We start from the raw sequence: 72089 nt of genomic DNA, 5'->3' as shown, positions 1-72089 counted from the left end.
GGATATGGTCCTTGTCATGGAAGGATTTGTGGATAATCTGACCTCATTTACTGAAGTAAATTTTGGTTCTCAATTGTTGATGGAAGTTTAGGTAACAGTGTGTATTTGCAATATGCAACTGGAAGTCATCTTGCTCTCAAATTTGTCTTCTATACCTCAGAAATAATATTTTGATTTCCCCCGGGACACAAGGCTGGTTCAACACTCGTGAAACAATCAATGTGATTCATCATATCAGCAAGAGAAAAACCAAGAACCATATGATCCTCTTATTAGATGCAGAGAAAGCATTTGACAAAATACAGCATCCATTCCTGATCAAAACTCTTCAGAGTGTAGGGATAGAGGGAACATTCCTCAACATCTTAAAAGCCATCTATGAAAAGCCCACAGCAAATATCATTCTCAATGGGGAAGCACTGGGATCCTTTCTCCTAAGATCAGGAACAAGACAGGGATGTCCACTCTCACCACTGCTGTTCAACATAGTACTGGAAGTCCTAGCCTCAGCAATCAGACAACAAAAAGACATTAAAGGCATTCAAATTGGCAAAAAAGAAGTCAAACTCTCCCTCTTCGCCGATGACATGATACTCTACTTAGAAAACCCAAAAGCCTCCACCCCAAGATTGCTAGAACTCACACAGCAATTTGGTAGCGTGGCAGGATACAAAATCAATGCCCAGAAATCAATGGCATTTCTATACACTAACAATGAGACTGAAGAAAGAGAAATTAAGGAGTCAATCCCATTTACAATTGCACCCAAAAGCATAAGATACCTAGGAATAAACATAACCAAAGAGGTAAAGGATCTATACCCTAAAAACTATAGAACACTTCTGAAAGAAATTGAGGAAGACACAAAGAGACGGAAAAATATTCCATACTCATGGATTGGCAGAATTAATATTGTGAAAATGTCAATGTTACCCAGGGCAATATACACGTTTAATGCAATCCCTATCAAAATACCATGGACTTTCTTCAGAGAGTTAGAACAAATTATTTTAAGATTTGTGTGGAATCAGAAAAGACCCCGAATAGCCAGGGGAATTTAAAAAAAAAAAAAACCATATCTGGGGGCATCACAATGCCAGATTTCAGGTTGTACTACAAAGCTGTGGTCATCAAGACAGTGTGGTACTGGCACAAAAACAGACACATAGATCAATGGAACAGAATAGAGAACCCAGAAGTGGACCCTGAACTTTATGGTCAACTAATATTCGATAAAGAAGGAAAGACTATCCACTGGAAGAAAGACAGTCTCTTCAATAAATGGTGCTGGGAAAATTGGACATCCACATGCAGAAGAACGAAACTAGACCACTCTCTTTCACCATACACAAAGATAAACTCAAAATGGATGAAAGATCTAAATGTGAGACAAGATTCCATCAAAATCCTAGAGGAGAACACAGGTAACACCCTTTTTGAACTCAGCCACAGTAACTTCTTGCAAGATACATCCACGAAGGCAAAAGAAACAAAAGCAAAAATGAACTATTGGGACTTCATCAAGATAAGAAGCTTTTGCACAGCACAGGATACAGTCAACAAAACTCGAAGACAACCTACAGAATGGGAGAAGATATTTGCAAATGACGTATCAGATAAAGGGCTAGTTTCCAAGATCTATAAAGAACTTATTAAACTCAACACCAAAGAAACAAACAATCCAATCATGAAATGGGCAAAAGACATGAAGAGAAATCTCACAGAGGAAGACATAGACATGGCCAACACGCACATGAGAAAATGCTCTGCATCACTTGCCATCAGGGAAATACAAATCAAAACCACAATGAGATACCACCTCACACCAGTGAGAATGGGGGAAATGATTTCCTATTTCTCATTGTTTTTCTTTTTCATCTAAAGATTTCTGAAATGGGTAATGCTCATATTAGGTGTGTGTGTGTGTGTGTGTTTTGAGAAATAGAACCAATAAGACGTAGATATAGATTCTTATTTTAAGAAATTTGCTCATATATTGGGCCAAGGGGAGGGGGATTAGTACATCTAAAATCCAGAGGGCAGACCCCACAGCCTGGAGTCCTAGGGAAGAATTACTGTTTCAATCTAGAGACTAAAGGCAGACCAGAAACAGAATTTTTCTTCCTTAAGAGACTTCAGTCTTTTCTTTTAAGGCCTTTGGCTGATTAGATAAGGCTTACTTATATTAAGAGAGATAACCTGATTCACTGAAAGCCTACTGATTTAAACATTAACTATAACTAAAAAAATACCCTCACAGCAGCATGTAGACATGTGTCTGACCAATAGCTGAGTACCATCACCTTGTGTGATGGCCAGTCATTATGTGATTACCATGTGTGGCAGCCATCACAATCAATGTACATGACCTCCATATCTTCTCCCCCTGTTCCCTGGCTCAGCCTTTAGCAACCCACATTCTAATCCATTACTAACCTGAAGCACAGCTTTCTCAAAGGGCATACAGGATTTTCTCATTAGTAAGTCTAGTGGCTTTTTGACTGCTTTTGACCTTTTGGTAACATTTGTTGTGCGTGGTCACCTCTACCCTCATGGAACCTCTCCTTTCTTTTGACTTCTACACAATATCAGATCTTTCTTCCTGTTTCACTGGTTGTGAGCATTCCCCAAGGCTTAGTTCTTTGTCTTGGATTTCCTTCTTCTAATTCTCGTTCTTGGAGATCACATTTATTATACTCATTTCATTGCACAGGTTTGTGTCTAGGGCTTCTGAATTTCCTTATGATGTGATAGTTCAGCTAGGAGGTGTCTTTGCTTTATTACACTTCTTCAATTACTAATGAAATTATCTCAGTTTGTCCCTATAGCTTCTGGCTGTCTCCTCTATCTCGTAACATGCTGTTAGACCATTCCATATTAAAAATTTTGATTATATAGCTCTTCTGATCCAAAATCACCATCACTCTTACTTTAAATATAAGCTACCCTACCTGCTTCCTAAGGACTTTCATAGTTTTGTCAACTGTTTGATCATTTATCCTTTACTTTCCAACATGTTCTGATTAGGCAAATATATTCATGGTCATCAAATTCATTTTATCCTGTCTCACTTAGGTAATCAGTTTGTGCTGGATTCTTGGAATACAAAAACAAACAAACAAAAAATACAAGGCATGTCCCTGCCCTTCATATATGGAGATCAGTACCACAAATTCAGGAAGTAGGTGGAGAACTTATCTGCACACAACTCATGCTAATATAATTCAGCCCATGACTAAGTATTAGTTGTATTAGTCAGTTTTAGTGGACAAATGACTTACTTGATGAGGGAGTAGGGTATAATATGAAGGTCAATAGAAGCCAAGAATCAATGTGTGACCATAAAAAATAAACATCGGTTTCTCTCTTTCTCATTCAAAATCTCAGTCTTCACTAGCCCCTGTTGTTTTAATGGGTTAAAGAGAGCAGCTTTGCAATAGCTCTAGAGAGATTAAGCTGAACTTCAGGGGTGACAGTTTATGGATGGCTATTCAAAATTGTGTAGCTCCATATCTGCAATGATACTCAAGTCAGAGAAAGTGCTGCTCTGCCTCATCTGTTTTCAGTAAGGATTCCCTCATTTGGAATCCTTTACTTCTGCCAAGCATGTAAATTTAAATTATCCTTTATGCTTCAGCTCAAGAATGTTTTCTTTAGTGAAGCATTTTCATCTGTTATTTATTTCTTGATTAGTCTAGCTGTCATTGATCTTCTCCTATAATCATACATTTAATATTATTCAATAACTTTGTTACTATTTGCAACTGTTTTATGTATGTTAGTCCTATTCAAACTAGGTGGTCAAATACTCTTTAGGGAAGGGATCATGTCTTGTATTTATTTTTATTTTCTGACATTGCTAGCATAATGGTTAGAAGGTAGCAGATGCCCAACAAACTCTTATTAGCTAATTTTCTTCTGTTTGGAAGAAGTTGGGAGAAGCATAGGGCAAATACTTACTACATATCTAATGTTGTAGGCACAGTGCTAGCACAAACACACTATATATATATATATATATATATATATATGTATATATACTATATATAGTATAATTATACTGTATGCATATAATGTATGTATATAGTATAGTTATACTATATATGTGTATGTAGTATAATATAATTATCATAAAATTGCTGTAAGGAAGATATTCTTATTTTCCAGTTTTTATAATAAGAAGCAGAGACTTCTAGAGGTAAAATAATTTGGCCAAGATTACAATAATTTGTCATTGTCTGATACAATCTTTGAATTTAGGTCTGTCTGAATTTAAAGCCCATGTAATCCCTAATCCACTGTACTATCTCCTTATTACACACAGTTCCTGTAGTGGATGCTGTGATACAGTGTGCTGATTCCTCATCCAGGACTGAGGCACTTGTTCTTCCAGGAGCTGGGAGTATTGGTGGCTGAGAGCAGAGTGTTAGCTGTACTCTTCTGTGAGACTTGTCCCCAGCTGAAGAAAGCAGCCCCACCTAAGAGGATGCCTCATTTCCAGGAGCAGTCTGTATCCAGTTACGGGTCCCTGTTGGGACTACTCTGAGCAGCATTACAATTCAAGAGCTCTCAAAAGGAATGGCTAAGGCAGGACTACATTATAGTTCAACTTCTTCCTCTCCCAATCCTACTTTCTTTACTATGCCATCCCTTATGTTATCTCAAGACCTCCCCTTTAATAAAATTATGCCATGCAAATCTCTGCTCCCCAAGTAACTGACATGGCAACCTGTTTCATATCACAAGCTACATGGTTATCAGAAGAGTGTGACCTGTTCTCATCTGTTACTCATGAAGCAAACCAAAAATTCTTTCACAGAAGACTTCCAATATAGACTATAAGTGACAAAGTTTGCAGTAAGGTATTACTACTACTGTGTCTTCCTCCCTCCTTGCTTCTAATTCCAAGCCAAAAAGTTTTTACCATGAACAAGGAAGCATAGATTTTGTTATCCTCCTATAAAGCAACTCTCTTAAACTCATGCAAATTGTACAACTGTTAAGGTTGACAATATCCATGAGCATTTTTTTTTCAGAAAATGGAAGTTTGATTCTACTTCAAATAATTTGAGACTGCCCAGAACACATGAGAGAAACTATTTTGACTTACTGCAGTTATAAAATATACTTACACTGGTCCTAAATGTACCTTTCATGTGGCAAATTATAAAAGCAATCTCTAAGTCATTCCTTGTGAATCTAACAACCCTTTGATTTCAGCTCTTTCATGCTTTTGTTATATCAGAGTAATAGAACACTCTCATTGTACCTGAATACTGCTGTGCATATGTGGCCACTGTTTGGACTATGATTGGAATATTACTAAAAGCAGGCAAGTCATTTTTGGTTTTTAGTCACTATGTAAAGCACAGCTTACTGATAGAAGTTAGCTGGTGACTATTAAGGCACCAAAATTTAAACACAAGGGAAAGCAGAAATGTGTACTGAGATATTACTTTCTCGATTCTTAGGGAGCAGTGTACTCTGTCCAGACACAGCCTCTCTCTCGGGAAAATGTGGGGCAAGAAAAAAGACTGATGTAACTGGGGAGTGAGAAACAACCTTCCACCTATAGCAACTCAACTCAACTGGACAAATAACAGGAATACAGTGAAGATGGATAGAGAAGGCAGCAAAAAGTTAACATAAGTGTATGTGTTTCTATAGTTATTGATTCTGTTTACTATATTCTCCATGTAGTTAAGTGTAGCTGAAGAAGCTGATGAAAAATTTCCCTCCCATTGCCCATTTCTATTTAATCTGGGAGCTTCTGATATCTAACTGGTAACTTGATGATCCCAGGACCTTAGGTTTCATTTTGCCAAGTCTTGGGGTTACATAGTCTTTTCTCTTGCAATTTCCCTTCTTCCAGCCATCCTACAGGAGCTCACAGCTGCACTGCCATCCCCTGATACTGCAACACCAGCCATCACAGCCAAACTGTAATACATAGCAACCCCATTCCATGTAGCATAATTGGTAATCAGATTCAGTATCAGTGAAGGGAAAATAATAGAGGGGCTCATTGTGCATTATTATATGCCAGACAACATAGAACAAAGGGTACCTCTCTGGCTTGGTTATTGTCGCTAGAGCTCATAGCTCTAAAACTTTCAGCACCTTGTTCGGAAGTGAGAAAAGAGCCCACAGAAGCTCTGGGAAGCAGATGGGGGTAACAAGCATTAATAGTGCCATTATCTCGAGATAATGCTAAACTGATAAAATATTTGGCCATAGCCTAGGCTTTTATTTCCCATGGAAATATGGGTTCCAAATACCACAATCTATCACAGAATCTCAAGGGGACTGCACATTTTGTAATGTATTAAATTCATGTAAACTGCCACCATGAAGACAGGAAATCTAATTTAGAAGAAAATATTCTGGCATAATAAGGAGGCTAAACTGAGGTGGCCACATTAGGGACACACTGGCTTTCTGGCTGACTATTTTCTTAATCAAAGAACATGTCAGTGGGAAGGCCACCAAAAATGATGTGGGATTCAGAGCTGTCAGTTATTAGATGCACACAACAGGTAAATTAATATTTGCTGATAAGCTTCTGGTGCTTGGGGCTTGACAGCTTATGCAATGCCACTTTGGCACTCCAAATAAGGGGAGATCAGATTCTTTGTCATAGTCAACCAAATATCACTATTCTCAGGCTGTCACTAGGCTGTTTAAGAATCTACGTTAACTCTTTCAAGCTGTTTTTTAACAGCTTCTTTAGAATTTTTTTTTTTAGAAATTAATCAATTACTGTGAGAATTAGTTGAAATAGCTATTGGCCTGTATTATATAATCAGGACCCTGGGCTGGAAGAAACCACATGGACTGTCTTGTCTGACTCCCCCTTCTCTCCACCTGCTTAGAGAGGTAAGAAATTGCCTCAGATCAAACTTCTCACCAGTGGCAGAGTAGAAAGCAGAATTCATTTCTCTTCCATCAATGTGATTTACTAAAAAACAAAAACAATTTGTGAAATACTTTGATATACACACTCTACTTTGGGTGTAATCAAACTGTGAGCAAAGTGAGGAAACAAGGACCCAGCAGCAAAGTGACTTACTTGCCTAACATCAGGAAGAGTTGTAATTGTTACCTGGTTCCAGGGATTCCAGGCTTTGTGCTCTCCTCACCATATCATATACTGCTTGTATTAAAACCAAGATAGTTTGCTGATAAAAGTTTCCCTTTGATTAATACAGTTCCCTTATTCATCTCTTTTCCAAATTTAAAAAATATTAATGTTTCCAATTTTTTTCCACAAAAATCCTGGTGTGATGCAACTTAAGTTTAAATACAGGTTTAGGTCAGCCCAGGTGGCTCAGCGGTTTAGTGCTGCCTTCAGCCCAGGGCGTGATCCTGGAGTCCCAGGATTGAATCCCACATCGGGCTCCCTGCATGGAGCCTGCTTCTCCCTCTGCCTGTGTCTCTGCCTCTCTCTCTCTGTGTCTCTCATGAATAAATAAATGAATAATTAAAAAAAAAAAGAAAAATAAATAAATACAGGTTTAAGGCGCCTGGGTGGATCAGTTGGTTAAGTGTCAGGACTAGGCTTGGGTCATGATTCCAGTTGGGGTCCTGGGATCCAGCCTCACATCGGGCTCCCTGCTCAGTAAGAAGTCTGCTGTTTCCTCTCCTTCTGCCCCTCCTCCTGCTCATGCTCTCTCTCTCTCACTTTTTCTCTCAAATAAATAAATAAAATATTTGAAAAAAAAGCAACACAGTCTTCACCAAGTTCTTCTCTTCCTCCCTCCCCAGTGACTCCTCACTCCTCCTCCTCCCTCCACTCTTCCACCTCCTCTTCCATCTTTTTATAAGGGAAAGGGAAAACAATACTTCCTACAGATTAACTTGTCCATTTTGTGCTTACTTCCTGCATCATTCCTTTTGGAATGTATATATAGTCTTCGTTCTTTATTCGCACATCATTTAATGTCTATTAACTTCTAAAGGTTATTGAGTCTTACAGACTGTTCTTTAATAATCATTGTTCAGGTCAAATGCAAATGTGGTTGTTATTTTTGCAGCCATCCAGAAAAAGTAAAAATGAAAAATTACCATTTTTATTTTTTATTATAAATGAGTGACATCGCTTACCATAACTGTCAGGAGCCCTGTAGTACACACTATCAGATTACACCACAAAGAGGCCAGAACACTCATATTAAGCTCTAGTTCACTGAATTCTATCAGTCATCAGTTATGAAGGGACAATTTCCCCACAAGGGCCTGTTTAGAAAATGAACCCTTTCCTATTTAGAAGCTCTAGCTTAGACTACATTACCATCAAGGCCACTAATGATAAGATTTAATGGACACTTAAAAAAAATTTGCTTAGATAAAAGCTCCTGTAATTGTTTTTAGACAATTCAAGTGAATTCAAGCCTGGCGGCATCTTTTTTTTTTTTTTTTTTTTTAAGTGAGAAATCTCTGATACAGAAAGTATTCTATGAAGATAGCACTGTGTCATATTGTATTTTGAATAGGATTGGGCAAATTTGAAAGGATGAAGCAAGCCAGGCGCTTTATTTGTAAGATTGAGAATGTTCTGGTCTCTTCCAAATTAAATTTTCAGGTGTGTTACCACCCACTCGCCCTACCTCAGCTCCAAGTTCTAGAAGATTAACCAAAGCTCAGGCAGGTAGCTATAACGTTGATGGAGTTTCCTAGGTTGTTGCTATTCCTAGGGTCCCCAAGGAAGCATCTAACTGCAGCAGCAACAAAACCATTCCTAAGACACACTGGTGTTTGTTTGAGTCTCAGCAGGTGGAACAGTGGGGGCCACCATAAGAAGAAGTTTAGAAAATATTCTTAGGCTTGATAAGTTTGAATAAACATTAGGCACTGTCTATGTGCTTCAGAAACAAATACCAGATTGAAAAACAGTCTATACAAAAGTCTGACCACTAAAGTGACCAAAGCGAATCCATCATGGTGGGGTTGCATTCACACAGCATAATAACTCTACATGCTCAGTTAAAGGCAATGGGAGTGCATTCATGCACTTGATATAGGAATTCTACTTGATGTAGGAATGCCCCTATGGGAGTGTGCCACGAGAACATAGTCCCCATAGCCTTCTCCTCATGCAAGTATCTCATGTTATGAGTGTGCTTCTTGTGAATGAAAAGCATATTCCTATTAACAGGGCCTTAACTTAAAAATGCATATGAATTATTACATCTGATGCCCAGACAAGGAAACAGAGATCTATTGTTATAGTGAAAGAAACATTGGCTGTGCTGGACTTCTGAGAGAGGGTATAATGCTAGCACTTTGTAGGTGAGTGAAGAGATTCTCAAAGGTAAATATCACATTGGAACCCTAATTCCATCTAAGACATTACTCTGATGATGCTCACTCCACATACTTAACTATGATGTTCAGGAATTGCTTATTAAAGCAAATACAAGAACGCCACTGAAAAATACTTAATCCATAGGTCACATTAGATATATACTATTACACTGCCAAGGCAAAATAGTAAAAAAAAGTAAAATGCAAAATATGGGTACTATTTACTTCAAATTCTCCTGGACTGATACCTATAGAGTTCATTTGCCTGATATTAATAGGGTATTTCTTTTTTTTTTTTTTTTTTTTTTAAGATTTATTTCATGGAGCCCGACATGGGACTCGATCCTGAGTTTCCAGGATCACGCCCTGGGCTGAAGGCGGCGCTAAACTGCTGAGCCCCCCGGGCCGCTCTAATAGGGTATTTCTGTCTCTTAAATCCTTACACACTAAAACACATAAACATACACACCATACCTTAACTAAATAGTTGTGTCTCAAATTAACTTAGAAAATGTTTAAAATAATTAAGTAATTCGAAAAATAAGCATGTACTCAAAAGAATTATTGCTGGAATTCTTTCCTATGGAATTATTCTATAAGGAGAGTTGTGAGCCAGAGATCAATTTTGAGTGGCTCACATGAGTTTCTTTGGCTGGTTTCATAAAATAAGTAGAAGTAGCATAAGTAGAAACAGGTAACACAGGACTCTCTGGAAGATGAACTCTCCTTGTTTGCATAATTCTAGCACCAGAACCTTCACTTCAATAATCAGGAGTCCCTGCCAGTCCAGGTAGCTGTAGTATTTCAATGCAAACAGTGAAATGATCCATTGGAATGGCTTAATCCATACTATAGAATAATATAAATGTTTCATTGTTCACTCAAGCAGAGTCACAGGTAGCAGATTAGAAAACATATATTTATTTTTCTATCATTCTTTATTTAAAAATTGGAGAAAACCATTAGATAATTCTGTTCAAGTGAGTGAGCTCAATGTGAGTTCAGTCTGGATGCCTCCTGTCTTTGCAATACCTAAATTCTGCTCATCTTTCTCTGTCCATCTCTATACCACTTCTTGCATCACACATATCTGTGCTTGGGCATCACTTTTGTCTACTAGGACCATTATGGCTATTGGCACATTTTTAACATCCATTTGCAGCCACTGAAAGTTTGCTTCAAATATCCAGTATTTACTGATTATTTTGTTAAAAGGAAGTTTTGTTTCTTCTAAAGAAATTCTAGAATCTTGTCAGTCCCTACTACCCTGCTTGCTTCGTCCTGTGCCTTTCTCAAACACAAGTTTTATGCCCTTTCATTTTCCAATACTATGTTTTTGGCCCCATTTCAGGATGGGGGCGAGTTTATATTCTATCCTATTGACCAAAAGAGAAACTTCTGTATAACTACGTAAGTATCCTGTCTCAAGCAACTTGAGAGAAAATAGGTTACCCATCTCATAGCATTGTGTGAGTTGTTGCTACATTCACAACAGAGGAATGCACCAAAAGAAGCCAGAAAAGAAAACTGTTATAAAGTTAAAAATATTTATAAGGAGTAGTTGAATATATTCTTTGCCCATGCCAAATTCTCTTTGGCCTTTTTGCTTTTAATATTAATAAGAAGACTGAAGTTTTGACCTCAGAATCACTATTATCTGTAGTAAAGAAATTAACCATTAAGGAACTCAGAAAACAGGAAAGATTTTCCATGATTATCTGCGGCTACCAAGAAATCTTTGGCATTCTGGAACCTTTATTAAGAACCTTAAATCTCTAAGGAACAGATTTGTAATGTTACAATTTTCTGTAGCTTTTAGGTTTTAGAGAGATTTCCCAGTGGGTTTGTTCTACCTAACCGTTTTTATCTTCTATTTCTAGGGGAAAGTGACATTAAAGATGTGCAAAAAGTTGGATTTCTAACTGGACTTCCAGTTGCTTTTTGACATTGAATGTGCAGCAGTGCCGTGAAAATGAAACTCCTCTCCTACATCTAAATTTCCAGCAGGCCTCGTGATAGGGACTGCAGCATCTTCTGTAATGAAGGGAAGGGATGCTTTGACACAAGACAGGATGGGATCTTGCCCCGATGTTGCATCTAGTCCAAAGTCATTCACAAAATCCATTGAGACAAAAAGGTAGAACTTCCAAACCTGATCCTAAAGCAAGCTCTAATGATCCCACCAGGGATTTGCTTTCTTCTTCACCTTTTGAGTAAAGTGGACCAGAGGCCAGTTTTTGCTGCTGCAGATCTGGCATGATAGCAAAGCTACCATTAGTTTGTGAAATTGGACAATTTAGGGGATCATGCTGTTTGTATGTTACAGAACTATCTTCTTCCAAAGTCTAGTCATCAGGTCAGGTACTCACTTTCTCTACATCTTGGAGTTAACATTCCCAGGAAAGATCTGACACCTTTGATAAAATATGCATATTTACAGTCCTCTAGTTCCTCGAACATCTCAATGAAGCAAGCTTACTGAAGATGGTGTGGAGTGTAAATCATTAAGCAATGACTGTTGAAGTTTTCAAAGGCCTGTGGTGCTGAACAGGAAATACTCACTTTCAAAGTCATGTAAGGAGCAAAATTGCTCCACATGTAAATTCTGAATATTTTTACCATGTTGAGGACAACCTTCTTAGAATATCATTCACCCTGTTTTCAGTATTAATTGTCAGTAGTTTCCCTTGCTAATCTAAGAACTAAAATCAAACTTTAATTAAGAAACGAGAACCTGGGGGGATGAGCAGTTTCAGTGATACGTTTCTCCATCTCTAGCAACTATTGGATTTTCTCTTTTGCTCAAAGAATGAGGAAGCAGGTGATTCTCCAAGGCTGAGTTTTTTGGGGTGTGATTTTTCTCACAACTGTACACCTAATTATCTGTGTGTACCATCCACAGAGAATCTGAAGGTTCTGCTATTGAAACTGACCTGGTAGGCACCCAGGTCTTAAGGATGAATGAATAAATAACTTTGCTGAATGCTGCTGAATATGTGATAATGTAATTAGTATTCCTGCCAACGGAATTGAAAATGAGATGTTGCATCTCTAGGGACTTTTGTACTTCTCTGTAAATAGTTTCTCTTAAAATGCACAAGACACATATGAGCTAAGCAAAAAGGTTCACTCTAAATTAAAATGCTATTATGCTACAGATGATGTGGATGAAGGGCTTACTGAATTGTCACTCCCAGATTGACAGGGAAAAAGCCATCATTTACATATTTTCTAAACGCATTGAGCCCCAAAGGCATTTGGTTTCTTCAAATGACAAAGAAAAAAGCCATTTGGGTTAGAAATAATCCACTAGAGGAACACAATGGTGACCCATTGCTAGTATCACCATAACTAAAAATAAGTCTAAAAATTTACTTGAAACTAGGGAAAATGAAAACAAACTGTTTTCAATCCGGTACTTTCTTCTATATTTCAAAATAAAGACCTTAAAAAATGTAATGTTTCTAAATAATCACAGATTGCTGCCTCAATTTGTTTAAAACATTAAGGCATTTACCATATTGGCACCAAATCAAGTTAATCTAATCAATTTCCCCTTGGATACTTCAGTAACTTAGCATTTTAATGTTAATCAGTTCCATTCGGATTATTTACATACAGGTGCATAGGAAATAATCCAATGGATTGTTGCCCAATATTTGCTAGCTAAAACTGCAAAGACACGAATTATTTTTCTTCCTTCCAGAGCATTTGCAAAGGATGAGTGAACTTCCTTCAGACTCAGCAGGACTTCCTCAGTCTGGCTGTGTTTCAACTCGAAATGATTTCCTCCTCAGAAACAAGCACAGGGATGCCAGTTCAATCTCTCACTAGAAACAAGAATAGAGATGTATGTCTCATGGCTAAAGACTCAAATAAGAAAATATGTTGAGAGCAGCTGCTAGTGGGTCCAGTCCTTTTAATGGAATCACTATAAACTTAAACAGAAGAAAACAGATCAAACACTGGGCCGAGAGAAAAGGTGACCTAACATTACCACAAAAAAACTGTGACTCTGAGCAAGTCGCATAAGTTCTCTGGGCTTCCATTTCTGCCTGTGTAAAGGAAAACAATTTGTACTGGTTGCTCCTTCATTTATTCAAGTATATTGAGCTCTTGCAATTTCCAGGTTATACTGTAGTAGCTACCAGGTTCCCTCCGGTGAGCCCCCTCATCTAATCTCCATCCTGGTTCACTGAAGTCGGTTTTCTGGGACTTTTTTGTTTTATTTGTATTTTTATATATTTTTAAAGATTTTATTTGTTCATGAGAGACACAAAGAGAGACAGGTAAAGACATAGGCAGAGGGAGAAGCAGGCTGCCTGTGGGGAGCCCGATGTGGGACTTGATCCCAGGACCCTGGGATCATGACCTGAGCTGAAGGCAGGCGCTCAACCACTGAGCCACCCAGGTGCCCACTTTTTTTGTTTTAATTGACACCATCTTGGTTTATTACTTTCAAAACTGACTGTGAAGAAAAGATTACCACAAGTCAGTAAGAACTACCCCATCTAATCTTACAAAGCTGGGGTCATGCTTGCTTAATTAGGATCCAAAGTCACATGTGAATAATTAATGAATTTATAAGGCTTGGCCCATTTTCAGTATCTGTGGCTTTCATTAGCTAAAGATTCTATATCACCTTTAAAAATGGCCTTTTATAAAGGCTTCCAGTATTGGAGATGGGCTGATCAGTGATCATTTTATAGATAGTAACAACACTTACCCACACAAAGTATTATGCATTTTTTTAAAGATTTTATTTATTTATTCATGAGAGAGACAGACAGACAGAGACAGACACAGGCAGAGGGAGAAGCAGGCTCCATGCAGGATGCAGGGAGCCCGACGTAGGACTCGATCCTGGGTCTCCAGGACCCGGCTTCAGGCTCCAGGCTTGCTAAACTGCTGAGCCCCCAGGGCTGCTCCATATTATGCATTTTTGACCTCTTGGTTCCCCAGATAATGATTTTTTTCTCTAGTTAGATTGCTGTCCTTTGCTAATCTTTCTACATCCTAAGCTAGCCTTCTTTTGTTAAACCAGAAAGTTTGTTACTTCCTACATAAATATTTGTCCAGTAATACTAACTTCCATTTTAAAAAGTAGCATATGTGACTCTTAACTAGACTCCTTAGATTTCTATAGCCCTCCCTAATGTCATTTCTCATCTATTCATTCTTCATTCATTCCATGCATATTTTTTAAACCTTTTCCCATGTGTCTGGCATTATTCTAAGTGCTGGAGATACAGTAGTGAGAAAACAGTCTCTCTCTTCATGGAGCTTAGCTTCTAAATAGATGAAAAGTTTCTAGAAAACGGCCCATTTTATTCTTTTCATTTGTTTCTGTTTTGCATGCAGTAGAAAATAAATATTTGTTTAAAAACTAGATTCTTGTATTGAAGATGCAAAAATATGGAAACCCGGAAGCAATAAGACTCACTTCAGGTATGTTCGAAGGTGATTAAGAATTGTCATGCAGGGCAGCCCCGGTGGCTCAGCGGTTTGGTCCTGCCTTCAGCCCAGGGCATGATCCTGGAGACCCAGGATCGAGTCCCACATCGGGCTCCCTGCATGGAGTCTGCTTCTCCCTCTGCCTGTGTCTCTGCCTCTCTCTCTCTCTGTCTCTCATGAATAAATAAATAAAAATCTTTAAAAAAAAAAAGAATTGTCATACAGCAACTGTAGATAATTCGATTAAAACTAAGTGCTATTTGCATCACTGCCTCTATAGCCACATTGCAAGGGCTATGGTTAAACTCATCTCAGGGATAACTGAGAAATAAAACATGTGCTTTTTAGAGTTTAACTTTCCTTCCTTCCTTCCTCCCCTCCTTCCCTCTTTCCCTTTGTCCTTTCCTTATTTTTTCCTTTTCTTCCAGAATCACCTACATACTTACTATAATAACATTTCTTGTGAACTTTGCATTATTCATCTTAAAAGTATTATCACTTAACAGATGAGTGGTAGAGGGAGGTAACATTGTATAGAAAAGAACAGAATTCCAAATACTGTGATTCAGAAGTAGGGAAGTTTTATTGAGGCAAATGGGCTCAATAAAATTTAAAATTATACTACCTACAAGTGATCAATTGCTTGTAAAGAAAGACTCCACTGTTAACAATATAAAAGTAGAGAAATGGTATAATAGTGGTAATGTCAAAATTTTACTTTTTAGCATAAGGATTTCTTAGCAAGCATTTTCTTCTTTTTTTTAGAGAGAGAAGGGGAGGGGGCAGAAGGAGAGGGAAAGAGAGAAACTTAAGTGGGCTCTGTGCTGGGTGTGGAGACTTGATCTCAGGACCGTGAGTGAGGTCATAACCTGAGCTGAAGTCAGGAATCAGATGCTTAATTGACTGAGCCACCCAGGCACCCCCTTAGCAAACATTTTCTAAACTCCTCATATGTTAACTTTCTGGAAAGTTAATTCCAGAGCCTAATGACCAAGATATCTTAAAGCTTATTGGTTGGAAAGTTTGCTAAGGACGACCAAAAGAAGGTGAAACAAATGTGTTTTTCTAGGGATATATACAACTGATCAAGCTTTCACTCCCAACTGCACACAGATTTCCTGACTTTCAGTCTGACACCCATAAATATTCCAGCTCAGTGGGTCTTTGGGTTCCCCTGTCTCTATAAATATACCGTAGCTTTTGATTGTTTTATGATGGAAGTTTATTTTATTTTATTTTTGCCTGCACAGTTGGCTTTGTTTTTTTCTATGCTTTATAGACCCTTGTCTTTTTATTAGTTCAGTGTTCCCTGTTGATTTTGTGTTTTATATTCCTGCTGTCACCACCAGAACCTCACTGTAAACAAGAATGTTGTATCTCAGTGGGTTATTTTCTGTTAATGACCTGTGATACAGTATATAAATAAACCAGAGAGTCATCCACAGGTGCAGTTTATTAGAGTTATTGCACTGTGGCTTGGGTAATGTTCCTCGGTTCTTTAAAACTTTGCTGCTTTGAGAAGCAAAGGGGCCAGCTAGCTGGCAGTTTTGAAAGAGAAAAATGAGCCCGTCAATTTGCAATGGATGGAAGCCCAGCCTAATAATCATCATTTTAATTTCTCAGTGTCAACATCTAGGTTGCAGTATGACTTAAAAAATTCCACTAAGCCAAATTACCCAGATAAAGCAGTCTGGTCTAATAGCTGTCTTGAGCAGGAGTGGAGAGAACACACAATGGTCCCTCCCCACACATAAAAAATAAAACCACAGGAAAAAACACACACTGTACTGCTCAATTAGAACAAGAGGGATTGTTTTGGGCTACACACAGGTGCATAATGAAGACCGATAATGATAGTTTATTAATGAATTCTCATAACCCCTGGTGAGGTAGGTGTTATTAAGATTCAGGTTCACATGGGGCAATGGAGGCTAAGTAACTCACCCAGGGCCACGCGGTGAATCAGTCCCTATGCGGGACACAGAGACGCCAAATTAGCTCCTGCCACACGGGCTCTAACGACTAGATCGTGGTTTGTCTTTGTCTTGGGATGAAATTAGCAGAAGCAAATTGGAGCTGAAGAGTCAAGAGATAGAAGGAATATTTGGTGATGGTTTCAGAAGGGAACGGAGAGGCAGTAAAGGGCTCTAAGGACATTGTAACATGCTTCAACGAATAGATAGGTAGCTTCTGGCTTTGAAATACATTAGGAACTGATTCTGCAACACATCACAAGCATTCAGGACTTGGAGCAGACGAGAGAAGGAGCAGAGGTAAAGTGACAAGTACAGAAGAGGAGGCTGATGTTCTGGACAGTCTATAGATATATTATGCAATGTGCTTACAACATAATGTTCTGGGTGAGCTATATACTATTACACAGTATTAATTGAGCTCTAGAAACTTACCTTGTTTGTCATGCTGTATAGAGAAGCTGCAGGCTTCTACCTTATTAACCGTAGCAAATATTAGGAGATATTCCTTTCTTTCTTTGTTTTCTTATTATTCATAATAATATGAATCATGTTCACTTATAAATATTTATAATTATCTATCACTCATATTGAAAAAAAAATCTAAATTTTTGCCACGGGTATCCAGGATGACTCAGTTCTGAACTTACAAAAGCAGTCCATGCATAACAAATCCCCAGTAATTTCAGATGGTTAATTAGTGCCTGCACAGCCATACCTGTCACCAATATGATGAGTTTCACTTTGATGCATCTCATTCTTCAGGTTTGTTATAGGTCCTTTATCAGACAGACATACTTTTTTCTCTTTGCCGTGTTTGTTCTAGAAATATTTCTGTTTAGTGGAACCCCATGATCCGTTAGCTCCACTGTTTTATCAAATATATCAAAAGCATGAAATCTCATGCCATTGCACAAAAGTAGTTTGGTGAGTTAGCATTCCAGTGCAGTTCATTCAAATTTACTAAATTCAGCTGAGAGTGAACTATTGATGCACAATCTTTGAAGCAAAATACTAGTGTATAGATTGCACAGTAGCCAAGTCCTAGCTATCCCCAGTCACATGTCTTATTGTCTTATTTGCCATCCATGAGATCGCCATTTTTTAAGTCTAGAGGCATAATTATTATTCACCTAGAGAATACCTGTTACTTGAGATGCTTGGATGCTTTTCCTTTGTTGTTATTTTAAATAAGGGAAGCAAAGCTATCAGTGTGAAAATCATACCTGGAGTTCTCTACTTCCTTACACACCTCATCACTCCAGTATTTCTCAACAATATATACTTCAGGGAGCTTGATAGTCAAGAAACCAGAGACCTGTGTCCATAAGCACTTCTTTCTATATGGGTTATTTATGGAGTTATATCTTTATAGTCTCCTTAGTGATTAAATACCAAGGCATGGTTAGGATCGTTAGAGAGAGAAAGGACATTTATAATAATGACTTCAGACTTTCTCACTTTATGGAAGCTCTTAAATCATTATCTAATATTAAATCAAATGACCATTTGGTATTATAGTTTTTTGTTTGTTTTTGTTTTTTTTTCTGGCAAGAAGGAAGAAAAACCTATAATACTTGTTTACCACCAGGCAAGCTATAACTTTTTTAAAAAAGGGACAGATACATCAAGTATTAATTGTGTTACTTCTTTAACAAATGATATTTAAAACTTATAAATCACAGTGTCTGTCAGGTGCATGTGTGTGTCTCAGAACTGGCCAACCCAAGTTGTCATCCGTTAGAGTTTTACATTTTTATTATTTCATCCCTAACTTTCATTTTTACTAATTTAGTTTCTAACTTACTAAATAAGAACAGAGAAATGAAAAATCTTACCTTTTGTCTGCTTTGAGAAATGACTTCAGTGACATCTGAAACAAATGTTTGTATATGCTGGATTAAATGCATGTATGGATGTATATTGACATACATCATTTTTTCTTAGTGACGTATATAACATACTATTTCATTAAAAAGTTAAAACTTAATAGAAAAAAAAAATCAGAAGGGCCTCCAAAGGTTAAAGTGGCAAGGTAAGTCATTGAGGGAATTAAATGGCTCCTCCCTATTGCTTCAGTTGAAGGTTCTGGGAGCACCACACACCAGGAGGTATAGGGCAGAGAGTCTGGAGGTCTCAGGAGAGGTTGAGAGGAAATGACCTGCCAGAGGGAAGCATCTAGGTGGACCAAGGGAGAGGATGGACTGATGCTGCAGATGAGTCCAGGATAGCTTGTTCTATTGTTCTGCTGCATAGTGCCTGTATAGTTTTCTTTTTCTGCCTTTATGTTGCTTTATTACCAACATGCCTGGTTTTCTCTGGAACTGATGAGGAATTTTGGTCCCAAAAGCTTAGCTTTTGAAGGGAAATTAGAGATTTATTCAAACTGGCATCTAATACCCAAATCCTTAACATATTTTTCTTGCTATTTAGAAACCTACCTCTACCTGAATACTTGCAGTGAGAGCAAATTTACTGAATTTAAATGTAATGTTACGAATTCTGCCTCCCTTTCTTCATCTGTCTAATTCTGCCTTATGCAATAACTACAGCAAAGGTCATTTCAGGTGTCATGCTTCAGAGTTTTGAGGGAGCCATCCCTGGTGAGTTCCTCCTTTCTGACCTGAGATGCCATGTTGTTACCAGTTCTTCAGGTCACATGGTCCTGAAACCATCCTTATCTTCCTGGGTACTGTTTCCTGAATGCACACTGATTCAACAAGATAACAACATAAAGATATTTTCTTTATTTTTAAAATCTTAAAAAAGTTTTCAAAACATTTGAGAGAGAGAGTAAGAGAGAGAGCATGTACACAGAAGCAGGGAAAACGGCAGAGGGAGAGGGAGAAGCAGGCTCCCTCTTTAGCATGGGAGCATGACTTGAGCTGAAAGCAGACACTTAACCCACTGAGCCACTGTGTGCCCTACAACAGATGTTTTCTATGAATGGAGATAATCTTCCAGATATGGTATAACTCATATAGTGTATAATAAGGATATCAATTGCTAAGGTTTAGATATCACACTCCTACCAATGACATTTGAATTTGCTTAAATGGTGATGAGCCGTATTACAGAATTGACTCAAAGAAAACATAGGGGAGGAAGAATAATGTTTCCTCTACCCTTCCCAGTTTTTGGCTGAAACCCCTTCCATCTCCCATAATGGAGGAAAACAAACATATTTAATATATCTCCTATATACATGGGAGAGACACAGGAAAACTGAGTAACTTCCTGAAATGGCCCAAGCTTATAATGTAATAAGCTCATGAAGGGTAACAAAATCTACCACCCAAAAATGTGTCTCTGGCATAAAGTTTATCTTGAGCTGATTGTTTTTAAGTAACTGCAGACATAGGAAAAGCTCCGAAACTGGAGTAAGCTGGCCTTTTGTGTGACACCTTTAAATTACAAGGGAAATAAGATCTCACGTGAATGTGTGTCAATTTCTGCATCCTACACTTTGAAGCATATTGGTATACTATGGTGTTTCTTGGGTGAAAAACAAAAAGTAGTTAGGGGATTTAAGCAATGTCCTGTGAAGAACTGTCAAAGGAATTGTGGAGGCAGCATGAAGAAGAAATGATGTCTTAGCTATTTCTTTTGAAAGTTCTCTGCAAATATCTGGACAACTGCCATCCGGGATGGTAAAAGTGAAACTTACTGATACATGTTAAAATAAGGCAAAACTGAACCCAATATCAAGAAGACTTTTCTTATTCTTATTTCTTATTATATGTATATTATTTTATATATATATAAAATATATTTTTGAATATATATATATATATATATATTCAAAAGTGGTATAGGCTATTTGGGGCATTAGCTACCTGTCCCAAATAATTTAAAGAGTAGAAAGTTACTGATTGAAGATACTGTTAAAGGCATTAACCTGTCTGGTATGGCCCTGGACTAAATTAGTTTTTCATATTAATGAGTTTACAAATATTTTTTGGAAACAAATAACATTAACATTTTTCCTCATTAAATGTTATTTTATTACTTTGGCCCAATAATTATTTTGTCATATCTTGTAATTTGGTGTCAATGTTGTTTTTATGTTTTTATTTAAATTATTGATATACAAGTGGTAGTAATATATTTCGGCATCACTTATTCAACACTTCATAGCATGTGAAAACCTATAAAGGAAACAATTGTTAAGGACACATTTTACCATTTTATTCTAAAGATATGGAAGACTTTGCTCATTGTTTTTCAATCACAGTCTTTGATCTACCATCTTATAATGATATAGTAATCCAAGGACGAAGCAAGAAGGCTAGAGGAAGGTGGTTTGGTATGACCCTATCTGCCCACTTGTGCTGACTGGTGTTACCAGACAAGGGACTGTTGCCCAATGTGCAGTAAGCCAAACATTGACACTGGTTAACCAGCTTCAGAGAAAAAGAGTTTTATTGCAGGGTGTCAAGCAAGGAGATAGGAGAAAATTTCCCAAATCCACCTCCCCTAAGAGTTAGGGTGGGCATAGATTGAGGATAAAAGTGTCAAAATGTCCTGGGCTTGTAGGTTGAATGGAATATGCTGATTGGATATAGGGACAAAGGGAGGTGTTCTCCTTTTTGGACATGTGCATTAAGGAATTGCCTCCTTATGGCATTCATGTTAAAAAAAATGGCAGCATAAGCCTGATGAACAGGGGGAGATTTTGGGATGTGCCATCACAGAAGTTACTTTTGCTCACTCCTAGTCTCTTCTCAGTTGAAAAAGACTTTTCAGTTTGCTCCAGTCTTAGCTGGTCTTATCAGTGGTTGGTCTATTTTGGCAAAACAGTCTTGTAAATCAGTCAGATTAGCCATAGTTCTCTCAGGGTAGGATAGTCAAGCATTTGTTAATTTCACATGTCGATATATGTGTGTTAATCTCTGACATAGGACCCATTGGAAGATGTGGCAGAGGTTGAGGGATAGGGTCAGGGCACAATGGACTTCCAAGTCTTGGGTTGGCTAAAGGGGGACAGATCTTTTCAGAAGAATCCTCTGGGATTAAGCTGTGACTGTTTAGTTTGAGATGTGCAAATAATGAAGGGAGGATAGCTAGGATTGCAAAATGAAGCAGTGGTTTGGAGGGGGTTGAAGATATAAGATGATAGAACTTCCACATCTAGAAAATGACAGAAGTAAGAGTGGGCATAGGGTGGTAGAAGCTCTTGGTCAGCTCTGGAGTGGACAATGTAAAGGGAGGGTTCTGTTTGGGAGATGAGTTCAAAACAAAATTCATGATCAAATCACCTTCTGCTCCAGCATTCACATAGATATGGACTTATTGACCCTCAGAAGACTGAGTGTGTGTCTAATGGCAGACACAATTCATTTGTTCTGTGATGTTTTGTCTGCAATATACTTTTCCTCCTTTTGTAGATTAGGATATTTATACATTTCTGATCCTAATTATCATCTTTAAATATCCAAAATTTTTCAAATATTCTAAATAGTGACATAGATAGCATTTTCAAATTCAGTCCATGATGTATAACATATTTTGGACCTAGACATTTAAATAATTTGGTTAAAAGATCCCACTGCATCCTAGAATCCCTCAAACATAAAAGGTGCTGAACTACTACAGTTTTTTTCTTAAAGTTAGTGCTAACTTTCTCTTTTAACGTGAACCTGAGATAAGCCATTAGTTATATCTCACTGCTACTACCACATCCCCTATGTCTCTACTGAGAATGAATATTTTGTGGCTTTATTATTATTTTGTGACTTGAGTGTAATTACATAAAGAAATGTCAGAAGAGTAAAATATCACCTGTGGTTAAGAGTGGGAAGAAGAAGAAAGGGAAGCATCTGTCAATAATCGAGAATGGGATTATGGTAGATACTTCAATGTGGTACATCTATGAAGCATGTTACTTAAGGGTAGAATGTTGGAATCACCACCAGATAAAATGTGTGAGGAGAGAAGACAAATTGTTGAAAGTTTCTAGTGATCATGATGAATAAAAGCAATGAAAAAATAGAGAAAAATTGCATAGGGCATTACTTGAATATCTTAACCATGCATTGATCAAGTGGGTTTCAATTAGGAAGAGAATATAAGTATTGACTGAGATGTTGGTCATGAACAAGCTAGAATACACCAAGAAAAGCAGAAAGTTAAAGATAAATGAAATATTAAGAAAGTTGTTTCCACAAAATTTAAGGAGCATCATGGTATAAGGTTTTAGAAAATCTCTTGGAAATGGGCTTATATAGGAAATGATGCAGCTGAAAATCACATTGATGGGTTTGACAGGATAATATAAAAAAATAAACCCTACACACTGAGGAAGTTTATCACGCTGATGTGCTAGTGCTGTTTTCCTACAAAAACTTTAAACATAGCCCATGAGAGAATACCAACAGAATAAGAATAATAAAAGATCGGTTTTCTAGAAGTCATTTCTGTGGGCACACACCACCTGAAGATGTCAAGGATTGCAAAAGTTACCATGAGATATCTAAAACAAATGTGAAATTTACCTATATATTATCATATGGACAAGAAATATTTTCTAGCAGCACAAGCACATTACAGGAAAGATAGAATGGAAAAAAATCCATAAAATTTTATTGTTTCTGAATGCAAATATCTCTCTTGAGCCTCTTATAAAAAGAAATTTTTTGGCCTTTAATCTCTCTCAATGAGGCACACAGACTTGTGCCTACACAATCTTCCTCTGTCCCACTCCCAACTGATACGAATGATAGGAGGGGAAATAATGTTTTCCCTTTACTATCTTAGATTTGTTAGCTGGAGTCCTATAGATTAGACTGCCAAAAGGTAGAGTACCTAGAGAAAAACAAAGACAAGTTACATGTGGATCACACATGCACAGGGGAGCACTCAGAGATGAATAACTCAAAGGGGTAGTTAGAACTCGGGCTTATATAGCATCCTTAGCAAGAGAACAATAAATGTTTAGCAAAGTGACATGACAAAGAAAAAGGACTTGAGTTTTTAAAGTGGCAAATTGTGGGAAGGTAGATAGATGAGGGAACCGATGGACAATAAGGGCAAATTAGTAAAGTTTATCAGCTAGATTCCTTTAGTATCCTCTCTGGGCTGATAAGGTTAGTTTTTGTGTATATATACATCTCACCTTTATAAAATCTAAAAAAAATTGAATTTTGAAATATGTCTGGCCTGTTAGTTTTCAGATGTAGAGTTACATATATTTATTTTCTATGCAATTATTTATTTATTATCTCACTACTAGATTATAAGCTCTGGGAAAACAGCAACTATATCTGCTTTGTTTTTATTTTATTAATAGCACATTTCCACATTCCTGGTAGGAAATAAATAATGAGTTAAAATGAGATGATACTCAAATTTTCTTCTCTCCTATCCTAAGGTATAATTTTCTTTATCCTATTTTCTGACCCCAGTTTGAAGGCCACTCACGTTCCTGTAGATGATTATTGGTTTGTATGCTCTCAAACACTGATATCCTGATGTCCTTTTCCCTGAGCATCAGACACATCCCTCTCTTTTTTATTAGTTCTACTGTTGAGAATGTGGATTTTGAAATCTTGTTTTCCTTTTTTTTTTTGAATGCTTCCCCCACTGAATCTTAGATCATGTTGCGTTCATTTTAAAAAAATTATTTAAAAAAAATTTAAAAATAATTCATAAGTTAATGCCAACCTTTTGTGTGTATTCTTGGTTTTGTGTCCCTCTTTCAAATTATGCACATGTCAGTTTAAAATTTAAATTAATCAGATAGCCTTCTGAGTAACTGCAGGATTTCTTTAAGTACTTTTTTCTCACTGATCATTTGCAGTTGTATAATTTCAATGCCATTTTCTTGAATTTCTTGCATAAATCACATTCTTTCCCAGTCTCTTATCATGGTGCCATGCTAATCTTTTCTTTAAATTTTTGAAATGTATGTTCCTAACATGAAGAGAGAATTGAGTTGTTAGTATTCACTAGATAGTTCCTAGCTTTTACCAATAGTATCTCATTCAATCCTTATAGTGACCTTAAAAGTTGGTATTCTTATTTTTGATGAGGAAACAAAAACTCAGAGAGATTAAGCAAATTTTCCAGGTCTTCTTAATTCCCAAATCATGTACTTTCACTCTGTTACACACTACTTATACATTCTGCCACATCTAGTGTTATCTTCATTTGTTGTCATGAATTCCTCATTAACTATGTCACTTCTACCCAAGTTCCTGTATCCTTGAATTAAGCCTGTTTTGTTTTGTTAAAATAATACCCATATCCAGGAGGCTTTTTGCATTATTTCTTTTGTCTTCTGTGAGATTGTAACTCTCAAAAAGTTATGAATTTCACTTATTTTTGTTTATTTTTCCAGTAGAATTGAAATCTCTTGCCTCTGTTCAAGTTTGTAAACTATTTGAAAAGGAAAATTGGGAGTAGGAAACTATCAGTTGTTGAGGTTAACTATGGCAAACACTATACTAATTACTTAATATTCATTAGCTCCTTCATTTTTTAGGAAACATGATATTATTTTCTACTGGCTGTTCTCTCCTTTCCATTTAATTGAATTAGAGTGCTTCTTTCAAAGAAATGTGATTAGGCAAATCTCCTTCCCAACATTGCCCCCACTTCCTCTTCCTCATACATACTCAATAAACAAGAATACTACTACAAAGTACCAACTCAGGATTTCTAAGAGTTGGCATAGAGAATAAAGGACTCTTGCTATGGACAACTTAGAATATTAAGGCGATTCTTAAGGAAAACACTGAGGTTTTCCTTTCACTCTTAAAAAATATATAATGAAAAGGTGTAGTATAGGTAGGAGATAATATTTAGAGAAGACTCAGAAATGTATTTTCATTTAGGTAGTAATAAATTTTTTTGTGAAATCTCTCTGTTACCTTTGGTACAGGACATTATCTAATCCGTGGGCATAGAAAATATCAGTAGGCCAAAAAAAATCTTCTTAGGTTCTGTTGGCCAAATGGCCTTTTTCTCATGTGGCCATGGCTACAGAGGTATTGGATTCTGCTAAATAACATTCCTCTACCAAATCTGTATCTTTGGAAGAGGTGATATATTTCCATTGTCTCATTACAAACAAATTTCATGTCATCAAGTTTCAGAGGGTGTAAGATAAAATACATTTCCTTGTTCAAAATTTCAAGTTAACTTTGTTACCTATAGAATGGCATATATTCAAAGAAAATCAGAAATATATTTTTCTATTATATTTTCTGATATTGTTACCTGAGAATCTGTGAAAAAAACCTCTACTATGCTAATAGAGTCAATCACATTTTGTCATCCATTGTAGCTAATGTTTCAGATTTATTTATGAATGTAATGCATTGTTCTTTCCTGTATACTAATCATCTCCCTTTAAAGTTTTGATCAATTGAGCAACTTACTTGCCAACCCTAGTGCTCCTTCTATGCTTTCTCTTATATCTGGGAAACAATTTTATTTATTTATTTATTTATTTTTTAATTTATGATAGTCACACACACACAGAGAGAGAGAGAGAGAGAGAGGCAGAGACACAGGCAGAGGGAGAAGCAGGCTCCATGCACCGGGAGCCCGACGTGGGATTCGATCCCGGGTCTCCAGGATCGCGCCCTGGGCCAAAGGCAGGCGCTAAACCACTGCGCCACCCAGGGATCCCTATCTGGGAAACAATTTTACTTTCAGGAAGATAAAGCTCTAATGAACCCTTAGGAATCCTTTGTTCAAAGATGTCCAGTCCACCAGGGATCAGCTAAGAAGGTGTCTGAAGTGTGAATTACTTACTGATTAGAAGCCAACATTAGTTTTTTTTTTCCCCCTATTTTTTGAGGTCAACAATCAAATTCAAACCCAACATCATGTTTTAAATTCCACACAGCACCAAAGCCCCCCTTTTAAACAAAGCCACTTGTTTTTTTCTTGCGTGCTGAGAAGAATATTTCAAATTCACAGCTTTCAAACTTTGTGGTAAATGAAAAATAATGCTTTAATAAACCTTGACCCTTTCGCAAATAGTATACCATTAGTTGGTTTAAATAATGCACTTGCTGACTCCTAAGATCTAAAACGCATTTTATGGACAATGTGATTATTACTAAATGGTAGTTGAATTATTAGGAATTAGAAGGTTTTAAAACATTTTATAAATACAAAGTTTTAAAGCATTTTAAGCAGTTTTAAAGCATTTAAAATACAAAGAATACAAAAGAGTGGTGAGTTAACCTCTTTAGTTCTTCTTTTCATTGAACTGAAGAAAAATTTAATTAACTGGCAAAAATATGGGAAAATCCATAACCATATATACCTTGAGCTTCTTTCTCATTAGACAATAAACACCAGCTGAGATGCTGTTTAGACCAGATGGAGCTTAGTCTGAATGAGGAGTCAATTTTCTTAGGTGGCATGATAAACAGAGCAGTTAATTTTTGTACATGTGAAGATACATCTCCAAATCTTTGTCATGACTTGTTTCTCCACTCCTGGCATGAGAGTCCTTCTTAGGAAATCGTCAATACTTATTAAGAAAGAAATTCTTTATGTTGAGGTGAGAAGTGAGGGAGAAGGAGAGAGGGAAAGAAAGAGAGAGCTAAATCAATTATACAAGGAGGCCACTAGACTGATGTGGCTCTAATGCGCTGGCAGCCTACTTGAGTAAACAAACCAAAATCTAAGCTTGTAAATGTCTCAGGGCTGTAAAATCAAAACAATATGGACAACCAATCACAACCGCCAACTAGGCTTCAAGGTATAGCTAATCAATAATTTCCTTACTTTGCTTCTACCTTTTTGACGTAAAAATTCCTCCTGTAGATAGAGAATTCCTAACCACTTCTGGTTTGGTGCTGCCCAATTCAAATTGACTTTTGCTGGAAAAAAAAAAAAAAACTCTCAAAAATTTTTAATATGCTTCAGCTTCTTTTAACAGAAAGAAGGAAGGAAGGTAGATACAATGGGAGGAAATCATTAAAAGGTAACAAAAACACTGATAGTTTGCTTCTTTCCCTCTCCTAAATAGAAAATAATTGTTACTTTGTGTCATTAACATATGGAGGTCACCATTATTTAGTCAGTTTCATTTTCATGTTAATGGCTGTTATTTAAAAGTTTCAGGGAACTCAGAGTTTGGTGTCATCTGAGGTTAGGTTGAAATGTCCTAAAAGCACTAGTTTGTAAAGCTGCTACAATTTAAACTAATACCACTGGTTGGTTCATCTTATGCAAAAGAAATACAGATCTCCCTGAAACCTTCTATTTTTCTTTCCTGCCTACCTTCTGCTTAGGGAACTGAATAGAAACTTTAAAGCTTAAATTAAAAGAATCTTCTCTCATTCAATTTGGAGGTGGGAAATTGGAGATTGCTTCGACTGGAGAATTTTCAAAGGCTTGATACCTAAATGTATTCTTTGGGTAGATTTTTCCCGATGATGCGACATCATTTGAATACACTGAAGCCTCATCATTTACCAGGTTGGTAATAATTTTGATACAAAAATAAGTCTCCGTAGGAATGCAGCTTGAACCAATAACAAGCAACAGTGCTTTCTTTGTGATAAATTGACACTAAAGCCCAATCCTGAAAATCTCTTATATTATTTAGAGGAGCAGTGATCAAAGACAGAAGAGAAGAAAGAGCTGGCAGCCTCGTATATTCTCCACTGATGCTGAGATAGTGTCAGTAATAGGTAATGCAGTTACTACCGGGGAGAGCTGGAGAGCAGCTTTAAACTTCACATTCATATATCTTCTGGAAAAGTCAGGGCAGGAGTGAAAAAAAAAAAAAAAAAAAAAGCATAGTATCTTCCTGAAGTTCTTTAAAACTAGCTATACAAATTGCTGCTCCCCAGTAGGATGAGGGCAAATATAAATTTAAGTAGAACAAAACAAAATAATTGGAATGTCACTGGAATGCTGATGGGAATGATAAGAAAATTCTAAGGGTTGGCTAATGAGGATGGTTTTAATCCAGAGAGAATCTAATCACTCTCTTTCCCAATTTATACAACACTGTTGTCAGGCTACTCTTCCTAAAGTCTGATTTTCTCCACATCACTTTTTGCTTAAAATTCCCTGTGCTTTCTCATGACTTTATAGACTCTAGTGTCACAGGTAGCTCCACCAATTTATTGGACACATTAAAAAATTAATGACCAAATTTAAATCTCATCATATAAAAAGTTTATTTACTTATTTATTTTTATTTTAAAGATTTTATTTATTTATTCATGAGAGACAGAGAGAGAGAGAGAGAGAGGGAGAGGCAGAGGGAGAAGCAGGATCTATGTAGGGAGCCTGACGTGGGACCGGGTCTCCAGGATCAGGCCCTGGGCTGAAGGTGGCGCTAAACCGCTGAGCCACCCAGGCTGCCCTAAAAAGTTTATTGACAACAATCTATACTATAGCTTCCTAAAAATTTAAAACATTATAGCTCGTGTAACATATACCATTATAGCAGATCTTAATCATTATCAATAAAATATTAATTCATTTATATATTTGCATTTTAATTATGAAAATAAATATTTTCTTTGCAGATAGGACAAATGATTCTATGATCCAACCCTCCATAACACGCATTTGGCAGTGCTTACAAGTAAAACATATTCCCAGTTTATTCTTCTCTATATATTGCAGCTTAGTAATCATTTGAAGTGACTAGATCCATTCAATTATTTTTATAGTGTTGTTTCACTCATGTTCTTTTTTTCAGTTTTTCTTTTTTCAGTATTTTCTATTGATTTTACAACAAAGTTTCCATTTGGTTTTATAATCTATATGATCATATTCCAACACTTTGCTTCATGTTTTCTCAGTAGTCTTACAAAGGTTCCATTTATGTTTATGCTTCTTAGACATTAAAGCATTTAAGTAAATAAAAGTTCAGAAATGTATGCAATTTTATATGTCATATTCAGTTAAATTTAAATAAACTTGTATAAATAGTATAAGATCAGGGGAATCATTTTACAAATTGGAGTATAGACTCTACCGTTTGTACTTATAATAGTCTTTTAATTAAAGGGCAGAGCCACATACATATATAAATACATGTGTATGTATCTGTATATATCTGTTGACATTAATTGATATATATTTTTCTTTTCCTCCTTCTTTTCTTCCTTTTTTCCTTCCAGTCAGTTGCACTGGAAGTGTGAATTTCGGATGACTCATGACTTTTGAGTCTGTAAGCCACCTAGTCCAGCTTAATGCTAGTTAACTTTTCTATATAAAACTTCTACTTTAATTGGAGTGTGCTGTCTCATAACAAGACAGTCTTCCTGCTTCTCCACCTTGCCTATATTATTTCTTCCATAGCAGTACCCAACTTTCTGTTTGCTCTTTCCAGAACTACCCAGTCTACCTTGGTCCCATCTGTCACACTCCAGTCTCATAGATGCCTTCTTTGATCTGAAATCATGTCATCCATCCCATTTTACACGTATTCAGAGTCATGCACATGTGCTTTGCTGAAGGCTTGCTTTGTTATGCAACTACCCATACCTTAATTTCCTGCCTCCCCAGCTATATTCTGAATCCTAAGAGGACAAAAATGTGGGCATTCCACTTTTATAGCACCTAGTAATAATTGGTAACTCATGGGGAGTAGCTGTTGTAGTAGTAGATGACTGATAGAATAGCAATAAATTTTCCAGGTTGTGTGGGGGCTAATCAAAGTTGTTAAGATTTATTTGTTTTTGATATTGTAGTTCTTTCTTTAAATGGAACAAATAAAGGGAAGAAAAAGCAGAGGACTATTGCCTCTAACATCATGAGAATGTTCTAGGCCTTTGCTGGAGATATTCTACAGTCTTGAAGATTAATCCTTGTCACTGGCAGTTTTAATCATACCACCATCCTGGGTTTTATTTTCTTATGCTGAAAGCTGAATAAGAACATAGTCCTTCCAGAATAGTAGCAGAATAGGCTAGGTAAATAGTATAACTTTTATTTCTCTATTTTTTAAAAATAAATATTTTATAACAGAAGATCTAGATTTACAAAAAAGGTGCAAAGATAGTATAGGGAGTTCCTATATGCTATACACCCAAGTTTTGCTTCTTATTAACCTCTTATATTAGTGTGGTACATTTATTTCAACTAATGAACAAATGTAGATACATTTTTATTAACTAATGCCTTCTTTTCTATTCCAGGATACCATATAACATTTAGTAGTCATGCTCCCTTAGGTCCTTATTGGCTGTGATTGTTTCACAGACTTTCCTTATTTTTGATTCATGATAATTTTAAGGAACTGGTCATGTATTTTGTAGGCTGTCCCTCAACTGGGACTTATCTGTTGTTCTGATTAGATTGGTGTTACGTGCTTTGGGAGGAAGACCACAGAGATTAATGTAATTTTTATCATGTCATATCAAGCGTACATGTTATTAACATAACATCACTGTTGATAACGTTGATCACCTGACTGAGATAGTTTTTGTCAGGTTTTTCCACTGTAAAGTTAGGGGATAATTTTTCAAAGAGGAAGGAGAATTGAAGGATGGAAAAGACCACAAGAGATTAACTTGACGATTTATTTCGGGCTCTTTGGTTAAGGCATATAGCCACTTTCCTACCTAATTTTGAGAATGTACAAATGATTTCCTGCTTCCCTAGTTTGATATTCATTGTCGATTTGAGCTCCCTTATTGTTTTTGAACACCCCCTATTACCTGCTGTGAATATAGAATTGCCTTCTCAGCAATAAGTAGGCCCTCCAGGGTTATAGTCCTGAGAATATAGGCGAGATTGCAGCACCCTCAGGAAGCAGGCAAAGAACCTTCTGAAGCTACTGCTCTCTGGGTAGAGCAACTTAGAAGATGACTGGGTGACAACAGCCTTGAAAATAGAAGTTTTCTTTAGTTAGGATGGTGCTAATAGTAGGAAGGTTCTGGTTGCTTTATTTTGTTTTGTTTTGGATAAGTATTTTGGGCACCAGAGATATTGAAAAGGTGTTTGAGGGAGCTCCGTCACAGTAGCTAGGTCACAGTAGCTGAAAAGGACAGCAAGAACTGTAACTCTTTGTTGATAGTTCCTATGCCCCACAGGTTCCCCCGGTGTCCTCTTTGTGGGCTTTGAATGAAGCAGAACATTGTTTTCCAAAAATACTCCCACTTATATTATGATCATCATTGCCATTACCATCATTATTGCTATTCTCTGAATCACCCATCAGAGCAAACTTTCACATATTGACAGTGCCTGAGTATAAGCACTTTAGTTACTTTTTCAAAACAAGTGTCTGCAGGGTCATCCAGTCTTTGGAGCTTCATAGACAGGCCCTCCAATTATAGACAATGTTCTGAAATTACCTTTGTGTTCCATTCACAAATCACACAGATGCATTTTTTCACATTAAATGCAATTCCATGATAAGAGCAAGGCAAAGGGGGACATATATATTATTCCACAGAAGGTAAAATGATACTCAGGAATGTCCTGATTCACTAGATGAGAAGTTAGGGTATTCTGGGAGCAGATGTATTCCATGGAAGGCCAAGGTGTTTCTGTACACTCAAAAGTTTCAAATCAGGTGTTTATTGCCTAAAACATGTCTGAGAAAATTAATGAGGTAAGTTATTACCTACCCTGTCTGCAATTTTTCCATTACCAGCTATAAAAGCGGGTAGCAATCTCACTCTTCCTTGAAGGCATCATTCATTATAAATTACTTGCTTTCAATCATGAGAGGAATACAATGAAAAGGAAAGTACCAAAGAAGGTCTTCACTGTGCTTTGTTAGGAGACAAAATAGGAGCATTGAGCATTCATATTATTGTCAAACTTCCCCGAATGAGATGTTTTGAATTCAAATGATTAGTTGGTAACTGGATCCTTGGTATTATCTGAAACCAGACTGGTTTCTTTCTTATATTTTAAAAACTAATAAGAGCCGGAGGCATATTCTCCTATCTAAAGCAGTAACTCATGTTAGGATAGGATTGGAGAAGTATTTTCATTTGTATTTTGGCTAAGTCCTGCCTTTGTTACAACCAAGTGTTATTGAAGATGAAAAGTATGAGTAGGGAGAAAGTGTTCTCTATAGTTAACTCTGCTCCTGACTTGTCAGAGAGAACCAAAAGAGAGATTTATATTCCCTAGTATCATGCTTGGTTATGATTCCAGATTTCTCTTACAGTGGGCAAAAATCATTCTCTGTTCATGGCTGTCTGTGATCATGAAGGGGTCTTCAAGATGGCCAATCTATAACCTTGATTGCCATGACCAATCATGTAGATACCTCAACTTTGATCCAAATACATTTGTATGTACAGATGAACTTTGCTACATGATTGTCAGATTTCTTCCTTATCTTGTGCTATTTAAATCCAGACTTAAACTTCTATATTACATTTAGGAATATACAACTGCTTTACATAGGACTCCTAGGTAAAATAGGCAAGACTTTGAGACCAACATTCAGTCCTATGGAGACAACAAACTTGCGGAGATCATGGAGCACAGAAGTTCCTCAGGATATTGCTTGTGATGAGATGTGAAATACTAATAATTTAATATTGAAATTAGGGAGAAGAAATAAAGATACTCAAAGAGCTTATCAAAATTAAGTGCAGGACTAATTAAGGCCAACTTGACTGCTATTATTTCCTCTTACACTGAATATAACCTCCCACAGGCAGTAGGGCTGCCTGATGAATGTTCTCCTTAGGAAATGTGTGGTCATGTCTGATAAGCATAGGCAGCACAACATCATTTATTTTTATCAAAGCTCCCCAGGCAGGAGAAATTGATAGAGATTACCATTTAATCTGTAAGAACCAGGATCTTTATTCAGCAGTACTTATAATTTATGTACTTGAATATTTTGCTGTACTTAAAACCTTGAAATCTCCAAATATAAAAATTGCTGCTAGTTTTCTAAAGGTACTAGTGGTAGTAACAACTTACTCTTAAATCGATCTCCACTTTGGAACTGAATTCTTTATCCTAGTGACTAGAATACATTATATCTCTGCACCAGTAGTGCTTCATGAAGGATTAAAATATTGTAATTAACACTGTTTCTCTTTCTGGTTCATTTTCTCATTCAAGAAACTATCAGATTCTTTGCACCATACATTCTGCCAGAACTGGAGGTTATATAGCTTTTATTAGCTTAAGGTAGGCTTCACTCCAATAACAAAGAACTGCCAAAAATCTTTGATGCCTTTAATGACCAAGGCTTATATGTTGCTTGCATATGTTTTGAAAACTTGCTTAGATTCTGCTCCATGTCAATCTACATTTTGTAATTTAAACTGAAGGAGCAGCCCCCATCTACTCATGCCGGACTCATTCTACTCAAAAAATTGCATGGGCAGAATCATGGGGAGAGCTTTTAAAATTTCTGCTTGGAAGTGCATATGTTACATTGATCAACATTTCATTGGCCAAATTAAGTCACATCTACAAGCCAATTGTCAGTGAGGTGGAAAGAATAATCCTTCTGTTAAGAGGTTCTGGAAGTGAGGGCCAGGGAATATTTTTGACAATAAGACAATTTACAACACTACCCTAGGGAGCTTACTGTCTAGATGGAAAGTTATGATACAAAAGTGCTACAGGGCATGCAATAAGCAGAGTGCCATATTAGCATCTAGGTTCTTCGTCTTTCTCCCTATTAAGCATTTCAAATAAGTGCTTTTTTGGTAAATGTTTCTGTTTTTCTCATACTGAGTTAAGGCAGACATTTGCTAAAATAAAGCCAGTTGAAGCCAGGTTTCATGGTAAAAACATAGCATTTAGAAATGTGGAACAGACGACTAGTGATTATCCATTTCCAGGCCATATTGACTTAGTATACAATCCAACTGATTGTGCAGATATTGGCCATCAGGATCACAGGATGAAAAAGCTCTGATCTAATGGAAAAATTACTAATTTAATAGTCACATATCAATTAGGCCTCTTGGTCATCCAATAATGATATATGTCCTTAAAAAACCAAGTGAAAAAGGGCAAAGAAGTAGAAGCATATTAAAATTCTCATGAGATCTCTCCCAGATCCTCATTAGTCCAGACCTGGTTTGCTTTGGGCTTAGGCCTTTGTAGAAGTCCCTCCAATTCCAGATGGGTGCATACCATACACTCAAGTCTAAACCTCATTTGAGAATTCTCATGCAATTTCATTTAATATGAAATGCCTCTAACATCTAATAATATTTGATAATATTCAGTTGCCCAAAGGGGCTGATTGTTAACTTGTCAGAAAACTTGTGATTCAGTTTAGTCATCCTTAGAATTTATATTGTCAGTAAGTATATCATATAAATAATTCAACTGCTAACGAAAGAATCTGTGAAAATGGTGGAATTTGCAAAACTTTCATTATCTTGTTTAACATTTGATGAGCTCTTAAAACTGAATACAAAGTACAAAGATTCATAGCTTAATGAAAGCTATTTTTAAAAATAAGTATAATATAGTGCTTTGCTTGAAACTAAAATTACAGTGAAATTCTCATTTGTTCTAGGAGAGGAAACGGAAAGACTATTTTGATAAATTAGGCAAATTAAATAGATTTAAGAAGTAATAGTATGTAGGGGGACCCTGGATTGTAAATAAAGTAACAGTGAACTCCAAGACAAGGACATGAATTACAGTCAGCTCTTCCTTCAGTGAAATGTACCGTCAGAGCATATAACTTGCTGAGCCCAGGTATTTCTAATTTTGAAACTGATTTGGATCAGTGCTGGTAAACTTGCAGAAAATCATATTCCTTTCTTCCTTCCCTCATTGATTTAAATATAATCATTGAACCGTTAAATGTTTCAAGCACAAAAGTAGGCACTAGATAATGTGTTAATGAATAAGACAATCATGGTCCCTGCTCTCAGTAGCTTGGAACAACTAATGGAGACAAAATAAACACATTGTTGTAGTGGGTACCATGAGAGAAATAAAGCCCCGATATCTAGAAATCTATGTAGGTAGTAAGGAATGTCTTCTTGGAGGAAGGAAGACCTGTCTGTTGCCTAAATCTAAAGAATGAGAATTGGAAACAGAGAGCTATAGGTGGAGAAAAGAGCTCCAGCCATGTAAAGGATTTGGATTTTATTCAAGTGCAATGGAAAGTCATGGATGAGTTTATAGGCAAGGAAGTGAGAGGAGGTAATTTATGTTTAAAACTGTTGGCCTGGCTGTTTTAGGAAGAATGGATTTTAAAAGGGGAATTGTACCCATCCAGACAAGACATGATGGGGCATTGGACTAGAAAGAGTAAGAGTAGAGATCAAGGCAGGCAAATGGATTGGATTTTAAATACATTTAGGAGGAAGACATGTCCATATTTGATGATAGTTGAATGTACAGAATGATGCAGAGTGATTCTTAGTCTTTTGCCTTAAACAACAGGATAGTGGTGCCATGTAGTAAAAATATAAGTCTGGGGAAGAAATTGGTGGGATAGTAGGTAGCAATCAAGAAATCCATTTCAACCTGCTTAGTAGAAATGATCATGAGCTTTCCAATCTGGAGATGTCAAGGTGTAGTTGCATATTTGAATATGGAGCCCAGAAGCAGTTTTGGGCTGAAGATAAAACATGATATTGAAAGCCATAGAAATAGATGAGATAATGCTGAAAAAAACACAAAAACCTATTGTGAGAGGTATAGAGAGTCTGGGACCAAATACTGGAGTCATTGGGAAAACAAACAAAAAACTGAGAGGGTGAGGTCAAAACAGAGATAAACCAGGAGAGAGAGTACTGTCTTAGAATCTTCAAGAAGACAGTATTTCAGGAAGGAGAGTAGGGGCAACTACACTGAATATTGATGAGAAACAGATGAAGTTAGAACAGAGAAGAAGCCTTCTTAGCAGCATAGACATCATTGGTAACCTTGGAATAAATAGCATTTCAGTGGAGTGGGGAAGGGGGGGACATAGCCCAAACTGGAGTGGAAGGGGTGAGTGTGAAGCGAGGCAGTGGAGACAGCAGGTATAAACAATTTTTGAAAAGTCATTCTGTAGGAAGGAATAGCAAAAGGGGATATCTGAGGGGAATATGAGGTGTTAGGAAGATTCTTCTTGAATAGTAAAGATATGCATGTTCATTGCTGATGGGAAAGGCAAGGCAGAGGAAGAATTTGATGATGTAGCTAAGAAAGGGATGCAAAGCCTTTGGAAGGCTAGAGCAGGTAGGAAGCTTGAGCCTCAACAGATGGAGGACATTTCTTTAATAATAGGGAATGAGGTAGAGATAGACATAGATGCAGGGAAATGGAAAATGAGAACATTTAGATTCTATCATTGAAATATGATGCATAATCATGGCAGAGGTAAGCCAACTGTAGGGCAGGAAATCTGAGAGAAGAGAAACATCTAGTGACTGTAGGAAGCTTTAGGAAGAAGCATTTATACATAAGTATTTCTAGCATTTGGTAGAGGCTCAATACATGTTGTTGAACAGATAGATGAAAGCATGACATTTTAGTTACAAGAACAGGCTCACAATTCTCAGACAGAAAACTTAGACAAAATTGTGCATATAGAAGATTTAGTTCAAAACCACATTTTGGGGATGCCTGGGCGGCTCAGCAGTTAAGCATGTGCCCTTCGTCTCAGAGCATGATTCTGGAGTCCCAGAATCTAGTCCCACATCCACTTTTTTTCTTTTTTTGTGAGTAAAAGGAGTGAGTGGGCATACATAAGATTATTAGACACCCATTAACCAGTACTTCCAGGCATGATACAGAATGTTCCCATCACCCTAGAAAGTTCCTTCATGCACTTTTCCAATGATCCTTGAGCCCCGGTAGCTCAGTGGTTTAGTGCCACCTTCAGCCCAGGGCGTGATCCTGAAGACCTGGGATCGAGTCCCACGTCAGGCTCCCTGCATGGAGCGTGCTTCTCCCTCTGCCTGTGTCTCTGCCTCTGTGTGTGTGTGTCTCTAATGAATAAATAAATAAATAAAGTATTTAAAAAAAAGATTCAAAACCACATTTTGTAAAAACCTCTTAAGGGTTCAACCAGAAGAACTACACTTGCCAAGTTGCCCCAGCCATGGTCTAGAGAATATATTTTCAAGACCCTAGTGTACAAGAAAATTACATATCTTCTCATCACACAAACCCTCTAATTTGTGTGAAAAAAAAAAGGGATCCCTGGGTGGTGCAGCGGTTTAGCGCCTGCCTTTGGCCCAGGGCGCGATCCTGGAGACCCGGGATCGAATCCCACGTCGGGCTCCCGGTGCATGGAGCCTGCTTCTCCCTCTGCCTGTGTCTCTGCCTCTCTCTCTCTCACTGTGTGCCTATCATAAATAAAAAATAAAAAAATAAAAATTTGTGTGAAAAAAAAAAAAAAGCTGGTGAAGTTAAAAAAAACAACAAACAACCCACAGGAAGTTTTGGATATTAGCACATCAGCAATGCCAAAATTACATGCAGTTAACCATTTCTGACCCTATTATATATGGACAAATGAGATGTTTATAACACTTATCATCCTCTATTTTTAAAATATATTTTTCTGTTATCATCATCAAAAAACTCCATTTACTGGTTCTACTTGAGACTGTTCTCCAAAACCATTTCCTAACACTGAGTAAAAATGTTCTAAACCTCCTGGTAAGCCTCAGAGTATTGATTATCTTCTAATCTAGTTTTGACTTGGCCTTGAAACTTCAGCCATAAAAGATTTAAAAGATTTTGCCCTTCACTAAAAGCTATCATCTGTAATCCTAGCACTCGCCCATTTCAGAATCCAGATGACTGAATGTCACATTCGGTTACCTTTATAAACCCCCAAATCAAAGCTTCTAATATCAACACTTGCCTTACTCATCACTCTTGCTTCTCAGCTCCCAATTTATTGATAATTCTTTACCACCCCTTGCCACTTACTGTCTGCAGGGCTTGAATGGTCAGAGCAGCTAAGCAGGCTGCTGGACTCAAACAGCTTTAAAAGTTCCACAAATTTCATACAGAAAATGGGAAAACATAAAAACCATGCATGTCAAAATGTCATCCCATGTTGACAGTAAATCACTTAGATAACATTTAGTTTGTCTTTGGTGTGCTATCCAGAACCACTAGCAGCTGTCGTGTGTATGCCTGTGTGTGTGCAGACATGTGTGTTTCAAAGTAATTTCTTAAGCCCTTAGAAAATGCTGCGGTTTTTGCCTCCATTCGTCTTTTTTAACCTTTTACAAATAGCCAAAATAATGTACGGATGTGCGATTTCACTGTCCTTTTCTCTCAAATGCAGGCAATAAAAGTTGATTTGCACTAACAAGCTAAAAGCTCTGAGTGCTACCAGACTGTGATGCATTCCAGGAGGGAGGGTACCTTTCAGATCCTATGATGGTAGAAAGCCTCTTCACAAACAACACTGCAAAGATTTAGAATCCAAGGCTAGGATCCAATCTATTGTTCAGGAGTCAGCCAGTATGGAAGAAAAGATCAACTGAAAATTGGTCAGAATAGAGACAATCTCCTGCTCTGGTTGCTTTTGATTTCAGCATAGTCCACAGGTAGTATAGCTGATGCAAATTAAGCCTTTCCTTCTCTCTTCAGTATTGCTCTGCAAGGATGCTGGTTATGGTAGCATTAGCAATACGGCATAAAAATGTTTGTGAGGAAATATATGTGGCAAATTTATATATGCGAGCAATATCCTATGTTTATGCCACTAGCTGGCAGTTGAAATTTCCATTAGTTACAAAGTAGAAAATATAGTAAAAAATATGTTAAAAATGAAAATATTCCTCTGATAATACGCATCTACCTTTTCCATTTTACATTTCATTGGCAAAGGTACTAAATTTGAAAAGATGTTAATTTGAAAAGCTATTACTGTGGTCCTGCATAGAATTTACAGGCTAGAAACAGCACTGCCATTTTGCTAAGGTAGATTTAGCCTCAAATAAATATATATAGTGTTTCTTAAAAGGTGAAAGCATAACCGGATAGTTTCAAACCTCAACCAATATACAGAATACACATATAACCACTATGTAACCACCATGATTGTGCTGTTTAGGCAAACAAAAAGATGTCTCAGGAAAGGATGGAGCTCCCACAAGGAAAGAAATGTATCTAGAAAAAAATGAACATAGTTCATAATGACATTTTTGCATTTGGCTTTTCTCCCATCAAACAAAAGCAGCAAAATACAAGTGGAATATCACAATGAGTTTGGAAAAAATATATCAAACTATAAAGTTTCTTCATTTATTTATGGGCAGGAGTAGAGTGGTAGTGGTCTAAGAGCTTGGTCTTTGAAACCAAATACTGTCCATGTTCAAATACAAGCCATCGCTTACATCTTGTGCAATTTTGGGTAATTTATTTAACTTTGTGATGTCTCATCCTCCTTTTCTGTGTCTATATATTATACATATGCAATGTGCATATATATAAATATAGCCCCTTCATGGAATTGTGAGGATTACATGATTTATGTCTGTAGACTTCTGACTGGCACATCTTTAGCATTCAATAAATGTTAGATATTATTAAGTAATTGCAAATATATAATAAAAAAGAATAGCACATATGGCTTTGAGAATTTTTAACTCCACAAATAAATATCAGGTTTTCATGATTGGTAAGCACTTAGTAATAGTAGTAGTAGTAGAGGGGGAGGAGTGGGAGTTCTGGGTAGAGTAGTGGGATTGGCAATGCCTTAATGTTGAGGTAGAGATTTGTTTGTAGAGATTTCTTGGAAACTGCTTCCTAAAACAACACCTGTAATGACTTAGGAACCATAATTTGGCAGAGGGAGATGTTGAACAGTAATGTGGTTGCAACCGAGAACTCAGCCATCTCAGATTGCTCTCTGAAATTGCAAAGGCCCTTGAAAAATATCTCAGACTGCCTCATATTGAGGCAGGGGACTGGGGGACTTTTTCTCATTTCCCATTAGTCAGTGAGTGGCTGCAGGCTGCTCCTGGGGAGGGGCATCATCCTGGGCATGACAGCTCTCCTCGACCTTAGCAACTGTAGGGGAGAGGAAGTTCTGGGGCGCACACACTGCAGCTTTGACTACAGTTCACTGTCTATGTTGCTCAGATCCTGTTGCTTTATATAAATTCAAAAATCTAGGAGCAACCCTTCTAGGATTCTGGTTGAGGGAAAACTTAAAAAAAAAAAAAAGTAGTACAGTTCCTGTCATAACAATTGGTCTTGGCGCTATGAGTGATATTCATCAGCCTTCCTATTCTATTCTAGATTCCTGATACCCTTGGCTAGCAACTCTTGTGATATAAATATATTAGATCTACATACATTAGATCACAAGAGTATATTACTTATACTTAATATGGTGGTATAATCCTGGCTCTCAACCCTCAGGTTCTGAGGATTGGTCATCATACTTTTCAGACTGTGGCTACTGTACTTGTCCATTTAAAATTAAAATTGTGCAGAAGAGTATCAATCACCCAGGTATAAATAGTTTTCTCTTCTCTGCTAGGACATGGTTTCTTTCCTGCCTGCTGGCCTCTTGGTACAATGAACCTAAAGGAATTGTTGGCAGAGTAGCTTTAAGCTTAATAGGGCTTTGGCAACATTCCCTGGTAGAAGTACCTCCACCCCCTGCACCCGCCCTCCACCTCCCTGCCCTTAGGCTCTCTGGTCCTTCTCAGTTTAGAATTGTAGGGATATCCCTAGGAGTAATGATTAGTGAAGTCTTTACATCCTTGTATCTAATATTCCAATTTTTCTCTTTTCAGACCTGTGACCAATCTCATGAGGAAAATTAAAATTAGGACTGGCTCTTCAGAATTGCTCTAAATTAAAGTAAGTTTCCTGAGCTTTTGTCCTCCAACATTAACCAGTTGTCTTATCACTTAAATGAGTCAAAAAATAGTTTGATTATCAAAGGATTTATAAAGATTCTGAGAAAACTGATGTTATCTTGGAATATTTTTTCAAAAATATTTTCTTGTGATCACCTTGCGTTTAATTGATTCTTTGCTCAAAATACAAATGTATAATTGCAATTTAAACTTCGATGTTGTAAAACTAAAATAATCTTATTTAAGAATTCCTAGCTCAAAATTAAAGTCCCCAAGGTCTGCTTTAACACAGTTTACTGAATTTTTTTAAATAAATTTTGCTTACATATCAATGACTTCCCATTATGATTCTATACATAGGAGTGGACACAGATGTCACACGTGTGAAATTTATTTTTTCTGTAATTTTAGTTCTCTAGTCTTCCTCTATTATAGAATGGGTGAAAAGTTTATTCAGATTTTATTCTTAGAAAAAAAGTTTAAGCAAGTCTAAGTAAGCTACAAGTCCATTAAAAGTAATAGAAGGAGATAGAGATCAGCTCTAAGTAAATCCTGTGCAAAGGAATTTATCTTTCAAGCATTCACCTCTTCTGGAAGATAAGAAAGGTTTTCTTAACCAATTAATTGAGACTCAACTAAATGTCATGGCAAACAAATTCAAATTTTACAACATGAAGCCGTTTCTTATTGCAAACTTGGCAAGAACACTGTAAACTTGTATAAAGTGATGATATAGCACTTCCAGGATCCCTGCTGTGCTTCCTGATTAACAGATTTAAATCTATGGCTTATTGGAGAAAACAATGATTGGGAATCAAAACAGCTACTGATTCAGATTCTAGAATAGCTACTCCCCAGCCTTCTAATGAAAGATGAGACTGGTATTTGACTTTATGACATCATTATGGCACAGTAGATTGACAATAAGGGGCCAAGAATTTGTCCTGAGGTTTTCTTGGAAATGATGGGGCGAACCTGAAATCAGGATAGCAACATCTTGGAAGGAATCCGGGATTTACTTCATTTGTTATTCAAACTCCACTCAGTTATTAACTGGCTTCACTTGGTTATCAGCATACATATCTGCTTAGACCTCTAGATGTTAAGCTCTTAGAGAGAAGGAGTCATTTATTTATCTGTTTCCACACAGGGACTAGTAACATGCTTCACACATAGCCACCATTCATTTATTTGATAAAAATAGCATTTTGATTTTATATGGTAAATTTTGGCCACAGCATTTTTTAATCCACTAAAAAACCTGTATATTTCAGTTAGTCAAAATCATATTTATTGAACATTGACCATGTAGTCTCTATACTTAATGTGTGTATATGTGTCTCTGTGTGTGTGTGTGTGTGTGTATGAATTATCAGAGCTTTTTTAAAATTTTTAAATTATTTTTTAAAATTTATTCATGAGAGACTCAGAGAGAGAGAGAGAGAGAGAGGGAAAGAGAGAGAGGCAGAGACACAGGCAGAGGTAGAAGCAGGCATGGGACTCCATCCCCGGGTCTCCAGGATCACACCCTGGGCTGAAGGCAGTGCTAAACCACTGAGCCACTCAGGCTGCCCTCTCAGAGCTTTTTAAGTGAATAAACATGCAAAACAAATTCAAGGAGAGTTCATTATAGGCTGAATTTGTCAATGGATGCTCAATGGAAAAGGCAGAACTTGAGCTCCCCTCAGGGGGTAGAGAAAGATAGCAGCATTCTCCATATTTGGATAGGGACAATCTCACAGTAAAAGAACTTTGCTTTGATAAGGAGCTCATGTACAAAGTGTTCCCACTGTCATCCTCTGTAAACAGCTTGGTCCCCAAGGCACTGAAGGAGAGTTTTGACTAATTGTGACTTCCAGGAAAATTGGTAAGTTGGGTTCAGACTGATACTTGCTTATAACTGGAATCATCCCTAGGATTTTAAACATTACAAGATGTATGTGAAACCAAGGGAATCTGGGTAGTTGAATGAGGAACTCAGCTGTCCCTCAGTAGTTCATGCCAATATGAGAGTACAAAAACAATGATTATGTGGCTGCTGTTATTACTGTTACTACTAAACTTGATGAGTTTATATGTTGTTTTAATAGTGATTTTTATTGCCCAGCATCCAACTTAATAACTTCATTTTCTGGGTGGACATGACTCCTATTGCTGCTGGCTATTGTGGTCCACATGAAAAATGAACATGGTTGGTTGAGTCTCAATTCTAACACTTTGGACAAAAAGCTGTCATGGACCTGTTACAACAAATTTTAGGTCCTGAAGTCTGATTTACTTCTAATTAGTTAAATCTGTCAGTATGTATAAGGTGTAGGAAAGACAGGAAGGGATATAGAACTGAATCTATTGGATAAGCTTCATCGTAGGTTTCTGTAATATCTGCCCTAAGGGGCAATTGTGAAGATCTTTTTATTATGGGTATTTTAAACTATATGTAAACCTAGATAGACTATTAAAAACGTGTCCTCATGTGCCCATCAAAAACTTCAGTAACCATTGTTACTTGGCCTATTTCATCTGCATGCCCACCCACTCTCTCTTTCTAACTCAAAGATTATTTTAAAGCAAATTAGAGACATCATCTCATTTCATCTGTAAATACTTTAGTATTTATCTCTAAACCATTAGAATTCTTGTTTACATAACAATAATACCATGGTATGATTTTAAAGATCACAGTCAGACCTCCTCTATCCTTAACCTGTTTACCAATGTCTGAAATTCTACAAACTTTAAAGCTTTTTGTTGGAAGATAAAAACCAACACCCCATTAGAATTGTTACAACAAAACCTTTCCAGTTATGATTTATGAAAAACAAGGTACCTGAATTTGTGAGACAACAATGGGCCATTTTTGCAATTATATCTAGAATAGGCAGGCACAGTCATCTAAGAAAGTTTAGAAATCATGACAAATACCCCAAGATCCTAAGATTATTTGCTATCTGAGTGTATAATAATAGTCACAAATGTGCCAGATCAGAGAACGGTAGGATTCCAAGCCTGGTCTCCAAAGGCTACCATCATCTGGCTCTATCTTACCTTCTATGCCTTTCTTGGATAACTTTCCTGTGACTAACTAATCCTCTGTAACCTTGCCTGGTAAGTGTATCACCCAAGAATTTTTCTCCTTTCTAGTCATCCCTGCTCAACCACTCCTGTACCCCACTCCCATGTGAGATGTGTTGGATTTCTCTAACATAGCTAAGAAAATAAAACAGATGGATAGTTATGTTGTGTATTAAAACAGACTAAATTTCAATTCTTACTTTGAGTGCAACATGATTATTACTAGTTTTGGGGTTTGGAATTCTGAAAATTTCTACCAAACTCAATGGCTTCCTCAAAATTTCTTGAGTTCACTTCCAGCGTGTACTGATGACTTACCTTAAAGGAAATAACTAGAAGACATGCAAATTATTAGTCAGCAGCTGCCTGAAGAGTACTATGGAAGATGAAATTTGAAGTTCCTATGCCAGGCTGAGCAGCCCATCCATCCTGATGAGTTAAGAGAAAAGTCACTCTTAATTTTTATAGGGCGGATTTTGACTGCTCTTCATGCAAAAATTTTTCATCTACTGCAGGAGGGAGAGACTGTGGCAATGAAACTTATGAGCTATTGGCATGTGGAAGATGGAGAATTTTGACAAAAACTTTATTCCTGCAGTTCACTCATGCCCCTATTACAATCAGGACTCCACATGGGGCAAAGAAGGGGATGAAAATTATGACCTATCATGGTTTGGTGAAAGGAGCGCTGATAGGATAATTAGAAGATACCTTATAATTGATTTGTAACAAGGTACCAAGTTAGAGAGCTGATTGCATGTAAATCTCTGCTTGTAGTGATTTCTTGTTATATAGGATATAAGAATTATTGATATTAATTTATAAAACATTGGATATAATATAAAGTCCTAGAAGGAATAAGTAAAAGTGGGCAGCGTTCTAGAGGGATGTAGCACTCTTCCACCTCTAGCAAATGATTTACTACCTGATGCCCCATGAGAAGCGATGGTGGGGGGCAAAGAGGCCACAATAAGTTGCCCCAGGCACCAGCCAGGGGAACTCAGTTGCCTACTACTGTGTCTGCACCCTTATGCAATGAATAATACTTTGTTGCATTGAAGACAAATGTTAGTCACAGATGAGTAGCCTAATTGTGATTTCAAGTAGTATAAAATTGAAACAGGCACTCATTTGACATTTAACTTATATTTTGCATTGGCTTTTTATCTAATGGGTGTATATTCTTTTTCCTTAACTAGATTGTAAACCCCACTGAAAAAACAGACTCCCCATTTTGCTATTCTCAATGCACAACTCATTGCTCCAGGCAAAATAGTCAATACGGTTTTCAGTTGCCATTGCAGATAATAGTCTAAGTAAACACTGACTCTGAGTGCTAAAATTTTTGCAAAGCTTGTTCTTGAGGAAAAACGTGGTTTAACCTGATAAATCCCCTTGTGACACATAATCACACATAGAAGTAAAATAGATTTCTAGATGAATAAGAAAACTCATTTAAAATGCCTAATGTGAATAATGGAATATTAAGTCTTTCACTTTCTCTACTGTGATTCACGATATTTTGGATCTATTCTAAGTTATCACAAGTTAGCACTACGCTAAACTTTTTCTGGAGGTTGTAATCTTAGATTATCTCACAGCTGTTTAGAATTGGCAGCCCAAAAGTCTGGAATATAATTCAAGTCTTGTACCATCTTTTACTACTCCTAGTCTTTCTGCAACTTATTCTTGAGCTAATTGAGAAAATAAGAGAGCTACATCAGTAAGCCTTTCTCGCCCAAAGTAACATATAATGAATTATGTCTCTAATTTTTGGAAGGATAATAACTTTTGCATTTCCCATGAAACTTCTATGGAGGATGTCGTAGATCATGTCATTCAATGTCTGCAGAACAGTACCCTAAAATCAGACACATCATTCAAAGTTGAGGCTAAAAAGAAATTTTTTACCTAGAAAATTATAAAAGCCAGAAATTATACACTTTCTACTTTTGTGCAAATTCTTTCCTTGACTGGGATACTAGGAAGCTTACATGGTTTTTATGTTCAATCCTAAAAACCATACTGAGCTTTGTTATTGGTACATGTGTTTTCTCTTTTGAGCTATGTTTATTCTTTAATTTGTGCTTTTCTACTTTTATATTTTTCATTTTCACGTCCTTTTTGAAAGGATGTGGTATACAAATATATTTTAACTGAAGTCACACTTAGCACTAAATGGGCAGCCAATATTCTGTGAAGGCTGCACTCATAACTATGTAAGCAACAGAGTGACATTTACCTTGCCTGAACTACACTGGATAGGCCTGTGAAAGAATTGGATGATAAGCTATTTAAGAAAGTTCACCTAAGCAAGCTAGAAGGGAGTTGTCTGCTGGATGAAGGAAATAGCTGAAAGAGATCTTGAAGATTAAAATTTATATAAGAAAATATGGCTTGCTCAAGAGGGCCAGGCAGCTAGTACAGTGCTGTGAGTGGAAAAGGTCTTTTGAATACCAACATGGTTTTCTATGACTTATTCTTGGATGACTTTTGAACACTTTTTAAAGATTCATTTATTTATTAGAGAGAGAGAGAGAGAGAACAAGCACATGAGCAAGAGGGGCAGAGTGAGAGAGAGATAGAGTCCCAAGCTGACTCCATGCTGAGCATGGAGCCTGACTTTGGGCTTGATTTCAGGACACTGAGATCATGACCTGAGCTGAAACCAAGAGTCCAATGCTTAACTGACTGAATCATTCAGGCACCCCTGACCTTGGAACATCTTGTGACTTCATAGGCAATGTTCCCTGAAGGGCTAGGCCAAGACAGCTAGAGAGAAGTTCAAGATTTGCAAGGATCACCTGTTTGTCAAGGATCACCTGTTTGTAGCCGTAGATAGAACAGAAAGCATCAGGCTTCATTATTTTGGGGTCAGGGACCTGAAAAATAATTGCTCTTTCCTCATGTTCAGTGACATCTCTGGGTACCCCATAATGTGAGTGTCAAAATGAACCATGGATCATACTTAGTTGCCATCATTTTGAGGCATACCAAGATGGTCATGACAATTTATCATCCAGACAAGTTTGGACAGGAGAGCCCAAATCCAAGACTGATGCTTGGTCAGATGGGAAAGGGCTGGAAAGGGCAGTCTGGAGGAGTCAGTACAGAAAAACAAGGATTGTGGTTGTCAAGGACAGAATTTTGGAAGACAGAACTAGAGGCTAATTTTTAGTGTAAGTGGATGTCTGATCTTAGGGAAGAAACTTTTCTATTTTTAAAATAAATTTTCATTTTTGGAGCAGTTTTAGGTGTATAGGATATTGTGCAGAAAAGATAGAGCTCCCAAAAACTCATTGCTCCCAGTTTCTCCTATTGTCAACATGTTGCACTAATGTGGTATATTTGTACACTTGGTAAACTGATATTGATATTATTAACTAATGACCAAAGTTTATATGTGGATTCACTCTTTGTCTTATACAGTTCTCTGGGTTTTGGTCAAAGGCATAATCTCATGTATCTACCATTTCAGTGTTGTAGAGTTTCACAGCACTAAAATGCCCCATAACCAACCTATTCACCCCTTGCCATGGCCTCCTTAACTCCTGGCAACACTGATCTTTTTACTGTTTCTACAGTTTTGCCTTTTGTACAATGTCTTATATAATTGAAATCATACAGTTTTTTCAGACTGATTTCTTTTACTTAGCAAGTTTTCTCCATGTCTTTCAAGAGCTTGATAGCTTTTTTAAAATTCCTGAATAATACTTTTCATATGGGTATATGAGTTTATCCATTTCCTTTTGAAGGACATCTTGGTTATCTCCAATTTTTGGCAATTATGAATAAAGCTGCTGTAAACATTTGAGTACAGGTTTCATTTAGACAAAGTTTTCAGTTCATCTGAGTGAATACTAAGGAGTGTAATTACAGGATTATATGATAAATCTATGTTTGAGTTTGTAAAAAACTGCCAAACTGTCTTCCAAAGTGGCTGTTACTACTTTTGCATTCCTACCAGCAAAGATGACTAAGAGTCCCTGTTGTACCACATCTTTGTCAGTGTTTGGTGTCAGTACTTTGGATTTTGAACATTCTAATAGATGTAGTAGTATCTTGTTTTAATTTTTAATCACCTGAGTATATATGATGTCAAACACCTTTTCATATGCTTATTTGTCATCTATATATTTTCTTTGGTGGGGTTCTATTTAGATCTTTGGTTCACTTTCCAATTAGGTTTCTTGTTTTCTTATTGTTGAATTTTTAAGGGTTCTTTGTATATTTTGAACATAAGTTCTTCATCAGTTATTTATATATTTGGGAAATATTTTGTTTCAGACAGTGTCTTGTCTTTTCATTCTCTTGAGATTGTCTTTCACAGAGTAGAATTTTAAATTTTAATGAAGTCCAACTTATCAATTTTATCTTTCATGAATTATAATTTTTGTGTTATATGTAAAAAGCCATCACCAACTCAAATAATTTGGATTTTCTATTTTATCTTCTAGAAATTTTATATTTGACATTTAGGTTTTTGATCCACCTTGAGCTAATTTTTGTGAAGGGACTATAATAGTTCTAGATCCATCTGTTGAAAAGACTATCCTTTTTCTATTGAATTGCCTTTGCTCCTTGTCGAAGATCAAACACTATATAGGTCTATTTCTGGACTTTCTGTTCTATTCCTTTGATAAATTTGTCAACTCTTTTGCTAAGAACACACTATCTTGATCACTGTAGCTTCCTAGTACCTCTTAAAGTCAGATATTGTCAGTCTCCTGACTTTACTCTTCTTTAGCATTGTTTTGATTATCCTGGGTTTTTGTCTTTCATGTAAACTTTTGAGTCAATGTTGATATCCATAAAATAATCTGCTGAGATTTTGCTTGGGATGGCACTGAGTCTATAGATCAATTTTGGAAAATGTTTGTTTTAATATTGTCATCCTATTCATGAACAGGGGCTATCTCCTTATTTAGACCTTTGATTTCTTTAATCAAAATTTTATAGTTTCCCCTTAGATATTTTGTTAGATTTATGCCTAAATATTTATTTTTGTATTTGGTCCTAATTAAATGGTATTTTGTTTTAAATTTCATAATATATTTTTCATTGTTAGTACTATAGGAAAGGAACTGACTTCTCTATATTGACTTTATATCCCATAACCTTGCTATAATTGCCTATTAGTTCCTGCTTTTTAATATTCTTTTACTTTTTCTACATAGACAATCATATCTCCAAATAAGATAGTTTTATTTCTTTCTTCCTAATATATATACCTTTTATGTCATTTTCTTGTCTTATTTTAATTTCTAGGACTTCTAGTATGATGGTAAATGGCAGTGGTGAGAGAGAAGACATCCTTATCTTGTTCCTCATCTTTGGGAGAAAGCATCTCTTTTCTCACCATTAAGTATAAAGTTAGTTTTAGACATTTTGTAGATGTCATTTACCAAGTTGAGAAAATTCTCCTTTATTCCTAATGTTCCTAATTTTCTGACAATTTTTATCATGAATGGGTGTTGAGTTTTGTCAAATCCTTTTGCTGCATCTTTTGATATGATGATATGATTTTTCTTCTTTTTTTTTTTTTTTTTGATTTTTCTTCTTTAACCTGTGGATGTGGTAGATTATATTAATAAGATGTCGAACCAGCCTTACATACCTCAAATGAATCCCAATTGGTGTATAATTCTTTTTATACATTGTGTATAATTCTTTTTACACATTGTTAAATTGATTTGTTACTATTTTGCTGAGGAATTTTACATCTATGGTCAGGAGACATATTAGTCTATAATTTTCCTTCTTAGAAATGCCTTTTCTGATTTTTTTAAATTAGGGTAATACTGACCTCATAGAATGACTTAGAAGGTATTCCCTCTGCTTTCATTTCCTGGAAGAGATTTCAGAGACTTTGTCTCCATCTTTTTTCATTTTCCTGCTGGGCATACTTTTCCCTGAGCACAAAAGCACTAATGAGGGGAAGAAGACTTGTAGGCAGAGGTGATCCTCAGATGGGAAGATTAGCTTTACTACATAGTTTCTATGTTAGTGTCATTATAGCCTATTGATAGCATTACTAGTAATGGCTCAACAGGCAACATGCTTAATCTAAAAAGTCTAACTAGTTTATGAATAGAGACAGAGAAAGGTCTTGATTTACAGCAGCTATATTGGATCTATAAACCAAAGAAACAATGTTCATGTACATAGTGGGTAATGAAATACTGATTACACATTGACTTGGTAAGCTCTGCTTGCTCTGATATACCACCATCAACGAACTGTCTTAAAACATAAAGAGATGTTGTGTTCAATGATGCTTGAAAACAAAGTAAAAATATATATTCTTAAGTGTATTTGAACGACATTTGGAAATCAGCTACATGTTAGAATAAGATAAAACAACCACTCTATTTTATTTCATTTCCAGGTCTGAAATAAGAGGATCATAACCTTATAGAATTTATGAGAATAAAATAAAAATTTATTAATATTTTTTCAGCATCTACAGTTTTAAGTATTTAAGTGTATACAAAATGAGTCAAACAGAGCTTTTGCCTTTGACTAGAATGTACTTTAGAAAATGATAGTACAGTTACAAATATCATTCTAAAACAAAAGCCAGTGGGCAGCCCGGGTGGTTCAGCGGTTTAGCACCGCCTTGGGCCCAGGATGTGGTCCTGGAGACCCGAGATCGAGTCCCATGTCAGGCTTCCTATGTGGAGCCGGCTTCTCCCTCTGCCTTGCTCTGTGTCTCTCACAAATAAATAAATCTTTAAAACAAAAGCCAATGAGAAAAGTCACTTAACAGTGGTACCAACACAGAGCTGTAGGGCATGGCTCAGCAAACTTATACTTTAAAAGGCCAGATAGTAAACATTTTAGTCTTTGAAGGCTGTATATATAGTCTTTGCTGTACCTACTCAACTCACTTTTATAGCACAAAAGCAGCCATAGACATTACATGAAAAAAATTAGCATGGCTGTGTCCCAGTAAATATTTATAAAAAAAAGGTGGCTGGCCAAATTTGAGTCGTGGCTATAATTTGACAGCCCCTACCCTAGAGTCTCAAAGGAAAGAGAAAGAATATTGTGAAAAATAGTTTTCAAATTATAAAGCTCTGTACAAATGTAAAGTTATTATTAATTAAGTTTATTGAAGACTGATACAGTGTCTAACTTGATGTTAATGAACAACTAATAGTCCCTGGCTGATAAGCCAATTTGTTGCCAGCTGAATCAAGGGAGTTTGACTATAATAATTAAGGGTAATAAACCACACTCATCCTTTTCTTAGAGGAAAGGGAAGAAGAAATACATCCTTCATATTTCTTTTATCCTTTTCGAAGAGATTTACCTTCCCAAGAGTTTAGCAAATTTTAAATACATCTTTGTCACTTTTCCCTGATGAACTTGGGGATTTAATCTAATTCCCAACTTAATATGAGAACCTGTTATCCCCTTCCCCACCTCTGTTAATTGCACTTGAATTCTAACCCTTCCTGGTGCTAAGTTGGGAGTCAGGAGTTCCAAAAGCTCAGCCAAGGGCACCTCAATTTGGTAAGTCTCCCGATAATTGTAAGTCTTTTTTTCTCTTCCTCTTTCTCACTCAGTGACTTAAGCTCATTCAAGTCTGCCTCTCCTCAAAATGAAATTTCCATTTTTTAGAGTTCAGCAAGGAGGTCTTTTGTCTCAGATTTGGAGCCAAGTAGATGACGTTTAGCTGCTCAGTGGAACATTTTATTTTATCATCATGAGACCAAACACCTGAAGGTTTTTGAACTTGAGGGGTTTGCCCACCAGAGAGGAGTCTATGGCAACCCAATCCCTATCACTATATTCTCAAATCTGGCTCCTTGAAGTCAACACAAATCTGTCTTAACAGCTTACACATTTTGACAATTATTTTCTGTAACACACACAGAGTAGAGCAGACACACAAAATGTTAGCAACTTATTTACCCTATCATGGAAATCGTTGGCACCAAGTGGTTTCAATCGTTACCACCAAGTGGTAACTGGAGTTACGCACGTTTTTCACTCATAATCAGTTAACATGATTTAATTGTTTCTATCCCTTTAGGTGCAGCTCATTTGAAAGTATGATTACTACCGTTTTAAAATGACAAAGCTTAGCAGGGAATTTATATGTGAATGGTAGCAAAAACTTTCATTGCTATATTAATTACCCCTATGCAGAACTTCAGGATTCAACAAATCTTTTTGTCTGCCTCTTAGAAGCATCATATTACTAAGAATACATGTTTCACCTCTTTATAAGAAGGTCCATCCGTATGCATCTCATATTTATTGGCATTCACTTTACATCATCTTCCAAGGTTTATTTTTAAACATTAAAATGTATCTTAACTAACTTGGAATAAAAATCAGTAACCCATTTTCCAATTATTTGCTTGGTGATTTTTCACCAATATTTTTCATTATTTTAAGAGCTTTATTTCTGCCAGACAGCTAGGTGAAGTTCTGTAATCCATACCTCATACTTGACATTCCAATTCTGCAGAGTAAATTTAATGCCTACACTCATATCAGTAACTGATTATAATCTCTTAGTGGGTAGGAAGCAGAGCTGTTTAATTTTCTATATGCAGCTCTCAGATAGCAACAAGTTCAGAGATTCACCAAACACATATATTTGCAGAATGATAAATAGTTTTTGCAGCAAAATACCCAGTAAAGTGAAAAATTATCAATTTTATCCCATCTTAAACTCAGAGAGAGAAGAAACTAATAGAAGATGCATGTGTAGTTGCCTTGGTCCTGAGGCAAAGAGAGCCTCCATGTCTGCGCAGATGATAAAAAATAATCAGGTGGGCATCACCTTGGTATATGCACCATTCTGATAATAAAATTTGAAGTCCTGTTCACAAGAAACATTTTCTGCTCTAGCATAGGAATATTGAATTTCATAACTTGGAAAGTAGGCTCAAACAGGCTATTAGAAGTTTTTCAAGTCTTAGCTAATGAGCCACATTTTATTTAAAGTAGGTTTTTAAATTTTTTTTTATTTTTTTAAAATTTTTATTTATTTATGATGGTCACACACAGAGAGAGAGAGAGAGAGAGGCAGAGACATAGGCAGAGGGAGAAGCAGGCTCCATGCACCGGGAGCCCGACGTGGGATTCGATCCTGGGTCTCCAGGATAGCGCCCTGGGCCAAAGGCAGGCGCTAAACCGCTGCGCCACCCAGGGATCTAGCTGCACCACCCAGGGATCCCTAATGAGCCACATTTAAGTAAAGGATACTCTTGTCCTCACTTGTAAAAACTAGAATATGCTCTGAATTACTAAACCGTTAACTGTGGGCATGTTAGCCAGTTCCCTATGGCAGAAACATTCTAAATGGATATAATGAAAAACACCTGAAGTATTAAAACTGGCAAAGGGACCGTGGACTGTGAGGGGACAAATGGTCAGAGGACTTTGTTTTTATAATTTAAATGACAAAGGAAGATTCTGGTTTTCCCTTGTTATTATTTGAATCCCCCCCCCCATTCGTCTCTGCTTCTCTTTCTCTTTCTTTCTCTTATGTTGATGCTTGTCTCCTTTCTCCCTCTCTCTTTTTTCTTTCTTTTTAAAGATTTATTTAGTTGAGAGAGAGAGAGAGAGAGCAAGCATGGGGTAGGGTGGGGGAAGGAGCAGAGGTAGAGAGAAACTCAGGGAGATTCCACCCTGAGCACGGAGCCCAATGCAGACTCATCCCACTCATCCTAGGACCCATGAGATCATGATCTGACCCGAAACCAAGAGTTGGAAGCTCAACTGACTGTGCCACCCAGGTGCCCCTGTCTTTTTCTTTATATAAGAATTTTTTTAAATTACATATTTTAATTAAACATCTCTAAATAAGAAAATGATGTAAGGAATAGAATTTTGTTATAAAATTATCAAATTTGGGGGAGGGGAAGTAGACCAGAGAAGCATCTTTTAATAATTTCTTATTTTTGATGGCAGAGTGATTTTTAGATATGTCATTTGAATCTGAAAAATTTTATCTTGGAGTTAGAAATTCGTTCTACTTTGTGAGAATTGGTTAGTTATTAATAAATTATCAACTTTTTACTGTTTTCATAAATATTTATTAAACTTGTTACTAATAGGGATAGTGGGCTTAATTAGACTCAGGTACTATGCTCAGGGAGCCTATGAATATTATGCATGAGTTCTAGTTGCTCCATATCTTTGCCAATACTGGTATGATCAGGTCTTTTAACTTTATATATACTCATAGATGTGTAGAAATATCTCATTATGGTTTTTAATTTGGATTTCCCTAACGAGTAATGATGATGAATATTTTCCATGTACTTATTTGCAATTAATTTACTTTCTTTGGTCTGTTCATATTATTTGCCTATTTTTTTTAATTGAGTTGTTTGTTTCTTATACTAAGCTTTGGAAGTGCTTTACATATTACCTATATGTCCTTTATCAGAAGTGTGGTTTTCAAATATATTTCTGCAATCTAAAACTTGCCTTTTCACTCTCTTAATGTCTCTTGAAAGCAGAAGTCATTAATTTTGAGAAAGTTCATTTTCTAATTTTTTTGTGTGGATTATGCTTTTGTGTTATATTTAAGAAATCATTTCCTAACCCAAAGTCACAAAGATTTTCTCCTATATTTTATTCTAGAAATTTTATAATTTTAGGTCTTTTATGTATGTGTGCAATCCCTTCTTTAAGAAATTTATTTATTTATTTATTTATTTATTTATTTATTTATTTACTTACTTATTTTAGAGAAAGCATGTGTGTGAGCACATGAGGGAGGGGCAGAGAAGAGAGGGAGAAAGAGAATCTCAAGCTGAACGTGAAGCTGGACTCGAGGCTCCATCTCATGACCCTGAGATCATAACCCCAGCTAAAATCAAGATTCCAATGCTTAACTGACTGTGCCATCCAGGCGCCCACATAATGTCTTTTGGATTAATTTTTGTATATGAAGCAAAATGGTAATCCAAGTTCAGTTTTGTATTTGGATACCCAATTATTTTAACACCATTTGATGAAAAGACTATCCTTTTTTCACTGAAATGCTTTTGCAGCTTTTTCAAAAGTCAGTTGACAATATATGTGGATCTGCCCTCAGAATTTTTTTAAAATATATTTTTTTAAATTTTTAAAATTTATTTATGGTAGTCACAGAGAGAGAGAGAGAGAGGCAGAGACACAGGCAGAGGGAGAAGCAGGCTCCATGCACTGGGAGCCCGATGTGGGATTCGATCCCTGGTCCCCAGGATCGCGCCCTGGGCCAAAGGCAGGCACTAAACTGCTGCACCACCCAGGGATCCCCCCTCAGATTTTTTATTCAGTTTCCTTCATCTATTTGCATTGATGTCAATACCATACTGTCCTGATACAGTAACATTATAACAATTTATGGAGTCAAGTAGTGTAACTTCTCCCACTTTGTTTTTCTTTCTCAAAACTGTTTTGGCTATTTTGGTTCCTTTGCCTTTCTGTATGAATTTCAGAAAAGCTTGTCTGTACCTAAGAAAAACGCTGCTGTAATTTTATTGTGATAGGGTTGAGTCTGTAGGTCAAGTAGGAGAGAATTAACATATTGACAATATTGAGTTTTCTAATGAATGAACATGGTATATTCTCCATTTATTTAGATCTACTTTAATTTTTCTCAGCAAGGTTTTGTCATTTTCAGCACATACGAGTTCTATAGGTATCTCACTACATTTTTACCTAAATATTTAATACCTTAAAAGTATTGTAAATGGCATTTTAAAATTGTCATTTCCACTTTCTCATTTATTTTTGTTTGTATGATCTTATATTGTAAAGTCTTGTTAAACTGTCTTACTAGTTCCAGTGGCTCTTTTGTAAATTCAACTGCATTTCCTGTGCAGATGGTCATAACACCTGAGGAAAAATATAGTTTACTTGTTTCTCTCCAACAAGTAAACTAGTAACATGTAAACAAGTAAACTAGTTTCTCTCCAATCTTGATTTCTATTTATTTGACTTACCTTATTACACTGACTAGAACATCCAGTAAAATGTTTAATAGAAATGATGAGAGCAGACATCCTTGCCTTATTCCTGATCTCGGAATGAAAGCATTCAGTTTTTCACCTTTAAGTATATTAGCTCTAGGTTTTTGATAGATACATTTTATCATATTGAACAGGTTCTCTTGTCCTAGTTTGCTGGGAGTTTTTATTAGGAACAGATTTGAAATGTTATCAAAAGCTTATTTTGCATCTATTGAGATGATCATATGGTTTTATTATTTTAGTCTTAATACCGTGAATTGTATTGATTGATTTTCTAATATGAAATAAGCCTTTCATTTCTTGGCTAAATCACGATTGGTTATGGTGTATTATATTTTTGTACATTATTGTATTGGTTTGCTAAATTAAAAAAATAACTTTTACATATGTGTTTATGAGGGAAATTTTCTTGTCTTAAAATATTTTTGTATATTTGATATCAGAATAATGCCAGTCTCATGGAATAAGTGGAGAAGTATCCCTTCCTCTTTGATTTTCTGGGTGAGTTTGTGTAAAATTATAGAAAAATTAATGAAGTCAAAGTTGATTTTTTGATGACAAACCTTTAGCTGGATAGACTAAGAAAATAAGATTCAAGTGAATAAAATCAGGGATAAAAGAAGAGACATCATGACCAACTTTTCAGAAATACAAATAATTTTAAGTGAATACTAAAACAAGTGTATGCCAACAAATTAGAAAACCTGGATGAAATAGACAAAATCCGGGAAAGACATAAATTGCTGAAACTGGCTCAAAATAAATAGAAAATCTGAATAGACCAATTGAATTAGTCATTTAAAAACTTCCCAAAAGAAAAGCCCAGGCCCAAATGGCTTTTTTAGTTAATTCTACCAAACATTTGAAGAATTCAGTCATTCAAAAGAAAGGGGGGGGGGGGGGAGGAGCAAGATGGCGGAGGAGTAGGGTCCCCAAATCACCTGTCTCCACCAAATGACCTAGAAAACCTTCAAATTATCCTGAAAATCTATCAATTCGGCCTGAGATTTAAAGAGAGACCAGCTGGAATGCTACAGTGAGAAGAGTTCGCGCTTCTATCAGGTAGGAAGACGGGGAAAAAGAAATAAAGAAACAAAAGGCATCCGAGGGGGAGGGGCCCGCGAGGAGCCGGGCTGAGGCCGGGGCGAGTGTCCCCAGGACAGGAGAGCCCCGTCCCGGAGGAGCAGGAGCTGCACCGACCTTCCCGGGGGAAAGGGGCCCGCAGGGAGTTGGAGCAGGACCCAGGAGGGCGGGGATGCCCTTGGGCTCCCTGGGACAGTAACAGACACCTGCGCCCCGGGAGATGGGCCGAGCTCCCTAAGGGCTGCAGCGCACGGCGGGACCCGGAGCAGCTGGGGGGGGGGGGGCTCCACGGAGGGGGCTGCGCGGCGGGAGCAGCTCCGGGGGGCTCGGGCGGAGGAAGAGGCTCCGCGGAGGGGGCTGCAGGGCGGGAGCAGCTCGGAGGGGTTCGGGGGCGGCTCCGCGGAGGGGGCTGCAGGGTGGGAGCGCGAATCCACCAGCGCAGGCGCCGGAGCACAGGGCGCCGGGACACAGCCCAGGATCCCGCCTCCCCCGGGACAGGCAGAGGCCGGGAGGGCCCAGGACAGCGAGGACGCTCCTGCCCCAGCTGAGCACATCAGCGGCCCGCCCCGGAGCCTCCAGGCCCTGCAGACGGAGAGCAACGGAGCTACTGCGGGGGCTGACTCCAGGTTTCCACAGCTGGCCCCGCCACTGGGGTTGTTCCTCTGGGGGCCTCACGGGGTAAACAACCCTCACTGAGCCCTGCACCAGGCAGGGGCACAGCAGCTCCCCCAACTGCGAACACCTGAAAATCAGCACAACAGGCCTCTCCCCCAGAACACCAGCTAGACGGACAACTTCCAGGGGAAGCCAAGGGACTTAAAGTACACAGAATCAGAAGATACTCCCCTGTGGTTCTTTTTTTTTGTTTTGTTTTGTTTTGTTTTGTTTTGCCTTTTGATTTGTTTCCTTCCCCCACCCCCCATTTTTTTCTCCTTTCTTTTTCTTTCTCTTTTTCTTTTTTCGTTTTTTTCTTCCCTTTTTTTTCTCTTTCTCTTTTCTTTCCTTCTTTCTCTCCTCTCTTTTTCTCCTTTTCCCAATACAACTTGCTTTTGGCCACTCTGCACTGAGCAAAATGACTAGAAGGAAAACCTCACCTCAAAAGAAAGAATCAGAAACAGTCCTCTCTCCCACAGAGTTACAAAATCTGGATTACAATTCAATGTCAGAAAGCCAATTCAGAAGCACTATTATACAGCTACTGGTGGCTCTAGAAAAAAGTATAAAGGACTCAAGAGACTTCATGACTGCAGAATTTAGAGCTAATCAGGCAGAAATTAAAAATCAATTGAATGAGATGCAATCCAAACTAGAAGTCCTAACGACGAGGGTTAACGAGGTGGAAGAACGAGTGAGTGACATAGAAGACAAGTTGATGGCAAGGAGGGAAACTGAGGAAAAAAGAGACAAACAATTAAAAGACCATGAGGCTAGATTAAGGGAAATATAAACGACAGCCTGAGAAAGAAAAACCTACGTTTAATTGGTGTTCCCGAGGGCGCCGAAAGGGACAGAGGGCCAGAATATGTATTTGAACAAATTCTACCTGAAAACTTTCTTAATCTGGGAAGGGAAACAGGCATTCAGATCCAGGAAATAGAGAGATCCCCCCCTAAAATCAATAAAAACCGTTCAACACCTCGACATTTAATAGTGAAGCTTGCAAATTCCAAAGATAAAGAGAAGATCCTTAAAGCAGCAAGAGACAAGAAATCCCTGACTTTTATGGGGAGGAGTATTAGGGTAACAGCAGACCTCTCCACAGAGACCTGGCAGGCCAGAAAGGGCTGGCAGGATATATTCAGGGTCCTAAATGAGAAGAACATGCAACCAAGAATCCTTTATCCAGCAAGGCTCTCATTCAAAATGGAAGGAGAGATAAAGAGCTTCCAAGACAGGCAGCAACTAAAAGAATATGTGACCTCCAAACCAGCTCTGCAAGAAATTTTAAGGGGGACTCTTAAAATTCCCCTTTAAGAAGAAGTTCAGTGGAACAGTCCACAAAAACAAGGACTGAATAGATATCATGATGACACTAAACTCATATCTCTCAAGAGTAACTCTGAATGTGAATGGGCTTAATGACCCCATCAAAAGGCGCAGGGTTTCAGACTGGATAAAAAAGCAGGACCTATCTATTTGCTGTCTACAAGAGACTCATTTTAGACAGAAGGACACCTACAGCCTGAAAATAAAAGGTTGGAGAACCATTTACCATTCGAATGGTCCTCAAAAGAAAGCAGGGGTAGCCATCCTTATATCAGATAAACTAAAATTTACCCCAAAGACTGTAGTGAGAGATGAAGAGGGACACTATATCATACTTAAAGGATCTATTCAACAAGAGGACTTAACAATCCTCAATATATATGCCCCGAATGTGGGAGCTGCCAAATATATAAATCAATTATTAACCAAAGTGAAGAAATACTTAGATAATAATACACTTATACTTGGTGACTTCAATGTAGCTCTTTCTATACTCGATAGGTCTTCTAAGCACAACATCTCCAAAGAAACGAGAGCTTTAAATGATACACTGGACCAGATGGATTTCACAGATATCTACAGAACTTTACATCCAAACTCAACTGAATACACATTCTTCTCAAGTGCACATGGAACTTTCTCCAGGATAGACCACATATTGGGTCACAAATCGGGTCTGAACTGATACCAAAAGATTGGGATTGTCCCCTGCATATTCTCAGACCATAATGCCTTGAAATTAGAACTAAATCACAACAAGAAGTTTGGAAGGACCTCAAACACGTGGAGGTTAAGGACCATCCTGCTAAAAGATAAAAGGGTCAACCAGGAAATTAAGGAAGAATTAAAAAGATTCATGGAAACTAATGAGAATGAAGATACAACCATTCAAAATCTTTGGGATGCAGCAAAAGCAGTCCTAAGGGGGAAATACATCGCAATACAAGCATCCATTCAAAAACAGGAAAGAACTCAAATACAAAAGCTAACCTTACACATAAAGGAGCTAGAGGAAAAACAGCAAATAGATCCTACACCCAAGAGAAGAAGGGAGTTAATAAAGATTCGAGCAGAACTCAACGAAATCGAGACCAGAAGAACTGTGGAACAGATCAACAGAACCAGGAGTTGGTTCTTTGAAAGAATTAATAAGATAGATAAACCATTAGCCAACCTTATTAAAAAGAAGAGAGAGAAGACTCAAATTAATAAAATCATGAATGAGAAAGGAGAGATCACTACCAACACCAAGGAAATACAAACGATTTTAAAAACATATTATGAACAGCTATACGCCAATAAATTAGGCAATCTAGAAGAAATAGATGCATTCCTGGAAAGCCACAAACTACCAAAACTGGAACAGGAAGAAATAGAAAACCTGAACAGGCCAATAACCAGGGAGGAAATTGAAGCAGTCATCAAAAACCTCCCAAGACACAAGAGTCCAGGGCCAGATGGCTTCCCAGGGGAATTCTATCAAATGTTTAAAGAAGAAACCATACCTATTCTCCTAAAGCTGTTTGGAAAGATAGAAAGAGATGGAGTACTTCCAAATTCGTTCTATGAAGCCAGCATCACCTTAATTCCAAAACCAGACAAAGACCCCACCAAAAAGGAGAATTACAGACCAATATCCCTGATGAACATGGATGCAAAAATTCTCAACAAGATACTGGCCAATAGGATCCAACAGTACATTAAGAAAATTATTCACCATGACCAAGTAGGATTTATCCCTGGGACACAAGGCTGGTTCAACACCCATAAAACAATCAATGTGATTCATCATATCAGCAAGAGAAAAACCAAGAACCATATGATCCTCTCATTAGATGCAGAGAAAGCATTTGACAAAATACAGCATCCATTCCTGATCAAAACTCTTCAGAGTGTAGGGATAGAGGGAACATTCCTCGGCATCTTAAAAGCCATCTATGAAAAGCCCACAGCAAATATCATTCTCAATGGGGAAGCACTGGGAGCCTTTCCCCTAAGATCAGGAACAAGACAGGGATGTCCACTCTCACCACTGCTGTTCAACATAGTACTGGAAGTCCTAGCCTCAGCAATCAGACAACAAAAAGACATTAAAGGCATTCAAATTGGCAAAGAAGAAGTCAAACTCTCCCTCTTCGCCGATGACATGATACTCTACATAGAAAACCCAAAAGTCTCCACCCCAAGATTGCTAGAACTCATACAGCAATTCGGTAGTGTGGCAGGATACAAAATCAATGCCCAGAAGTCAGTGGCATTTCTATACACGAACAATGAGACTGAAGAAAGAGAAATTAAGGAGTCAATCCCATTTACAATTGCACCCAAAAGCATAAGATACCTAGGAATAAACCTCACCAAACATATAAAGGATCTATACCCTCAAAACTATAGAACACTTCTGAAAGAAATTGAGGAAGACACAAAGAGATGGAAAAATATTCCATGCTCATGGATTGGCAGAATTAATATTGTGAAAATGTCAATGTTACCCAGGGCAATTTACACGTTTAATGCAATCCCTATCAAAATACCATGGACTTTCTTCAGAGAGTTAGAACAAATTATTTTAAGATTTGTGTGGAATCAGAAAAGACCCCGAATAGCCAGGGGAATTTTTAAAAAGAAAACCATATCTGGGGGCATCACAATGCCAGATTTCAGGTTGTACTACAAAGCTGTGGTCATCAAGACAGTGTGGTACTGGCACAAAAACAGACACATAGATCAGTGGAACAGAATAGAGAATCCAGAAGTGGACCCTGAACTTTATGGGCAACTAATATTCGATAAAGGAGGAAAGACTATCCATTGGAAGAAAGACAGTCTCTTCAATAAATGGTGCTGGGAAAATTGGACATCCACATGCAGAAGAATGAAACTAGACCACTCTCTTTCACCATACACAAAGATAAACTCAAAATGGATGAAAGATCTAAATGTGAGACAAGATTCCATCAAAATCCTAGAGAAGAACACAGGCAACTCCCTTTTTGAACTCGGCCATAGTAACTTCTTGCAAGATACATCCACGAAGGCAAAAGAAACAAAAGCAAAAATGAACTATTGGGACTTCATTAAGATAAGAAGCTTTTTCACAGCACAGGATACAGTCAACAAAACTAAAAGACAACCTACAGAATGGGAGAAGATAGTTGAAAATGACATATCAGATAAAGGGCTAGTTTCCAAGATCTATAAAGAACTTATTAAACTCAACACCAAAGAAACAAACAATCCAATCATGAAATGGGCAAAAGACATGAACAGAAATCTCACAGAGGAAGACATAGACATGGCCAACATGCATATGAGAAAATGCTCCGCATCACTTGCCATCAGGGAAATACAAATCAAAACCACAATGAGATACCACCTTACACCAGTGAGAATGGGGAAAATTAACAAGGCAGGAAACAACAAATGTTGGAGAGGATGCGTAGAAAAGGGAACCCTCATACACTGTTGGTGGGAATGTGAACTGGTGCAGCCACTCTGGAAAACTGTGTGGAGGTTCCTCAAACAGTTAAAAATATACCTGCCCTACGACCCAGCAATTGCACTGTTGGGGATTTACCCCAAAGAGACAAATGCAATGAAACGCCCGGACACCTGCACCCCGATGTTTATAGCAGCAATGTCCACAATAGCCAAACTGTGGAAGGAGCCTCGGTGTCCATGGAAAGATGAATGGATAAAGAAGATGTGGTTTATGTATACAATGGAATATTACTCAGCTATTAGAAATGACAAATACCCACCATTTGCTTCAACGTGGATGGAACTGGAGGGTATTATGCTGAGTGAAGTAAGTCAGTCGGAGAAGGACAAACATTGTATGTTCTCATTCATTTGGGGAATATAAATAATAGTGAAAGGGAATATAAGGGAAGGGAGAAGAAATGTGTGGGAAATATCAGAAAGGGAGACAGACGTAAAGACTGCTAACTCTGGGAAACGAACTAGGGGTGGTAGAAGGGGAGGAGGGCGGGCGGTGGGAGTGAATGGGTGACGGGCACTGGGGGTTATTCTGTATGTTAGTAAATTGAAAACCAATAAAATATAAATTAAAAAAAAAAAAAAGAAAGGGGGGTGGGGTGGTGGGGGCGGGGGGAGGAGGCAGCCCTGGTGGTTCAGCGGTTTAGCGCCACCTACAGCTCAGGGTGTGATCCTGGAGACCCGGGATCGAGTCCCACATCGGGCTCCCTGCATGGAGCCTGCTTCTCCCTCTGCCTGTGTTTCTGCCTCTCTCTCTGTCTCTCATGAATAAATAAATAAAATCTTAAAAAAAAAAAAAAAAAAAAGACCCGGCGCTGAGAGGTACCAGGCGGCAGCCGGCGCCAGAGGCTCGCATTCCCGCTCCTCGGCCAGAATTCTAAGGCTTTCTGCAGAGATTTGAAAAATGACAACAACAGCATCTTTAGTTCAGCATCCTTGGCTGTGGAGTATGTAGATTCACTTTTACCTGAGAACCCTCTACAAGAACCATTTTAAAATGCTTGGAACTATATGTTGAATAATTATACAAAGTTCCAGATTGCAACATGGGGATCCTTGATAGTTCACGAAGTTCTTTATTTCTTGTTCTTTTTACCTGGATCTTTGTTTCAATTTATACCTTTCATGAAAAAGTACAAAATTCAAAAGGATAGACCAGAAACATGGGAAAACCAATGGAAATGTTTTAAAGTACTTCTCTTTAATCACTTTTGTATCCAGTTTCCTTTGATCTGTGGAACTTATTATTTTACAGAGTATTTTAATATATCTTATGATTGGGAAAGAATGCCAAGATGGTATATGCTTTTGGCAAGATGCTTTGGCTGTGCGGTGATTGAGGATACCTGGCACTATTTCCTGCATTGGCTCTTACATCACAAAAGAATATATAAATATATTCATAAAGTTCATCATGAGTTTCAGGCTCCATTTGGAATGGAAGCTGAATATGCACATCCTTTGGAAACTCTGATTCTTGGAAATGGATTTTTCATTGGAATCGTGCTTTTATGTGATCATGTCATTCTCCTTTGGGCATGTGTGACTATTCATTTGATAGAAACTATTGATGTCCAGTCCATGGTGGCTATGATATTCCCCTGAACCCTTTAAATCTGATCCTTTTCTATGCTGGTTCTTGGCATCATGATTTCCACCACATGAACTTCATCGGAAACTAAACTACATTTACATGGTGGGATAGAATTTTCAGAACAGACTCTCAGTTTACTGCTTATAATGAAAAGATGAAGAAGATTGAGAAAAAGATGCAATAAATATCTCCTCTCAACCATCCTGAAAGCACACACCTTTCCTGAATTGAAGCGAATAGCTAACATTGCTTCTGTGGAGCAGAAATAAACATGTGTCTTGGCTGCTAAGTGATACAAAGAACATTAACAACCTTTAATTATCATCCTAGTGGGAACTTCTACTTTACATAAAATTCAGTATGTGTAGAAATAAGTAAATACATAATATGATTTTCATGAGGAGGTTGTAAAGGTCATGTTGCTAACTTTACAGAAAGGTTCTAAGTAATGGAAGAAGTATTAGTCTGTCTTTCCCCCAGTAACACCAGAAGCCTGAAGCTAAGATTGGTCTTTAAAATCTTGTAAATATATAGTGGCCATTTCGGTATCTCTTATCAGGGTGTTGGCCTTATATTGAACTTTAAACACTTTCTAGAATTTGCCTAAACATCCAAGTATCATGGGTCAAACCATATCAATTGACAGAGTGAGGCTGCCAAATCAGGAATAGCCCACCCCAAGAATTTCCACTCTGGTCCTGAGCTGACTGGTTTGGGGTGGTTTTCTTTCTTTGAGAAGCCCTTTCGGATGGCAGTGTACTACTAGTATCTATAAATTAAGGCATTTCCAAATTGTCGTAAATGGAATATTTTAGTCTAAAGGTTTTTGGGTTACTTGAATTTAAAAAAAAATGAGCTTTATTTCTGCTATCTACCCTTTCATTTTTGTATATCAACTTTTCATTATACTTAAAACTGTATCTTGAAACATTGTGAACTGACTTGCTGTATTTGCACTTTGAACTATTGAAATAAATGTGATTTTTTTTTTTTTGGTCTGATAACAAAAAAAGAAAGAGGAAGGAACATTACCCACATTACCACACTACCTGAGATCCTTAATATAAAACCAGACCACAGTGTTTCAATGAAAGAAAATTGTAGTCCAACATTTCCTATAAGTATAGAAGCAAAAATTCTCAACAAAATGAATAAGTGGGATTTATCCCAGGAATATAAGATTGACTTAACATCTAGTAGCCCATCAATATAATATAGCATGTTACTGGAAGAAGACTGAAACATATAATCATTTTAATACATGTAGAATAAGAGACTTGACAACATCCAACACTGTTGCACAATTAAAAAATGTTCAACAAACTGTGAATAGAGGGAGCTTCAACCAGATAAAGAGTTGGTATGAAAACCCCACAGCTAACAACACAATTAATGGTGAACAAATGAATGTTTTTTTTTCCCCAAGGATCAGGAAATGACAGCTCTGTCTGATCTCACCACTTCTATTCAACTTTGTATGTCAATTGTATAGATATACTACATTTTATTTATCCATTCATCTATGGATGGAAATTTGAGGTGTTTCTGCCCTATGGCTATTATTTTCATTTGTCTAAGGTTTGGGGCAAAACTTTTTAAATTTCTCTTGGGTTTGTAGCTACCAGCGTAATTGTTGGGTCATATGGTAACTTCATGTTTAACACTTTGGGAATCTAACAAACTATTTTCCAAAGTGGTATACAACTTTTTATATCCCAACCAATAATGTATGAGGGTCCCCATTTCTCCATATTCTCACTTCATTCTAGTGAATGTGAGATGGAATCTCACAGTTTTGATTTGTATTTCCCTAATAGCTAATGATGTTGAGCATCTTTTTATGTACTTACTGGCCAAGTGTGTATTTTTTGGAGAAATTTCTCTATAGATTATCTATTTTTTTAATCAGAATACTTATCTATTTATAGAGTTGTAAGAGTCTTTTATATATTGCTGTATATTTTCACATATTCTAGATTCAAATCCCTTCTCAGGTACATGATTTGCAAATCTTTCCTCCCAATCTGTGAGTTCTTTCACTTTCTTAATAGCATTGTATGCAGCACAAAAGGTTTTAGCTCATATGAAGTCTAATTTATCTGTTTTTTTTTCTATTATCACTTTTGCTGTCATATCTAACAAACCATCACCTAACTTAACCTAATGAAGATTCATGTCTGTTTTATTAGAAATGTTGAGAAATGAATTAATAACAATTTGGGTCAAACTGTTATTTGTTGAAGAAGAGAGGATAGATGGTTTCTTTACAGTAACTAAGTAGAAAGTAATTATAAGACTCATAAGTAATTACCTTAAGGAGAAAAAAGAGGAGTCAAAGAAAGACCTAAGACTTTTTAGTCATGTAAAATTAAGACATAGAAATCTATATTAGAAAAAGTACCTCAGTAAGTTGGGCCAAATTTAGTATTTAAAATTAGGAGTGGGGTGCCTGGGTGATGCAGTAGGTTAAGTGTCCAATTCCTGGTTTCAGCCCAGGTCATGATCTCAGGGTTGTGGGATCAAGCCCTTTGTCAGGCTCTGTGCTTAGCACACTGTCTGCTTCTGATTCTCTCTCCCTCTGCCCCTCCCACTCATGCTCTCTCTCTCTCAAATAAATAAATCTTTAAAAAAGTATTAAAATTAGGGGTAACAATATTAAGGCTATATCATGAAAAGGAGATAATTTCTTTAATAATTTATTTTTTAAAAGTTTCTTAATCTAATTTATACAAAGAAACCATTTGCGCTGTTTATTTATTAGCTGGTCATGTGATACATAAAGCTGTGCTAATACTATCCAAAATATTTAGATGGAGAAGAATATAATAAATTGATAGATACTAAATAAAACTGACTTGGCTAGTTATTTTTCCCCAAAGATTTCTTTATGGAATCAGCTGACCAAATTAACCAGTTGCTTTGCCATATGAATTAAACTAAAATCAATTAAAGGGTCTCGGGAATATAGGCATCAAATGAACTGATGTTATTATTCTTGTTTTAGTCTCCTTATGTCTTGAGAAAAGAAAAAAAGTTAACTTAGGAACACAAAAATTTTAATATGTTAATTTAACTCATTTTTCTATAATGCAAGAGGCATGTAGTATATATGATATATTATCGTGGAGAAGGAATGAAAATCAATTACAGTTGTAAATATTTAGAGTCATCCTGTTTGGGCGTAGTGAAAATTTTCACATACACACAAAATAATGCCATATCACATGATTAGGAAATCTGAAATAGAGATTTAAAAGGTAGAGGGAAAAAAATACATAAAGCTATTCTGAATTCCACAATGGAATAAATTGCCATGGCACAGTGCAAACTAATCAGAGCATATCCAATGCTGTAAGGTTACAACTATAAATAAACACACAGATCAACATATACTCAGATTTGATGACCTTCCTTCAAGATGATGCAGTGTGCTGAACTTTATACTCACGTGTTTCTTGAATGTCACTACCTTTTAGAGGCTCAGCCAATTTTCCTACTTCAGGATTTCTAAAAAGGTAAGCATTTGCTGTCCTCTCTTCTCTGCCTCTAAAAGTATACATGTATATATACACATATACTTATGTATTATTAATACGAAATTTTATTAATAATTATGTGTATAGATAATCTCCCAATTTCATGATTTCTTTTTTTTTTTTTTTTTTAATTTCATGGTTTCTTAAATTCTTTTCCTAGTGACACATCAGGGAACAAAATGGAAAAAGGATGCAGTAAAAGAATGAAGTCATAATAAAAAGCCAAAGATCATTTCTACCTAAAGCAGGTTGAAAAATGTGACGTCCAGGCTCAGTCTGTCCTTCAGTATCTTTTTTTTTTTCTTTCTTTCTTTCTTTCTTTCTTTCTTTCTTTCTTTCTTTCTTTCTTTCTTCCTTCCTTCCTTCCTTCCTTCCTTCCTTCCTTCCTTCCTTCCTTCCTTCCTGGTGAGCATAAGGTTTTAAAATATTTTGAGTTGGTTGCCAACATTTGAAAAGCAGAATGTTTCACAATAAAAATCCACGTTCCTGGCATCTCATTAAAAATTATAAGATCTGGAAAGAGAAACCTAAATCCCTTAACGCACCTGTGGACCTGTGGGCTAGCCAGCTGTTGGCAGCAGGAGCACCCCCTTAGTAAGGCCTAAGCCCCTCCAGCTTATTGCTGGATCCATCTTGTCCACTTCACTCATTTGTATTCCCTGCCTGACCCCTGGGAACATTTGGGTTTGCATCCATGTTTTAGACCCAAATGAACTGTTTTCCTCTGTTTTACAGCCAGCAATTCTCTCAGCATTCAATTAAAATAAATTACAAGCCTAGAAGCAGTCTGCTTTTCAGAAATGAAAAGAAATTTTTAATATTGCTTTCACAGTTAATATGTAATCACTGAGTAAATTAGTACAATGCTTAGAGCTTCTTTAGGATCCTGTTCAGAAAGGAATGTAAAAAGTCATCCTTATTTTTATATGAATTGTTGAAACAGAGCCTCCATTTAACGTATTGGGCAAAATGAGAAAAGCAGTATGTGTTTTTGTTGTTCTGAACAGGATGACAGAACAAGTGAGAACAGGTGTGTAAAGAGCAGTAGGAAGTAATGAAAAACAAGATTGCTAGGATTACAAAGGCCAGTAGTATTTTTTGATGTCCTGGAGTAATAACTGAAAAACCTTTCTCACAGTCATTGTATCTACGGGCTTCAGTATTCATTTTCCCTTACGAATTACAAATTTTTAAGAAGTATTAAAAGACTTTCTCCTTTTCCATGGATACTTTGAAGCAGCTTGTACAGAGTGTGTGGCCTAATAGGGTGCAGTGATCCTGGTTGCAATGTAAAACCAAAACCAGAATCAAAACGTGCTTTCGAATGTAATATAGTTCTAAAGGAACTGCAAGTCAGAAATTTGAAAACTTCTCTGTTTATGGAATTTATCTTTCGTGTTGGAAGTTTCCCTTCTAGATCCCAGAAAAATCTTTGAAAGGTATCAAATTTAAAGACCCTAAGCTTTCCTCAGAGCCTTACAACATCAACTTTTTTCAAAGTTTTGATCTGAAATCAGGTAAACCTCTTGAGACAGAAATGTCATTGGAACAAAAAGGCAGGCAAAATGAAATGCAGGTAGCTGCTAATCGAGCATAAATGTAATTGAAGCTTGCTGACCTTTCCTTCTGAAGTTCCCTGGGATGCACAGCTATGGGCATAACCACATAGAGTGCTCTTATTATGTGAACACATAACATGGAATGGGGTTGCCATGGAAAAACATGCAAGTAAAACCCAGGCAAGGGTCATGAGATTTTTCCTCTTGACATTACAAACATGTATCTTTTCTTGTTTCATTCCTTTGTCATTTAGCTTCTAGGCTTCCAAAATTTCCTTCATTAAATCAATATCATGATAGTAACATGCTTTTGCATGAACTGAAACTTTAAAAGATAATGAATTGATAGAAAAACATACACATGACCAAGGCACAAACAAAATGAGTAACTTGTAACTATCCAAATAATGTCCACTTGGCCAAAATCCCAAATGATTGGTTTAATATCTACACATATCCACATCAACCAAAGAGAGTGTTTTTAAAGTTATCATTCAACCAAGCAGGTCAATTAAAGAAAGAACAGGTTTCTTTTTGGGAAAGATGATAAACCATAACAAAGGGAGACACAGAACTCACTCAACTCCTTTCATCTAAGAAAAAAGACCTTCAAAGTTTTGACCAGACTATGTCAGGAAATAGGAAGAAAGCACAAAACTCATATTAATTGGTGCCAGGAAGTTGCATTGTACTTCACAGCCACTAGAATTAATCACGGATGGAGATGAAAAATGGGATTGGTATAACAAGAGTGGAAATGGACAAATATCCAAATCTTTAAAAAGTGAAAATTTAAACTCAGGCACATAAATTCAGTAGTATCAATTGGGTAGTAAATAGGTTTCAGAGAAGTGTATGATCATTAGTAATAAAGACAGAATCTAAGATAAAATAAAAGAATCTCAAAGTTGATGTTGAGTGTGTACTTAGAGACTTTCCTATGGGGAGCTGTATAAATTTGAAGCAGTACTATGTCTGGGAAAATTCTGAGGGAGAATGAGAGGACAAGAAATGAAGGCACTGGTATGACTGTGTGTAAGTGCGTTGAAGACAGCTGGTGCAGAGAGCAAGAGAGGATGTGGAGCACTGGGGCAGGCATTTGGGCTGTCGTAGAGTGGAGGCCTTGTCTCAAGATACCTGGGAAATGTTTTTTAATTAGAAGTAAGGCATTCAAAAAGTTATTTTCTACCTTTCGGAAGAATAGAAATGACAGGGGACACTGTTACCCCAAATCTCATTTTTACCAACTAGGAAAAATCAGTTAGTTTAATCAAAATGACAGATCCCTGGGGAGAATGTAGTTGCTCCAAAGTGCATAAGACTTACTCTGCGTCTAACACTTCTAGGGATTTTTTTTTTTTTTAATTATCATGAATGTAGTAGAAATCTTATTCTGCACGACCTCATTCCCTGTCAATATTAAATTCTTTTCAGAATATTTAATATTTAAGTATCCTAGGCACTTACAATAAACAAAGTTTAACACTTTAACCAAAACACATCCTTTGTTTTACAACTGTGCACAGATGTCAAGATGCCTAGAAGGGAAAATAACATATTCTTTTTTTTTTACATTTTTTTAAGTTTATTCATGAGAGACACAGAGAGAGAGACAGAGACACAGGCAGAGAGAGAAGCAGGCTCCATGCAGGGAGCCTGACGTGGGACTGGATCCCAGGTCTCCAGAATCAGGCCCCGGGCTGAAAGCGGCGCTAAACCACTGAGCCACCTGGGCTGCCCCTAACATATTCTTTAAAATTCTAAAGAAAATAATATTTTTTGTTGTGCTTTGTTTTGGAAGAAATAGTGTAAGTTCAATTGTACTGATACAGTAGTAGTAGTTGCTGTATAACTAATAAGCTCCAAAAAATCAGTGGCTTGCAAAATAGAAATTATTTCTCACTCATATAAATTTTGATATAGTGATTCAGGGTAGCGTACATTATTCAGGGAGTGGGAAGGAAGATCTGCTCCATGCAGTCATTCAGGGCCCCAGATGGATAGAGGCTCTATTACCTACATTGTGTGGTTTCTGAGATTGCGCTGAGCATTAAGAAAGAGGGCATGAAAGAATTTATGGTAATTTTGTATGGATTGGTCCTGGAAGTGGTATATATCCTTGTGCCAAATTCCAATGGCATAGTTGTATGGTTATGCTCCACTGACCACAGGTACAAAGGGAATTTGGACTTGTAAACACTGTTTGAGCAATTAGTTCCCAGTAACAGCTCTAAAATCATAGATGGGAGCATGAGTCTTTGATGGAAAACCAATTTTCTACATCATATGTACATGAAGTTATTTTGATATAGACCATTGAAAATATCTTAG

At 37.0% G+C, this 72089-nt stretch overlaps 1 long non-coding RNA gene and 1 pseudogene across 1 annotated transcript; one reads left to right on the top strand and one right to left on the bottom strand.

Moving 5' to 3' along the window:
- Positions 1–16661: 16661 nt before the first annotated feature.
- LOC144320377 (uncharacterized) lies at positions 16662–68598 on the bottom strand. Its single transcript, XR_013385883.1, has 3 exons — positions 68439–68598; positions 18569–18603; positions 16662–16833 (listed from the first exon to the last, which is right to left on the bottom strand). It is a non-coding gene; the product is annotated as an uncharacterized LOC144320377 (long non-coding RNA).
- On the top strand, positions 63911–65534 carry LOC144320027 (methylsterol monooxygenase 1 pseudogene; annotated as a pseudogene).
- Positions 68599–72089: the final 3491 nt, after the last annotated feature.

Source organism: Canis aureus, chromosome 9, assembly GCF_053574225.1.
Source record: "Canis aureus isolate CA01 chromosome 9, VMU_Caureus_v.1.0, whole genome shotgun sequence".
Taxonomy (NCBI): Eukaryota; Metazoa; Chordata; class Mammalia; order Carnivora; family Canidae; genus Canis; species Canis aureus.
The sequence above is the reverse complement of the archived record's forward strand: the minus strand, read 5'-3'. Positions and strand labels throughout refer to the sequence as shown.